Source organism: Rutidosis leptorrhynchoides, chromosome 8 (genome assembly GCF_046630445.1).
Source record: "Rutidosis leptorrhynchoides isolate AG116_Rl617_1_P2 chromosome 8, CSIRO_AGI_Rlap_v1, whole genome shotgun sequence".
NCBI classification, from domain to species: domain Eukaryota; kingdom Viridiplantae; phylum Streptophyta; class Magnoliopsida; order Asterales; family Asteraceae; genus Rutidosis; species Rutidosis leptorrhynchoides.
In genome coordinates, this window is record NC_092340.1 from 83,475,444 (window position 1) to 83,547,532 (window position 72,089).

The following is a 72,089-nucleotide window of genomic DNA, read 5'->3' on the forward strand; positions in this document are numbered from 1 at the left end:
TCAGAACGACGCAAGTCATGCGGAGGATACTGGGAAACTGGGCCCCCGTTGGGAAGGTCCATACAGGGTAGCGAAGGCAAGCAATACCGGGGCGTACCATCTCGAGACATTAGATGGAAAACCTGTGAAACGCACTTGGCATGCGACGTTATTGAAAAAATGTTATATGTAGCTAGGTGGACCTGATCACTCCAGTTTATTGTAGCACATTATTTTTTCTATGTATTTTTCGTCCGTTTGGATGTGTCGCGGTTGTAATTGTGATTAATTCCAATTAAATATTTACTCGCGCATACTTTTGTTGTTTAAATCTTTTTTGTATGCGGTTCCTGCCTACTTAAGGGGTGTCCTCTAGCCCCCGTGCGGCAGAAGCCTGTTTGGTTACAAGGCTAGACGCTAACGGCAGGCAAAGGGAATTAGTTTTCCCCTAGCCAAGCGCCACGCAGACTAGATGGCTGCAAAGTCGACTTAAAAAATTACAAGCATTGGTTTGCTTGTGCATAATTACTCTCGCATTGGTTTGCTTGAGGAACTCAAAGCATAAAAACATTGGCTTGTTTTTAGTTGCGTTGCTTACCATACAGCTATAGTGCACCTCTAGTACATGACAAAGCGATAACGCAGTAGCTTTCGAGTCTAAATTATTAAAGGGTAATTGTTAAAATATTGGTTTATTTTACGCAGTACCATCCGCATACGCATGAGTTTTGGTTAACTATGCGCATGGGCATGCGGTTCACATTTTGTTTTGATTCGCGATATATAAACAAATAAACACACTACGCATGCATATCAGGAATATATATACATCAAATAAAATTGTTACATAAGAGGTAATTGTTTGTAACGCCTGCCCGACATGGGACTTAGGGCTCGAAAATACATTTACAATTGCCTGCCTAAGCATAGGACTTACGGCGCAAACCATCACAAAAACACTAAAAATCCTCCTTGAGAAACCCATCAATCGGCATGTTTGGGTCCGCCGCAAATGCATCGATTAGAGGGATCGGAATGATGGTGGTAGCATTCTCCGCTTCCAGCAATGCCGCAGCTGTACCCTCCTTCAATTTCTTCTGCACAGCGTCAGGGTACGGTGGTGTGAGGCTGCAGGCTTGAATCACCTCTAAGACTGCCTTGTTGACTTTGTGGTCTTTCACCGCGTCAACATAGGCATTGAACTTATCGGTAACTGGCCCAGAATCCATCACCTTTTGCGCAATGGTGGGGAGTGCAGTGCGCAGCTTCGCCAGATCCGCCTCTGCCAGCTCGCGGTTGGTTACCGCGTCATCCCTTTCCCTCGTCACCCTTTCCAGCTCCACCCGCAGACGCTCCGCCTCCCCCTTGGACTGGTCAACCGCACCAACCAGCTCGTGGTTTTTCTTTCTCTCTTCAATCAGTGCAGTTTTGGTTTCCGCCGCGGTTAACTCCACCGCCTTGCGCGCTTCTTCTGCGGCGTCCCTGTCTTTCTTCACCTGATCAACCCCCGCTTGCAGCAGCCCTAGCTCTGTTTCTTTCCTCAAGGCCACTTGATACAAGTTCGTCGAACGGCGGGCTTGATCTGCAACCATGCCAAAAAAGACAAGGCCGTTTTGGACGAAGGCGTTGAGCGCCTGATTAAAAGGCAGTGCGGCTAGTTGGTTGCGGAACTCAGCCGGGAAGATTTGTTGGAGGAAGGCGGACTGCTCTGCGGCGTTTTTCGCCGATATCTGGGTGAGCTGCGCCAGGTTTGCCAATCGGAAGCTACCGTGTGGCGGGGTTGGTGTGGACTCGGAGTCCAGGTGTATCGTCTTATCCTTTGACTAGGCAGTAGCTTCGAGGTCCGGATTGACCCGCGGTGGGGGTGTGATGAGTTTCTTCCGCATGCCCTGCGTGTTAATAAGTGGTTATATAAATGCAAACTTAAATGTGCGGTATGCGCGAAAGCTGAACTCTTACCAGATGGGGGAGGTAGATCCGCAGAATGGGGTTCGATGGGAACGAAGTTATCGTTCCGCTTGTCCTCCCTCTGTTTGGGAGTGAGTTTCTTCTTCTTCTGTTGGGATTGGGAGGCTTCGGCGGCCTTGCGCTTATTGCCGGAGGTGGCAGGAGCATTCTCGCCAGTCTTCTCCTGCTCTAACGGCTGGTTCACATTCTGTTTGCGGAAGGCGATGCCGGCAATCTCCTCCGCAGTCAGTACTCTCTTCATCTTCATCTCTGAAACAATGCACGCATGCGTTAGAACACATAAATAGCAAACTGTTGTTAGTACGTGATTATACTATTCCTACCCTTTCCATCCGGTCTGACTATGGCTGGACGCACATCCTCCCATGGCCAGTGTGCGAATATCTTCCCTAGCCGCAACATCACGTTCCCGTATGACCGGTGCACCAGCTGTGCGTTAGCGCACTCCGCTAACAGTTTTGTTTCCATGTCATCAAGGACCGGGGTTTTGTTCACATCCTTTTCCACCTTCTCGCACCATATAAGCGTTTGCGGAAAAGCGGTACCAACTACAGTTTGGTCAATGAAAAAGAAAGATTCTTTCCAGTTACCCGCATTCGACTTTGGGGTTTTGGTGAAATTTTGTCAGGCGAAGAAGGTGAACCAAGATTTGTGGTGATTAGCTAGGCGGTATAGATGACAGAAAACTTTAACCAACGGTACCCTGTCGATTGCGGCGCACCACATTTCAAAAAGAACTATTTTGCCTATGGCATACGGGTGTAGTTGCCCTAATCCCACTCTGAAGTGATCTAATACGCCTAAGAAGAAGTCAGAGGGAGGAACCCTAAAGTTACCATGCTTGAACGCATGTTCATAGATGGCCACTTTCTTCTCCGGTGGCTCGTGAGCACGCTGATGGGGTAGGGGTGACACCGGATTGTACTTGGCTAAGGGAGGATACTGTTTCACTAAGTAATCTATGTGCTTCTGCTCTATAACAGACTCTACGCTATCTACATACGTCTGGTTAGCATTAGTCATTTTCTAGGAGTAATCGGATGAATACTAACCTTTAAACGGTGGCCGGAATGTTCGATTTTTGATCAGAATTCAAATTGGCAGCGTAACGAGGAAGCTTGAAGCAGGAAAGTGGAAATGAGCTGCAAAATGGGGTATTTATAGGGCAGATTGGATAGAGTGGTGTGATCGTGGCTGTACACGTGTTACGCAATCGACGGCCAGCAATTTATTTATGCGCGTGGATGCCAGTTGGGTATGATTACATGTACGCGCGTGGTTGGCAAGCGCCTGACACACTGCCACTTTATGTCATGTCCGCCGAATGGGCTTCTGCGATTGTGACAGGCATTTAATGGCATCGAGGCGCACGCGGAATATTAAACGCTAGCCGTTTTCTTGTTTTTTCTTTCGCTTAATAGTTTGATATCATACGCCTCGTGCCATATAACATCAAACTGGGGGGACATAATGATGCCGCGACCCGCAGGCGCACCGCAAATGTATGCGGACAATCACTATTGTGCGTATGCGTGTTCTTGTGTGCGGTATGCGGCGTGCGAATGCCTTTGTTCCCGGTACGGCGGTTGCTTAGCTGTCAAGTAAATATCTTTTCCATAATTATATCCGTGATTCGGGGGAGTCAGTTATGGATGAGATTATCATGATCTGGGACGGTTCTAGAATTAGGGTTTGCCTATAAATACAAACCCTAATCATCTTTTACCACACACAACACATTACGTAACCATCGCATACGATACACATTACGTAAAACAGCATCATTCAGCATCTTTTCAAGGTTAACAGGTTAGTCTTTTGTAAGCTAGTACCTACGACCTTATTTGGGGCCTTCCGATCAGCGACCGCTATCGAAGGTGGACTTAATCACTTGGCCACCCCGCCGACATCATCATGTCGGCCAGGGTTATTCACGGTAGCCGGACCGGAGAGCCACGTTCTAAGATCCTTAAACCCCTCTTTACGTATTGAGCAGACATATTAAACCTCACGGTTAAAATATGCATGATCAATAGTCAAAATATATGTATTAGTATACGAAACGTTGTTGGCGAAGGTTTATGGAAAAATTGTAGGGAAAAAGAAGGGTAAAAAGAACAAAATGAGAATTAAGCTTAACGTTTTTTTAAGGAAAATTAGTTTTAAAAAAATCGAGGCAACGTTTACGTTTTTGTGCAGTCCTTTAATAAAATTTGTAGGGGAGAATGTGATGGATGGAGGACAAATCAATCAATACATGAATAAATCTTTAGTAGTTGTAATCATGGGATCAAATGATTACACCAATAACTATTTGATAACTTCATTCTATGCTACTAGTTATATATACACACCCACAGACTATATAGTGATCGATACAACAATACACAAAACAAATTTTAGTAAGTCCTATCATACCTTCAAACATTACGTTATAATCAGTTTATCATCTTATCATCCACCAAAAACATATTATGAAAATGTATGTATACATAGTTTTGATTGGTTTAAAGATTACGCCTAAATCGCCTAAACAAGATTTCGCCTAACTCGCCTAAAAATGTTAGTTTAGGCGAAACTTTTTAAAAAATTGAGAAAAAAGAGAGGCGGAAGTTTATTGATGACGTGGTGAGTTTTGATTGGATACAAAGAGTTTCGCCTAATTAGCCTAGACATTAGGCGAAATCTATGCTTATTGTTGAAAAATATAGTCTGAGACACTGCTTATTATTGAGAGACAATGTCAAATCTGCCTATTATTTCACTAAATTTCCCTATAAATAAATTAGATAAACGGGTAATGGGTCGGGTGAAATTGCTATTCGGTTTCTACAATCCTTGATTCCTTGGTAGTGAATCAAGATTTGCTTCTTAACCTTTTTTGGGAGTTATAGTTTAAGTGCGGATATTTTTAGAGGTAAAGAGGGGCCCTCGACCCCAAAAGATTTTGGGTAACTAGCGAGGAATAAAAATTCTTGTTTTGTTATAGGGTAATTTTCGTCAGTGAAACAAATATAAAAAAAATGAAAAGTAAAAAATGTTTAAAGAAACTAAAGATTTTAAAGTCACAAAAGAAAAGGAAAAAAATGTTAAAAAAATTAAAAAATAAAATAAAACTAAAATGTATAATCAAATGAAGCAGCGAAAGAAAAACAAGTAGGCCCAAAAACAATAATCAAATATTACGGAAAAAAAATCAAAGTCCACTAATATTCTAGCAAGGCTAAAAGACTTTTTCAAATACTTTATATTATTTGTTAGGTCTTAAAAGTCTTTTATAAATAGGTTATTATTCATTTGGGCCGAAGTGCTTTTTATTACCTCGTTTTAGGTACTAAAATTCTCGAAATTGGTCCTATTTGTCGCTCATTGAGTACCGAACGTTTGTGCTTTAAATTAACTAATCGGAGTTCCTAAGGAGATATGACTGAAATAGTGAAAGCTTGCAAAATATGCAAGTTGTCATCGTTTCAGTCCTTCTATACAGACTCATTTTATTATTCAAATCTCAAACGTTGGCAATTCAAAGAGTTACAATTTCTACTTTTATGGTAATTAGATATTTAGAGCTTCACGCCCGGAATTGTTATAGTTTTATAGTAATATATAAAATATATATAACTCGAATTTAATTGTTATTGATTTCAATACTTATACAAATTTCAATTTCTTTATATAAATATATTATTTAGTTAAATTTAATTCATCGAACTTATTTTTAATTATACAAATTATCTTATAGTTTATCTACTATTTTTGATGATAAATTCATATATGCCTACTAACAAACTAGAAATTTATATTGAAGATACTTAAAAGTCATTCAATTTTCTTGATAAAACATGTTTGACCTATATAAAATTTTTCATACTCCACCGTTTTGTAAGTTTTGAATTTTGGAAGTTTCTGTTTTCAACTGTTGTTTTGACATTTTCTTTTCTTTTCTTTTCTTTTGTTTTTATAGGTTTCAAAATCTTCTTTTTCATTTTTATAAAATATTATTCTTCTTATTTTTCGAATATGGAGTATATATATATATATATATATATATATATATATATATATATATATATATATATATATATATATATATATATATATAATTATTAACTAGCTTAAGACCCGCGAATTCGTGGGGTTATTTGAAGGGACGAATCAAAAATTGAATTGTCATAATTATTATATTTTATATTTTATGTAGTATTTGTTAGATTGTTAAGAAATCAAAGCGTATCCATCTGTGTGTGTATTTGCAATGCAATAATCTAGATTTTGAATCACATGTAACACACTGAATAATATTATTGTATTACAACTGCATTACAAATGAAATTAAAAGGGATAAATGTTTGGAAATTGAACCAACCCTCCCGAAACTTTTCCAATCATATGTAATTAAGAACATCCATTTTGACCCGTTACCAGACAAAATCATTATTCAAGTGTCAAGCCTATTAATGAAAAGTATTTCTCAAATTTGTCTGAAATAATGGTTCATAGTACGTAAATGGAGAGGATCTAAACCAAAAAAACTCATAATTATCACCTATAACAGCATTCTAAAAATAAGTACGGATTCATAACGTTTGGGAATGAATTTTTTTAATTAAATTTGAAAATTTGTAAAACTAAAAAGATTATAAACCAATTTGAATCCCTTTCATTTTAAAAAATTTTTGACCTGACAAATTATACGCGTTAAAAATACAACATAACCCAAATGAATGGGTCAACTTGTGCACTTGTAAAGGTAACTCTATAACATAGTAAAAGGTCATTGATGTAGTGATGTGTTGGTAATAATTAATATAAATAGTTGAAGCTTGCTAAGGAAATGAATGACAATCACAAGTTTGGTGTTAAACCCTAAATTTTTTCGAAAGGCGAGTAAGATTAGTAGAATATCGTTGTATATTATATTGACACCCAAAATTCTAAAAATACTATGCTGAGATACCAAACGCTGATAAATAATGCTATAATTATAGAACCCTTAATGTGTAGTAGATTATATTAACGCTCATTACAAATTACAAATAATGGACACTAAGAGTATTTTTTATGACTTTTGAAGTGATAATCATATACCAAAAGAACGGGTATAATCTAAAGCACTTTAAGCCATTCTTTCAGATAATCCAATATGCTAGCATTATAAATTTATAATGCAGCCTACCACTTCCACTGCTTGCTGGATGTTTTTGAGTTCAGTTTCGTAATCACGATACCTTGCAGCGAATAATAAATATTTACAAAAGTTGGACATTAATATTAGCATTAGAAAATTAAAGAGAGATTGTGATATTCACAAATACATAAAGTACATTATTTATATATAATTGCTATCAGAAGATACAGTTTGAATTCAAAGTTTTATGGATCAATGACCTACTTTTATCTCATCCATGAACTCCATATGTCAGAGTTCATTTGCTATCCTTTTACAATGAACTCCATAATGTTTCTATATAACATGCAATGTTAATGTAGCACAACCATTACAAAATTATATGCAATACACATGACACAAATCTTAAACATTGTAACACTTGACCCGCCCAAATGTAACTTGCTTCAAATATAGCAGCTACTTGACAAATAAAGTTTGATATCATTATTTATTATCTGAACCTCCTCCTTCCTATATGATAGAAGAATCAAATTCTGGCACAACTATTCGCTCTGAAGGACCCTGTAAATAAAGCATTTAAAGAGAGCATTTGTAGTTACAGTTAAATGATAAGTTTATATGTGATGTTAGCAGGGCTAGAAGCGTAAATATCTGCCACTGTTGCATTATTGCAACTCAGTTTGAGAGAAACAACGACAACCTTTTCCTTATTTTATTCTATGTTTTCATGTTTTTCGGTAATTCGCATATTCTGCTCAGAAGTTGACTTTAACCGCTGCTTAAGATGATCAAAACCTTCATTATCAAATATAAATAAAAGTTACTGAACATCAAAACCTTCATTATCATAATTTTTGTATCTTAATTAATTAAACGATCAAAGGACTCGGACGAAAAATTATTTGTTATTGTAAGCGAGTAAAAAACATATAGAAGCAAAACATATATGGATCACATACGGATGAAAATGGGCGGGAAAAACTCGTGACCCGCGAGTACCCGTGCCCGTGATGGGTGGGTAATTTCAAAGAATGTGACCCGCAGGTAGGGTACGGGTAAACGTTTGTACCCGTTGATGGGTCGCGAGCGGGTCGTGGGTACACGATATCCGTTCCGGGTAAAATCCGACCCGCAGATCCGTGGTACCCATTTGAGCAACCCGCGGGTATACCTGTTAACCTAATAAACACATTATATTTATTTTAATATATTAATTATATATATATATTATATTCTCATAATAGAGTCATTAATATATCTGTGATGTCCGTCCTTCCATTTGCGTGTCCCTTTATTTCCCAAAAGATTATACTGTCGAAACAATATTTCTTACTCCGTATTAATTTCCATCTTGCCTTTCTATTGTCTCATCTGTCCTTTTATTTTTTGCCAGATCTTCAAAGTTCAAACAATAGCAGCATCTTTTCTTCTTCATTTGCAATAATCACTAAACAGTGGAATCTTACTCTAACTCTTGAAATTGCTTTATTTGAACTTCTATCTCTTTCTATATTTTCAGGAACTTGGGATTTAATGAAATCTATTTATTTAAATGATGCATCTGCTTCTTTATTCTCATAATTTAAGTTTATTAATTGATGATGAAAGTAAAGTAATGCTATTATATGATCATGCAAGTATGAGCACTGATATTATGTGGTGATTTTTGGCCAGATATTATATTGTGGTTTTTGGCTATAAAGGATTCATTTTTACCTGACTTGAGTTAGTTTCTATGGGTCTAACATAAATACCGAAGGCTAATGCAAGATTCAGTTTTGAAACCCGTGGGTTTGCCTGCGGGTCATGGGTATCCACGGGTCACGGGTATGGGCGAAGAATTCAACCCGCTGGCTGGTGTATGGGCCCCGCGGGTAGAGGAAAAGTCTTGACGGGCGGTTCGCGGGTTTAAGGGATCCGTGCCCATTACCCGCGGGTGCCATCTGTAGTGACCCGCACTTTTCCATGTTTATATATATATATTAAATGAAATTGTTATTTACATGATTAAGCGTTTCCAACATATTAAGCAATCAAACTTGTTAAGACTTGATTAATTGAAATAGGTTTCATATAGACAATTGACCACCCAAGTTGACCAGGTGATTCACGAACGTTAAAACTTGTAAAAACTATATGATGACATATATATGGTTGTATATATAGTTAACATGATATTATGATAAGTAAACATATCATTAAGTATATTAATAATGAACTACATATGTAAAAAACAAGACTACTAACTTAATGATTTTGAAACGAGACATATATGTAACGATTATCGTTGTAACGACATTTAATGTATATATATATCATATTAAGAGATATTCGTACATCATAATATCATGATAATATAATAATTTAAAATCTCATTTGATATTATAAACATTGGGTTAACAACATTTAACAAGATCGTTAACCTAAAGGTTTCAAAACAACACTTACATGTAACGGCTAACGATGACTTAACGACTCAGTTAAAATGTATATACATGTAGTGTTTTAATATGTATTCATACACTTTTGAAAGACTTCAATACACTTATCAAAATACTTCTACTTAACAAAAATTCTTACAATTACATCCTCGTTCAGTTTCATCAACAATTCTACTCGTATGCACCCGTATTCGTACTCGTACAATACACAGCTTTTAGATGTATGTACTATTGGTATATACACTCCAATGATCAGCTCTTAGCAGCCCATGTGAGTCACCTAACACATGTGGGAACCATCATTTGGCAACTAGCATGAAATATCACATAAAATTACAAAAATATGAGTAATCATTCATGACTTATTTACATGAAAACAAAATTACATATCCTTTATATCTAATCCATACACCAACGACCAAAAACACCTACAAACACTTTCATTCTTCAATTTTCTTCATCTAATTGATCTCTCTCAAGTTCTATCTTCAAGTTCTAAGTGTTCTTCATATATTCTACAAGTTCTAGTTACATAAAATCAAGAATACTTTCAAGTTTGCTAGCTCACTTCCAATCTTGTAAGGTGATCATCCAACCTCAAGAAATCTTTGTTTCTTACAGTAGGTTATCATTCTAATACAAGGTAATAATCATATTCAAACTTTGGTTCAATTTCTATAACTATAGCAATCTTATTTCAAGTGATGATCTTACTTGAACTTGTTTTCGTGTCATGATTCTGCTTCAAGAACTTCGAGCCATCCAAGGATCCATTGAAGCTAGATCCACTTTTCTCTTTTCCAGTAGGTTTATCCAAGGAACTTAAGGTAGTAATGATGTTCATAACATCATTCGATTCATACATATAAAGCTATCTTATTCGAAGGTTTAAACTTGTAATCACTAAAACATAGTTTAGTTAATTCTAAACTTGTTCGCAAATAAAAGTTAATCCTTCTAACTTGACTTTTAAAATCAACTAAACACATGTTCTATATCTATATGATATGCTAACTTAATGATTTAAAACCTGGAAACACGAAAAACACCGTAAAACCGGATTTACGCCGTCGTAGTAACACCGCGGGCTGTTTTGGGTTAGTTAATTAAAAACTATGATAAACTTTGATTTAAAAGTTGTTATTCTGGGAAAATGATTTTTATTATGAACATGAAACTATATCCAAAAATTATGGTTAAACTCAAAATGGAAGTATGTTTTCTAAAATGGTCATCTAGACGTCGTTCTTTCGACTGAAATGACTACCTTTACAAAAACGACTTGTAACTTATTTTTCCGACTATAAACCTATACTTTTTCTGTTTAGATTCATAAAATAGAGTTCAATATGAAACCATAGCAATTTGATTCACTCAAAACGGATTTAAAATGAAGAAGTTATGGGTAAAACAAGATTGGATAATTTTTCTCATTTTAGCTACGTGAAAATTGGTAACAAATCTATTCCAACCATAACTTAGTCAACTTGTATTGTATATTATGTAATCTTGAGATACCATAGACACGTATACAATGTTTCGACCTATCATGTCGACACATCTATATATATTTCGGAACAACCATAGACACTCTATATGTGAATGTTGGAGTTAGCTATACAGGGTTGAGGTTGATTCCAAAATATATATAGTTTGAGTTGTGATCAATACTGAGATACGTATACACTGGGTCGTGGATTGATTCAAGATAATATTTATCGATTTATTTCTGTACATCTAACTGTGGACAACTAGTTGTAGGTTACTAACGAGGACAGCTGACTTAATAAACTTAAAACATCAAAATATATTAAAAGTGTTGTAAATATATTTTGAACATACTTTGATATATATGTATATATTGTTATAGGTTCGTGAATCAACCAGTGGCCAAGTCTTACTTCCCGACGAAGTAAAAATCTGTGAAAGTGAGTTATAGTCCCACTTTTAAAATCTAATATTTTTGGGATGAGAATACGTGCAGGTTTTATAAATAATTTACAAAATAGACACAAGTACGTGAAACTACATTCTATGGTTGAATTATCGAAATCGAATATGCCCCTTTTTATTAAGTCTGGTAATCTAAGAATTAGGGAACAGACACCCTAATTGATGCGAATCCTAAAGATAGATCTATTGGGCCTAACAAACCCCATCCAAAGTACCGGATGCTTTAGTACTTCAAAATTTATATTATATCCGAAGGGTGTCCCGGAATGATGGGGATATTCTTATATATGCATCTTGTTAATGTCGGTTACCAGGTGTTCACCATATGAATGATTTTTATCTCTATGTATGGGATGTGTATTGAAATATGAAATCTTGTGGTCTATTATTATGATTTGATATATATAGGTTAAACCTATAACTCACCAACATTTTTGTTGACGTTTTAAGCATGTTTATTCTCAGGTGATTATTAAGAGCTTCCGCTGTCGCATACTTAAATAAGGACGAGATTTGGAGTCCATGCTTGTATGATATTGTGTAAAAACTGCATTCAAGAAACTTATTTTGTTGTAACATATTTGTATTGTAAACCATTATGTAATGGTCGTGTGTAAACAGGATATTTTAGATTATCATTATTTGATAATCTACGTAAAGCTTTTTAAACCTTTATTGATGAAATAAAGGTTATGGTTTGTTTTAAAATGAATGCAGTCTTTGAAAAACGTCTCATATAGAGGTCAAAACCTCGCAACGAAATCAATTAATATGGAACGTTTTTAATCAATAAGAACGGGACATTTCAGTTGGTATCCGAGCGTTGGTCTTAGAGAACCAGAATTTTGCATTAGTGTGTCTTATCGAGTTTGTTAGGATGCATTAGTGAGTCTGGACTTCGACCGTGTTTACTTGAAAAATGATTGCTTAACAAATTTTGTTGGAAACTATATATTTTTAACATGTGAATATTATGTGATATATTAATCTCTTAACGCGTTTGATATTATGTGATAGATGTTTACCTCTAGAACAAGTCCCATTGACTCACCTAATAATAATGAAGAGTCAAATGTAAATTGGAATGATTCATGGACTGATTCACAAGTTCCCGAAGAGGAACCGGAAGAAGAGTCGGAACCGGAAGAAGAATCGGAACCGGAAGAAGAATCGGAACCGGATGAAGAAATAGAACCGGTAGGGGGAAATAATAAAACGGTTAAGTAAAAGAAAATCCTCAGCCAACCGACCAAGGTTAATTATGGTCAATGGTGTTTCCGTCAAGGAAGCAAAATATTGGGAGGATTACCAATTCTCTGATGAATCGGATTCCGACGAGAATTCCGATGATGTTATAGAAATTACCCCAACTGAATTTAAAAATGCAAAAGAAAATAATAAGGGAAAGGGCATAAAAATAGAGAAATCTAATTCCAACCCCGATGAACTTTATATGTATCGTCAACCCCCGAAATCCTTAAGTTGTAACAATGACCCGGGAACCTCTAAACCACCAGGTTTTTCTAAACCAATGTGGAAAACGACGGCTCGTATTAGGGGAACATCATATATCCCTAAAAACTTAACAAAAAGAACCAAGTTCGAAAAATAAGAAACGGGTGAGTCGGAATAAGATAGTTGTATTTGTGCGGTGTAATATATGTAATATAGTGTGCTTATGCTTTACGATATATGTAAAAAAATTGCTTGTATTAATAAGTATCTTTTATGAATCTAACTCTTGTCTATTTTACAGTATAAAAACACAAAATGGATAGACAACCCAATATTTTAGAAGACTTACCCGGAGACATGATTGATGAAATCTTGTCTAGAGTCGGTCAGAATTCCTCGACACAACTATTTATGGCAAAATCATTTTGTAAGACATTCGAAGAACGTTCCAAGAATGCCTTGGTTTATAAAAGGCTTTCGTTTGAAAGATGGGGGATATCACATTGGGAAACCCATAAGTTACGATGTGTTTACTTTGACGCATATATTGCGGGGAACCCAAATGCTATTTTACGCAACGGGTTAAGAAATTATTTTGAATCAATGTATCCGAATATAGGACTTCATGATTTAGAAAAAGCGGCTAACATGCAACATAAAGACGCATGTTATGCTTACGGGTTAGTAATGTTCGCTTCTCACCAAAGGGAGAAAAAGAACATCGGGCTACAACTATTAAACAAAATGTTCCCACAAGTGACGGAGTCGGTAATTGGGGTAAGAAATGAGGTTTTTAGGTTATTACGAGACTGTTGGTCATTACGTAACCTTCGCCCTTTTGACGACGTTACAACACGTTGTCATACTATCGGTCACAACTGTTACGTTCCGCAAGACCAAGGATGGGAAGTGGTATTAGTAAAACCAGAATGCATGACTTGTTTCTGGACGTATGAATTACGTGTCTTTGTTGCCTTTGCTGAACGCCTTATTTATTAACTAGAATTATCTTCGCAACTGCTTTGTATCAAAGTTTTATGTGCTATATCTCATGCTATATGTAAAATAGCGGTATTGTAAGTTTGCAAGTTATTGTATAAAGGTTTGAATATGATATATATATTTTTTTTGTGATTAGTTTTTCATATAGAATTGTAGTAGTTGAAATGGTATGTTAGCTACTAAGTATGAACTTAACGGGTAGGTACTACCCGAATTAAAGAGTATAAAACGCTAATATGAAGAAAGAGCTTTTATAAATAAGTTCATATTACGCTACGAAATACTATTGACTACTCTTGATATTCTATATGATTAACTCGTTTCATTTGATTATTTTGAAGGAAATGGCACCGACTACTCGACACACCTTGAATATGAGTGAAGAGGAATTTCGTGCCTTTCTTGCTTCAAACATAGCCGCAGTACAGGCTACGCTACATACCAACAATAACCTTGGATCTAGCAGTACAGGAAATCGTGTAGGATGCACCTACAAAGAATTCACTGCCTGCAAACCTTTGGAATTTGATGGAACCGAAGGACCGATCGGATTGAAATGGTGGACCGAGAAGGTCGAATCGGTGTTTGCCATAAGTAAGTGTACTGAATAGGACAAAGTGAAGTACGCTACGCATACCTTCACAGGTTCGGCGTTAACATGGTGGAATACCTATCTAGAGCAAGTGGGATAAGACGATGCGTACGCACTACCGTGGTCAGTATTCAAGCACTTGATGAACGAGAAGTACCGTCCCAGAACCGAGGTCAATAAGCTCAAGACAGAACTTAGAGGGTTATGAACCCAAGGATTTGATATTACCACGTACGAAAGACGATTCACAGAATTGTGCCTATTGTGTCCGGGAGTGTTCGAAGATGAGGAAGAGAAGATCGACGCGTTTGTGAAAGGATTACCGAAAAGAATCCAAGAAGATATAAGTTCACACGAGCCCGCCTCCATACAACAGGCATGTAGAATGGCTCACGAACTAGTGAACCAGATTGAAGAAAGAATTAAAGAACAGACTGCTGAATAGGCCAATGTGAAGCAAGTCAAAAGAAAGTGGGAGGAAAACGGTGATAAGAATCACCAATACAACAACAACAGCAATTACAACAATAATCGCAACAATTATCCCAACAATCGCAACATCAATCGCAACTACAACAAACGGCCCAACAACAACAACAACAACAACAGCAACTACAACAATCATCCCAACAACAATAATAACCGCAACAACAACAACAATCAGAAGCAGCTATGCCAAAGGTGTGAAAAGTATCACTCGGGGTTCTGCACCAAATTTTGTGACAAGTGTAAAAGAAATGGTCATAGCGCGGCGAAGTGTGAGGTCTACGGACCAGGGGTTAATAGAACGAAAGGAACAAATGGTGTCGGAACGAGTAATGGTGGAGCAAGTAGTGTCGGAGCAAGTTATGCCAATGTAGTTTGTTATAAATGTGGAAAACCGGGCCACATTATTAGAAATTGCCCGAACCAGGAGAACACGAATGGACAAGGCCGCGGAAGAGTTTTCAATATTAATGCGGCAGAGGTACAGGAAGACCAGGAGCTTGTTACGGGTACGTTTCTTGTTGACAATAAATCTGCTTACGTTTTATTTGATTCGGGTGCGGATAGAAGCTATATGAGTAGAGATTTTTGTGCTAAATTAAGTTGTCCATTGACGCCTTTGGATAGTAAATTTTTACTCGAATTAGCAAATGGTAAATTAATTTCAGCAGATAATATATGTCAGAATCGAGAAATTAAACTGGTTAGCGAAACATTTAAGATTGATTTGATACCAGTAGAGTTAGGGAGTTTTGATGTGATAATCGGTATGGACTGGTTGAAAGAAGTGAAAGCAGAGATCGTTTGTTACAAAAATGCAATTCACATTATACGAGAAAAAGGAAAACCCTTAATGGTGTACGGAGAAAAGGGCAACACGAAGCTACATCTTATTAGTAATTTGAAGGCACAAAAACTAATAAGAAAAGGTTGCTATGCTATTCTAGCACACGTCGAGAAAGTACAAACTGAAGAAAAGAGCATCAATGATGTTCCCATTGCAAAAGAATTTCCCGATGTATTTCCGAAAGAATTACCGGGATTACCCCCACATCGATCTGTTGAATTTCAAATAGATCTTGTACCAGGAGCTGCACCAATAGCTCGTGCTCCTTACAGACTCGCACCCAGCGAGATGAAAGAACTGCAAAGCCAATTACAAGAACTTTTAGAGCGTGGTTTCATTCGACCAAGCACATCACCGTGGGGAGCTCCTGTTTTGTTTGTCAAGAAGAAAGATGGTACATTCAGGTTGTGTATCGACTACCGAGAGTTGAACAAACTTATCATCAAGAACCGCTACCCACTATCGAGAATCGACGACTTATTTGATCAACTACAAGGCTCGTATGTTTATTCAAATATTGACTTACGTTCCGGGTATCATCAAATGCGGGTGAAAGAAGATGATATTCCAAAGACTGCTTTCAGAACACGTTACGGTCATTACGAGTTTATGGTCATGCTGTTTGGTTTAACTAATGTACCAGCTGTGTTCATGGACCTTATGAACCGAGTGTGTGGACCATACCTTGACAAGTTTGTCATTGTTTTCATTGATGACATACTTATTTACTCAAAGAATGACCAAGAACACGGTGAACATTTGAGAAAGGTGTTAGAAGTATTGAGGAAGGAAGAATTGTACGCTAAGTTTTCAAAGTGTGCATTTTGGTTGGAAGAAGTTCAATTCCTCGGTCACATAGTGAACAAAGAAGGTATTAAGGTGGATCCGGCAAAGATAGAAACTGTTGAAAAGTGGGAAACCCCGAAAACTCCGAAACACATACGCCAGTTTTTAGGACTAGCTGGTTACTACAGAAGGTTCATCCAAGACTTTTCCAGAATAGCAAAACCCTTGACTGCATTAACGCATAAAGGGAATAAACTTGAATGGAATGATGAACAAGAGAAAGCGTTTCAGTTATTGAAGAAAAAGCTAACTACGGCACCTATATTGTCATTGCCTGAAGGGAATGATGATTTTGTGATTTATTGTGACGCATCAAAGCAAGGTCTCGGTTGTGTATTAATGCAATGAACGAAGGTGATTTCTTATGCGTCTAGACAATTGAAGATTCACGAACAAAATTATACGACGCATGATTTGGAATTAGGCGCGGTTGTTTTTGCATTAAAGACTTGGAGGCACTACTTATATGGGGTCAAAAGTATTATATATACCGACCACAAAAGTCTTCAACACATATTTAATCAGAAACAACTGAATATGAGGCAGCGTATGTGGATTGAATTATTGAATGATTACGACTTTGAGATTCGTTACCACCCAGGGAAGGCAAATGTGGTAGCCGATGCCTTGAGCAGGAAGGACAGAGAACCCATTCGAGTAAAATCTATGAATATAATGATTCATAATAACCTTACTACTCAAATAAAGGAGGCGCAACAAGGAGTTTTAAAAGAAGGAAATTTAAAGGATGAAATACCCAAAGGATCGGAGAAGCATCTTAATATTCGGGAAGACGGAACCCGGTATAGGGCTGAAAGAATTTGGGTACCAAAATTTGGAGATATGAGAGAAATGGTACTTAGAAAAGCTCATAAAACCTGATACTCAATACATCCTGGAACGGGGAAGATGTACAAGGATCTCAAGAAACATTTTTGGTGGCCGGGTATGAAAGCCGATGTTGCTAAATACGTAGGAGAATGTTTGACGTGTTCTAAGGTCAAAACTGAGCATAAAAAACCATCAGGTCTACTTCAACAACCCGAAATCCCGGAATGGAAATGGGAAAACATTACCATGGATTTCATCACTAAATTGCCAAGGACTGCAAGTGGTTTTGATACTATTTGGGTAACAGTTGATCGTCTCACCAAATCAGCACACTTCCTGCCAATAAGAGAAGATGACAAGATGGAGAAGTTAGCACGACTGTATTTGAAGGAAGTCGTCTCCAGACATGGAATACCAATCTCTATTATCTCTGATAGGGATGGCAGATTTATTTCAAGATTCTGGCAGACATTACAGCAAGCATTAGGAACTCGTCTAGACATGAGTACTGCCTATCATCCACAAACTGACGGGCAGAGTGAAAGGACAATACAAACGCTTGAAGACATGCTACGAGCATGTGTTATTGATTTTCGGAAACAGTTGGGATCGACATCTACCGTTAGCAGAATTTTCCTACAACAACAGCTACCATTCAAGCATTGAGATGGCGCCGTTTGAAGCACTTTATGGTAGAAAGTGCAGGTCTCCGATTTGTTGGAGTGAAGTAGGGGATAGACAGATTACGGGTCAGGAGATAATACAAGAAACTACCGAGAAGATCATCCAAATTCAACAACGGTTGAAAACCGCCCAAAGTCGACAAAAGAGCTACGCTGACATTAAAAGAAAAGATATAGAATTTGAAATTGGAGAGATGGTCATGCTTAAAGTTACACCTTGGAAAGGCGTTGTTCGATTTGGTAAACGAGGGAAATTAAATCCAAGGTATATTGGACCATTCAAGATTATTGATCGTGTCGGACCAGTAGCTTACCGACTTGAGTTACCTCAACAACTCGCGGCTGTACATAACACTTTCCACGTCTCGAATTTGAAGAAATGTTTTGCTAAAGAAGATCTCACTATTCCGTTAGATGAAATCCAAATCAACGAAAAACTTCAATTCATCGAAGAACCCGTCGAAATAATGGATCGTGAGGTTAAAAGACTTAAGCAAAACAAGATACCAATTGTTAAGGTTCGATGGAATGCTCGTAGAGGACCTGAGTTCACCTGGGAACGAGAAGATCAGATGAAGAATAAATACCCGCATTTATTTCCAGAAGATACGTCAACACCTCCAACTGCTTAAAATTTCGGGACGAAATTTATTTAACTGGTAGGTACTGTAGTGACCCGCACTTTTCCATGTTTATATATATATTAAATGAAATTGTTATTTATATGATTAATCGTTTCCAACATATTAAGCAATCAAACTTGTTAAGACTTGATTAATTGAAATAGGTTTCATATAGACAATTGACCACCCAAGTTGACCAGGTGATTCACGAACGTTAAAACTTGTAAAAACTATATGATGACATATATATGGTTATATATATAGTTAACATGATATTATGATAAGTAAACATATCATTAAGTATATTAATAATGAACTACATATGTAAAAAACAAGACTACTAACTTAATGATTTTGAAACGAGACATATATGTAACGATTATCGTTGTAACGACATTTAATGTATATATATCATATTAAGAGATATTCGTACATCATAATATCATGATAATATAATAATTTAAAATCTCATTTGATATTATAAACATTGAGTTAACAACATTTAACAAGATCGTTAACCTAAAGGTTTCAAAACAACACTTACATGTAACGGCTAACGATGACTTAACGACTCAGTTAAAATGTATATACATGTAGTGTTTTAATATGTATTCATACACTTTTTAAAGACTCCAATACACTTATTAAAATACTTCTACTTAACAAAAATGCTTACAATTACATCCTCGTTCAGTTTCATCAACAATTCTACTCGTATGCACCCGTATTCGTACTCGTACAATACACAGCTTTTAGATGTATGTAATATTGGTATATACACTCCAATGATCAGCACTTAGCAGCCCATGTGAGTCACCTAACACATGTGGGAACCATCATTTGGCAACTAGCATGAAATATCTCATAAAATTACAAAAATATGAGTAATCATTCATGACTTATTTACATGAAAACAAAATTACATATCCTTTATATCTAATCCATACACCAACGACCAAAAACACCTACAAACACTTTCATTCTTCAATTTTCTTCATCTAATTGATCTCTCTCAAGTTCTATCTTCAAGTTCTAAGTGTTCTTCATATATTCTACAAGTTCTAGTTACATAAAATCAAGAATACTTTCAAGTTTGCTAGCTCACTTCCAATCTTGTAAGGTGATCATCCAACCTCAAGAAATCTTTGTTTCTTATAGTAGGTTATCATTCTAATATAAGGTAATAATCATATTCAAACTTTGGTTCAATTTCTATAACTATAACAATCTTATTTCAAGTGATGATCTTACTTGAACTTGTTTTCGTGCCATGATTCTGCTTCAAGAACTTCGAGCCATCCAAGGATCCATTGAAGCTAGATCCACTTTTCTCTTTTCCAGTAGGTTTATCCAAGGAAATTAAGGTAGTAATGATGTTCATAACATCATTCGATTCATACATATAAAGCTATCTTATTCGAAGGTTTAAACTTGTAATCACTAGAACATAGTTTAGTTAATTCTAAACTTGTTCGCAAATAAAAGTTAATCCTTCTAACTTGACTTTTAAAATCAACTAAACACATGTTATATATCTATATGATATGCTAACTTAATGATTTAAAACTGGAAACACGAAAAACACCGTAAAACCGGATTTACGCCATCGTAGTAACACCGCGGGCTGTTTTGGGTTAGTTAATTAAAAACTATGATAAACTTTGATTTAAAAGTTGTTATTCTGGGAAAATGATTTTTATTATGAACATGAAACTATATCCAAAAATTATGGTTAAACTCAAAATGGAAGTATGTTTTCTAAAATGGTCATCTAGACGTCGTTCTTTCGACTAAAATGACTACCTTTACAAAAATGACTTGTAACTTATTTTTCCGACTATAAACCTATACTTTTTCTGTTTAGATTCATAAAATAGAGTTCAATATGAAACCATAGCAATTTGATTCACTCAAAACGGATTTAAAATGAAGAAGTTATGGGTAAAACAAGATTGGATAATTTTTCTCATTTTAGCTACGTGAAAATTGGTAACAAATCTATTCCAACCATAACTTAATCAACTTGTATTGTATATTATGTAATCTTGAGATACCATAGACACGTATACAATGTTTCGACCTATCATGTCGACACATCTATATATATTTCGGAACAACCATAGACACTCTATATGTGAATGTTGGAGTTAGCTATACAGGGTTGAGGTTGATTCCAAAATATATATAGTTTGAGTTGTGATCAATACTGAGATACGTATACACTGGGTCGTGGATTGATTCAAGATAATATTTATTGATTTATTTCTGTACATCTAACTGTGGACAACTAGTTGTAGGTTACTAACGAGGACAGATGACTTAATAAACTTAAAACATCAAAATATATTAAAAGTGTTGTAAATATATTTTGAACATACTTTGATATATATGTATATATTGTTATAGGTTCGTGAATCAACCAGTGGCCAAGTCTTACTTCCCGACGAAGTAAAAATCTGTGAAAATGAGTTATAGTCCCACTTTTAAAATCTAATATTTTTGGGATGAGAATACATGCAGGTTTTATAAATAATTTACAAAATAGACACAAGTACGTGAAACTACATTCTATGGTTGAATTATCGAAATCGAATATGCCCCTTTTTATTAAGTCTGGTAATCTAAGAATTAGGGAACAGACACCCTAATTGACGCGAATCCTAAAGATAGATCTATTGGGCCTAACAAACCCCATCCAAAGTACCGGATGCTTTAGTACTTCGAAATTTATATCATATCCGAAGGGTGTCCCGGAATGATGGGGATATTCTTATATATGCATCTTGTTAATGTCGGTTACCAGGTGTTCACCATATGAATGATTTTTATCTCTATGTATGGGATGTGTATTGAAATATGAAATCTTGTGGTCTATTATTATGATTTGATATATATAGGTTAAACCTATAACTCACCAACATTTTTGTTGACGTTTTAAGCATGTTTATTCTCAGGTGATTATTAAGAGCTTCCGCTGTCGCATACTTAAATAAGGACAGTCCATGCTTGTATGATATTGTGTGAAAACTGCATTCAAGAAACTTATTTTGTTGTAACATATTTGTATTGTAAACCATTATGTAATGGTCGTGTGTAAACAGGATATTTTAGATTATCATTATTTGATAATCTACTTAAAGCTTTTTAAACCTTTATTGATGAAATAAAGGTTATGGTTTGTTTTAAAATGAATGCAGTCTTTGAAAAACGTCTCATATAGAGGTCAAAACCTCGCAACGAAATCAATTAATATGGAACGTTTTTAATCAATAAGAACGGGACATTTCACCATCCGATCACATAATTTCAGTACACTAATTAAAACCTATTTGATTACATGAATCGATATCAATTTAATGATCGAGGGGAAGGAGAAATAAGATGTGATTTACCTGAATTTATAGGTTAAAGATAAAAACGAATAATCTTCAAGGAATCATCGAATGTCGCTTAGTGATTTAAGAAGTTTAATCGATCGATTTTCACGGCAAACACAACATGCTACAATTGGTAAATCTACGTATGCAAAGCTGAAGTACAATTTTGTCGATAGTAAAACATAACCAACTCTTGAACTGTTCAAAATCATTAAAGAATTGTTTTAATAAAAGCAATGACTTAAAAAGTTCCAACATGAATACAGGCAAAATTATTTTCACATATACTGCAATATTGTATATACATATGATGCATATAACCATCCATCTATATCATATGTCCATATCTTGATTACAGATTCAACTACCTCATTCAACTACCTCTGATGCAGATTTTCTAACTCTACTCCTTTTATACCATCTTTTTCATGATTCATTTGCAGTTGTAGTTGTCTTTTCTGCCTCATATTCCTACGCACTTGGATGTGCAAATTTTTTAAACATTAAGTTTCTAAAGTTTCAAGAATTAGCTTAAAAGAGAGTTAATAATACTAATTGGGTCAAGATTACCACATGTTACTATTAATTCAGCCTACAAAGAACTACTTAAAGCATGTAAAAACAATATATAGGTCAAGAGTAACAGTATTATATATTAAATATTTATAACTAGTTAAGCATTATACATAATATGCAAAAGGCATGAATATTTACATCATACCTTGCTTACTGAAAATCAACCATCAAAACTAAAGCCACTGCTGCATACCCTGTAATCAAAGAACATAACAATTACCAATTTCAGTAATTGGTAATCTTCATTCATCCAATAATCGCATATATGATTACATGAACCGATAGAATAAACCTATATATCCTTGCGTATATTGATCACCGCTACATCATAGACGATCGCCGAAGATTTGTTGAAGTTACCTGCAATCACATGACTAATAAAAACCCTAAATTAATATGCGCGAAGATGCGATCATGAATTGATTACCTGATTATTCATGAATTGATATTCATCAAATCTGTCTCAATATTATTCATCATGTTATATTTGATCAAATACAACAGATATCGATTAATCTTACTCTAAAATAATTCGAATTAATGGATGAAATTATGAGACGATGTGTGAGAGAAATTAGGGTTTTTGTTTTTGTTACAGATAGACAACTTTGAGTATTATTCCGCCAAATGTGAATTAGAAGGGTAATTTAGTCATTCAGGCAATTAATCAAGCTGATTATGAGGTCATAATTTTGATTAGTAAATTTGGATGGTCTAGATTATAAATGTTAATGACAATGGAAGGCTAGGATTATTAGTTTGAATTTTAGATGATCTATTTTTAGCTTTGTTATTATAATATAAAGAGATTATCAATATCTATATATCTCTATATTCATATAAAGCTCTAAAATGATGATGTTATCATTTTACTAATCACTTTTTAATTTTTATACTGATGATGTTATTATTTTATTTTATATTAATATTAATTCTAATTAATATATATATATATATATATATATATATATATATATATATATATATATATATATATATATATATATATATATATATAGTAAAAATAAATATATACCGATAATATATGAATGCCGATTTTAAAAGCAAAAGTAATTAATAGAAAATTAATTTAATATTTAATATGGTATTAGTGTTTTATAAATATATATCTCGGAGCATCTTCACTATATATTATCATAACTCTTTTTCTCAATCTGTACAAACATTTACAACTCTTTTTCTCATTCTCCATCATATGATCCAGTAACCTTTTGTTTTTAAAAAGTAGGTACAAACATTCATGTAATTGTTAATGGTTTTTTCAAAGAATTATTCTCCTTTATGTGTTGTTTGATGATGAAATTTATCACACCTTGAATGTTTTATTATTATATATTTGTTATACAACAAGAATCTTAAAATCGATAGCATATGTCAAATCATATTGTGACTATATAAAATGAAGGTATATAGTATGATAGAAAAATTTCAAAAATAATCATGATATTCGCGAGGTTGAACCAAGTATTCTTAGTCCCTCTTTTAACGTTAAATAAGTATATTTTATGACAAAGAAAATAGTAATTGTAATGAAAATTGAAAGAGAGTGGTGGGAGAATTAATGTAGTTCATTTTCTCTGACCAAGTTAACAACGACAAGTTTCTTAGTCAAAATCTGTGATCCCACGGGTTCATTAAACTAAATGATTTTAGTATTTACGTTCACTTAATACTTAAAATATATCATTAAACTATTTCCTTTAAATAGTCCCGTGATTCCGCGGGTCATTTTATATTTTGTAATTATAAACTACGAAAATAATGTAACGAACAAAGCCATGTATTTCCCTTCAAACCATTATCCTCCCATAACACACGAATCATTGCTCCATTCGTTAATGTCAAATTTAAAATCGTTTGATTTTTTGTATTATGGAGTAACTAAAATTAAACTAACAACTTACTTAAGCATCCAAAAATGATAAATTATTGATGGCCGAAGCATCCCTGTAAATAGCTATGAATTATTATTATTTTATTCTCAACTTTAATTAAAAGGGATGTACACCACATGAAACACAAAGTACAAGTTTATAAATCTTGGGAAACACTCATACATATACAATAACTAAAATCTCGTTTCCAATTAAATCCACCTTGTTCCCCAAGTAAAACTTGGTCAACACTCCAAAATCTGTCAGTTTCATCTATAAAATCACACACCTTTTCACATAAAAATCATCCGCTCTCAAATCAACAATAACCAATGATGAGAGAGGGTCGTCAACACGGTGTCGTTCGAAGCTACGCAATCATCCCGGACTCTCAAAAACGATATGTAAAGACGGTTGATTCTGCTTGTGTCTCTGGTTTGTTCACCAAAGTTTCAAGAAAACCCACAAATCAATCGAAATTTACCGGCAAATGCGGTAAGGCGCAATGCCTTGGTTGTCATATTCATCCGGTTACAAAGTCCAAAGACAAGACTAAAGGCACCATGAAGTCAAGATCAATTGGATCTGATCATGGCCGAATTAGTTGTTGTCCACCTGGCACGTCAGCTGAACTGGCTTTAGCTTATTTGGATCGCGATCTAAGTTACGATGATGATGACGAAAAAAGTGATGAATATGGTTATGGTAATGATGATGATGATGATACTAGTTGCTATGTTGAAGGTGGGATTGAAGTTGCATCATTTATGGTACCAAATAAGGATATTGAAATTGAAGACAAAGATGAATGTATGAGTTATTGGGATGTAGGTTTGTGTTGGGGAGAAGGGGGTGAAGATGAGTTTGGTGATTATGATGAATGGTATTTAGTTGGAGATACTAATTATTGATTAGTATCCTGCTTTTAATTGTTAAATTATAATTTATGTTAATGTTAATGTTAATGCTATCATGAGTTTCTTTCTGATTTATATATATTTTAATTTATTTAATTTTTACTCAAATATGTTGAATAATTTTGTCATAATCATATGGAGTAATTTAAAGCAAACGATTTCTTATGTTTTTGTGTTCTATACATGGTTAATATTTTTACTCAAATATTAAACAACCTTACTGCATAAAGTTAATATCAATAACAAACAGTTATATTGAAAATTTCGCCTTCTTATAATAAATTGAGGATTTTGATTAAGTTATCTTGAAAGTACATTTAGTTAATAAAAATATGTTTCCAAAAAAATTTAGAAATTCAAATTAGTCATCCCATTTTTTTTAACAAGAACAGAGAACCAAAATATTTTTTTGGTAAAATGGTAAAGGATTAAAGACTTCCCATGACATAGCCTTAAAGCTGAAGAGAGTGACCAGCAACTCTACTAAGGAAAACGGATGGAGCAATTTTCTGTTTTATTTCACTGAATAAAATAGGTTACAAAGATACTAAAAATAAACATACGACTACATCTATTTAAATAGAAAATGCGATAACTATTTTAACCGAAAATATTGGAGCACAACTTCACTTTCCCACGTTTTCCTTCTGACCCATGATCACCAAATCACTTTCCTTTAAACTTGGTCAAATATTTTACTAAGTTATAATTTGTACCAACAATCACCCCCTCAAATTTGACTTGTGCTATGAAGATCTTTCAGCCCAAGTAGATCTCTGATTTCTTTGAACTTGATCTTGGGTAATGCTTTAGTTAGGACATCAACCTTTTGATCTTGACCACTGATTTGCTCACCTGTGATTAAACCCCTTTCAAGACACTCACGTATGAAGTGATACCGAGTGTCAATTTGTTTACTTCGTCCATGAAACAACAGGTTCTTCATTACTTCTATAGCCGAGCTGTTGTCTACAAGCAAGGTTACCATTTCCATTAAATCAACACTTAAAAATGCAGACTTCACGTCTAAACAGTGTACTTCCCAATTCTTCGTTGCTGCAATCACCAATATTAACCTGATGGTTTGAAGTCGAGCAACGGGTGCAAATACGCCATCAAAGTCGAAACCCTTTTTCTGGACATAACCCTTCGCTACTAGACATGCCTTGTGTCTTACAACTTTTCCTTCTGCATCTTTCTTAACTTTGAGAACCCACTTTAGTCCTATTGCTTTGTGGCCTTGTGGTAGACTAGTGAGTTCCCTTGTGTGGTTCTTCTCAACTGGCTTTAATTCTTCTTTCATAGCCTCCTGCCAAGCATGCTCACTTGCAGCTTCACCATATGTTTGTGCACCACTTGAACTTCCACTTTGAACATGGGCTGTTGAACTTGTACTATGTGTTGAAAATGCACTTTGACTTGGACTATTTGTGACAAGTTCATTCACAACATAACCTTCTGCTCTACTACTCCTATCAACAATAATACTTGCATTTGTTGACAAGCTCTCTGTCTCCTCAGAATGTTTCCACGCCCAATTTCTTCTTTTATCAAATGTGACATTTCTTGCCACTACCACCTTATTATCACATGGATTAAACATGAGATATGCCTTGCAACCCGGTTCGACCCCAAGATACACCATAGTACGACTTCGATCACTTAACTTGGTGACATAATTATCTGTGACTTTCACGTACCCGACACACCCGAACACCTTTAAATGTTCAAGTGTTGGTTTGTTCCCCTTTAACGCCTCATAATGTGTCATTTGCTTTACGCCTTTTGTTGGAAGCCTATTTAATATATAAACTGAGTGACGAACCGCTTCTCCCCATAATTCGTCCGGTACTTCCATTGTCTTAATTATTGATCGGGTTGCCTCCATAATCGTACGGTTTCTTCTCTCAACGACGCCATTTTGTGGTGGTGAATATGGCGCCGTTAGTTGTCTTCTTACACCTTCCTGTTCACAAAAATCAGAAAACAGCTTGGAGGTGAACTCCCCACCTCGGTCAGTACGCAACCCGATTAGCTTTAAGGATGTTTCTTTTTCAACTTTTCTTTTAAACGACACAAACTTTTCAGAGGCTTCATCTTTAGTTTTCAACATAAATACCCACATATAGTGACTATAATCATCAACAATCAACACAAAATATCGATTACCTCCAAGTGTCGCTGGTGTGATCGGCCCACAGAGGTCAGCGTACACTTGTTCGAGTGGTCTTTCGGCTCGCCATCGGGCTTCTTTTGGGAATGATTTACGAGCCTGCTTGCCTATCATGCAACCTTCACATACTTGGGATGGATGTATCAACTTTGGTAAACCTCGAACCATTCCTTTTTGTACCATTGACTCAATGACACGAAAATTAATGTGTCTGAGTCTAGCATGCCATATCCACGCTTCTTCTTCTAAATTTGCCAGGAAACACACGGGCTGTGACACTTTCAGTTTGATTTTGTACAAACGATTTTCTGACCTTTTTACTTTTATTACCAGCATGTTTTCAACATCATGCACTTTCAGAAACTCGTGCAACATCTCAACTCTGTAGCCTAGTTCGGCCATTTGACCGAGGCTAATTATGTTGCTACATAGGGCCGGAATGTAGTACACATCCTCAACAACTAACTGGTCCCCATTTTTGCACTTGAACAATATGGACCCCTTTCCTTCGACTTGAACCTTCGATCCGTCCCCAAACCACACCTGACCAGTCACATTTTCATCAAGTTCGGAAAACGAATTCCTCATACCCGTCATGCGGTTACTTGCACCATTGTCAAGGTACCACACGTCTTTTGTCACATCTCCTTCACATTCATATTTTCATGGAAATACCTTTTCTTCATTCAACAAAATCATGGACTCTAATTTTTCTCCACACACACTTAACAACAGTGCATGTTCCTCTTCTTGGGTGGCAACTAGATTAGACTCATCCACCTTTTCTTTATGAGTTTTGCACTCAGATGCATAATGACCGAAATTCTCACAATTGAAGCATTTTATATGCTTCTTGTCCTTTGGCTTATAATGATTGTTACCCGCATCTCGTTGGCCAACATAACTACCCCGGTTACTCTGACCTCGTCCTCTACCTCTTCCACCACAACGACCACCCCGATCGTAATTATTAGATCCACGTCCTCCTCCTCCCGAGCTCGTGTTTCCTTTCGTGTTCTTTAATGTGGAGGTTTCTGCCTTTGCTAAAAGCAGATTGCTTTCTGCATAGTTGCTGTTGTTACTTCTTAAATTCAGCCTATCCTCATAGGCTTTTAATCTTCCAATTGCCTCCTCGAAAGGCATTGTATCGACATCTGAGTATTGCTCCATTGAAGCTACTAATTGGAGATACTTATCAGATACTGAGTCCAGTAATTTTCTCACCAATTTACTGTCTACAAGTGTAGATCCCAAGCTGTTAAACTTAGAAATCATACCACTTAAATTACCTGCGAATTCATCAATAGACTCCCCATCTTTCATTCTTAACCCTTCGAATTCGCTCTTGAGAGTATGTAACCTAGCCTTCTGCATACGTTCAGCGCCCAGGTAACGAGTCTTTAATGATTCCCATACCTCTTTAGTAGTTTTGTTCTTTGAAACTTGTAACAAAACATCCTCTGGTATAGCCTGGAACATGAAAGCCCTAGCCGATTTACTTTTCTTCTCGTCCACAGCCACTCCGGCTTGTGGTTCAACTGATTCCCATAACTCATGAGCATCAAGAATGGCTTCCATACGAATCGCCCATGTGGTATAATTCGTTGACGTCAATACCGGGCACTAAAACGGCACACTGCTTTCCTTCCCTGAATGAGTAGTAATCGACATATCTGTGCTTTTGATATACTTTGGCATAAACAAGGTTCGCTCTAATACCAAATGTTGGGAGTGAAACAAAAAAACAGTATATAATCGATTAAAAAGGAAAACGGATGGGTCAATTTTCTGTTTTATTTCACTGAATAAAATAGGTTACAAAGATACTAAAAATAAACATACAACTACATCTATTTAAATAGAAAATACGATAACTATTTTAACCGAAAATATTGGAGCACAACTTCACTTTCCCACGTTTTCCTTCTGACCCATGATCACCAAATCACTTTCCTTTAAACTTGGTCAAATATTTTACTAAGTCATAATTTGTACCAATAGTCATTATGATGTAGGATTGAGTTGGGAAGAGGGGGATCCAGATGAGTTTAAGGGATGGTATTTAGTTGGGCAATAATTGTCGCTGGATATCATCAAATGTGATCATCATATATTCATATCATATGTTATTTTTATTTTATAAAAGATGTTACTAATTTCTGTATTGTTTATTAATCAAATTGTTCAATAACTAATGGAGTTTTTAACATTCAATAAATTTTGTTTGCTTTTTGTTATTGTGCTGTCTAGCTTAATAATTGAATGTAATGTCATTCTCTTTATGGCTTTCAAACTTGAATATTTTGTGAACTTCTGTTAGATCATTTGGTACACCACCATTTGGCACAACTACACCCAAATTCACTAAACCTCCTACATTTGCCACATCACTAGAAACATCAACTTCAGGCCCTGTCTCAGATTCAACCAAATTAACAAAATCACCATCCAAACCACATGGGTCCGAAGGTTGACTTACCATATTGGCACCCAAAACAGACAATGGCTGGACCGGCACGGTTTTAAACTTGATCGATTCTTCCACGATTTTAGAGGGACCCGATTTGGGCTGACTTATAAGACCACTCCCAACGGGCTACGCCGTCACTCCGCCCTCCGACTTGCCCGCATGGGCGCCAATGGCATTACCATGCCCTCGCTTTTGCCCTCACAGCCTTGTGCTCAGTTATTTCATAAAATAGTATAGTCAGGTGTCAAGTGCATTATTTTGTTTGTACGTATAGCTTAGAGTAATATAGCTTATTTAATTAATTTTGTGGGCTATGTGATGGGGAGTAAGTATGTTATGGTTGGTAGTGGTGTTAGGTGAGTATGTGATGAGAAGAAAGGCTTATGTAGCGTTGTGTGCTGGGGAGGAAATACGTCATGGTTAGTGTAACGTCCTCCCAATAGGGTCTGGAAGGAACGTCACTAATATCAAAACATACCAACATATTATAATAAACGAGAACAATACTAAATGATGAATTTAACTTTAATGAGTACGCAGCGGAAAATGAAATGTCGTTACAATGACAGGAAAACAATATCGTAAATGTTCACATGCAGAAGTAATAAATGCGATATCTCTTGATCCTATGTCCAAGTAGCATCACATAAGCGGTAAGTATAAGAGCTTGAATCAAACAGCACCTGAGACAAAACATGCTAAAGTGTCAACCAAAAAGGTTGAGTGAAGTTCATAGGTTTAACAAAAAGTTTGTCGTTGTTTTAGACCACAAGATTTAGTTTGTAAAGTTGATCTCCTGCAGGATCAAAAAGTTATGCCAATGCGTGATATTTAGACTAAACGTTCAAGTTTTGCCCCATGACAAGTTGTGTCTGTCCTTGTCTGTTTAATTTCATTATTAAGTAATACAATGACTTGGTCAAATGTATCGGGGACGTTACTCCCGATAGGCCTACCCCCAATAATTAAGCATGCCGCAACAATTAAAAATATCACTGTAGGGACTTAGTCGGACATAGCCGGGTATAGCATAGTTTAACAGTTTGGTACTTGTGTCTAAAGTGTAAAAAGTAAAAACAGCATGTGTCTCACCCCAAGTAAAAGTAAGTAAGTTTGCTAGCAATAAAGAGGGGCTATGAATTCACCTTAGTAAGTAGAGAGAGAGTTATTCCTCGGAATAAAGAGTTGAACGAGTGAGCAGGAAAGTCAACCTATTGACATTTAAGAGTAGTTAAGTGTTTTGCCCATGTTTAAGTTTAAGTATGTGTTTGTTTTACTAAGTTTCTATTCCTAGTAAGTTACTATTTTTATAAAGTTTTCATTTTTAGAAAGTTTCTTATTTTACTAAGTTTCTATGACTAGAGAGTTTCTACTTTTATCAGTGTTTTCCATTTTAGGATACTTGCTGAAATGTCCCGTTCTTATTGATTAAAAACGTTCCATATTAATTGATTTCGTTGCGAGGTTTTGACCTCTATATGAGACATTTTTCAAAGACTGCATTCATTTTTAAAACAAACCATAACCTTTATTTCATAGATAAAGGTTTTAAAAAGCTTTTACGTAGATTATCAAATAATGATAATCTAAAATATCCTGTTTACACACGACCATTACATAATGGTTTACAATACAAATATGTTACAACAAAATAAGTTTCTTGAATGCAGTTTTTACACAATATCATACAAGCATGGACTCCAAATCTCGTCCTTATTTAAGTATGCGACAGCGGAAGCTCTTAATAATCACCTGAGAATAAACATGCTTAAAACGTCAACAAAAATGTTGGTGAGTTATAGGTTTAACCTATATATATCAAATCATAATAATAGACCACAAGATTTCATATTTCAATACACATCCCATACATAGAGATAAAAATCATTCATATGGTGAACACCTGGTAACCGACATTAACAAGATGCATATATAAGAATATCCCCATCATTCCGGGACACCCTTCGGATATGATATAAATTTCGAAGTACTAAAGCATCCGGTACTTTGGATGGGGTTTGTTAGGCCCAATAGATCTATCTTTAGGATTCGCGTCAATTAGGGTGTCTGTTCCCTAATTCTTAGATTACCAGACTTAATAAAAAGGGGCATATTTGATTTCGATAATTCAACCATAGAATGTAGTTTCACGTACTTGTGTCTATTTTGTAAATCATTTATAAAACCTGCATGTATTCTCATCCCAAAAATATTAGATTTTAAAAGTGGGACTATAACTCACTTTCACAGATTTTTTTTTTTACTTCGTCGGGAAGTAAGACTTGGCCACTGGTTGATTCACGAACCTATAACAATATATACATATATATCAAAGTATGTTCAAAATATATTTACAACACTTTTAATATATTTTGATGTTTTAAGTTTATTAAGTCAGCTGTCCTCGTTAGTAACCTACAACTAGTTGTTCACAGTTAGATGTACAGAAATAAATCAATAAATATTATCTTGAATCAATCCACGACCCAGTGTATACGTATCTCAGTATTGATCACAACTCAAACTATATATATTTTGGAATCAACCTCAACCCTGTATAGCTAACTCCAACATTCACATATAGAGAGTCTATGGTTGTTCCGAAATATATATAGATGTGTCGACATGATAGGTCGAAACATTGTATACGTGTCTATGGTATCTCAAGATTACATAATATACAATACAAGTTGATTAAGTTATGGTTGGAATAGATTTGTTACCAATTTTCACGTAGCTAAAATGAGAAAAATTATCCAATCTTGTTTTACCCATAACTTCTTCATTTTAAATCCGTTTTGAGTGAATAAAATTGCTATGGTTTCATATTGAACTCTATTTTATGAATCTAAAAAGAAAAAGTATAGGTTTATAGTCAGAAAAATAAGTTACAAGTCATTTTTGTAAAGGTAGTCATTTCAGTCGAAAGAACGACGTCTAGATGACCATTTTAGAGAACATACTTCCACTTTGAGTTTAACCATAATTTTTGGATATAGTTTCATGTTCATAATAAAAATCATTTTCTCAGAATAACAACTTTTAAATCAAAGTTTATCATAGTTTTTAATTAACTAACCCAAAACAGCCCGCGGTGTTACTACGACGGCGTAAATTAGGTTTTACGGTGTTTTTCGTGTTTCCAGGTTTTAAATCATTAAGTTAGCATATCATATAGATATAGAACATGTGTTTAGTTGATTTTAAAAGTCAAGTTAGAAGGATTAACTTTTGTTTGCGAACAAGTTTAGAATTAACTAAACTATGTTCTAGTGATTACAAGTTTAAACCTTCGAATAAGATAGCTTTATATGTATGAATCGAATGATGTTATGAACATCATTACTACCTTAAGTTCCTTGGATAAACCTACTGGAAAAGAGAAAAATGGATCTAGCTTTAATGGATCCTTGGATGGCTCGAAGTTCTTGAAGCAGAATCATGACACGAAAACAAGTTCAAGTAAGATCATCACTTGAAATAAGATTGTTATAGTTATAGAAATTGAACCAAAGTTTGAATATGATTATTACCTTGTATTAGAATGATAACCTACTGTAAGAAACAAAGATTTCTTGAGGTTGGATGATCACCTTAAAAGATTGGAAGTGAGCTAGCAAACTTGAAAGTATTCTTGATTTTATGTAACTAGAACTTGTAAAATATATGAAGAACACTTAGAACTTGAAGATAGAACTTGAGAGAGATCAATTAGATGAAGAAAATTGAAGAATGAAAGTGTTTGTAGGTGTTTTTGGTCGTTGGTGTATGGATTAGATATAAAGGATATGTAATTTTGTTTTCATGTAAATAAGTCATGAATGATTACTCATATTTTTGTAATTTTATGAGATATTTCATGCTAGTTGCCAAATGATGGTTCCCACATGTGTTAGGTGACTCACATGGGCTGCTAAGAGCTGATAATTGGAGTGTATATACTAATAGTATGTACATCTAAAAGCTGTGTATTGTACGAGTACGAATACGGGTGCATACGAGTAGAATTATTGATGAACCTGAACGAGGATGTAATTGTAAGCATTTTTGTTAAGTAGAAGTATTTTGATAAGTGTCTTGAAGTCTTTCAAAAGTGTATGAATACATATTAAAACACTACATGTATATACATTTTAACTGAGTCGTTAAGTCATCGTTAGTCGTTACATGTAAATGTTGTTTTGAAACCTTTAGGTTAACGATCTTGTTGAATGTTGTTAACCCATTGTTTATTATAACAAATGAGATGTTAAATTATTATATTATCATGATATTATGATATATAATATATCTTAGTATGATGTATATACAGTTAAATGTCGTTACGACGATAATCGTTACATATATGTCTCGTTTCGAAATCATTAAGTTAGTAGTCTTATTTTTACATATGTATTTCATTGTTAATACACTTAATAATATGTTTACTTATCATTTAACATAATTAACCAAGTGTATCAATATCTTAATATGATTCATATGTGTAGTGACCCGAACTTTTCCATGTTTATATATAATAATTGAGATTGATATGTACATGATTAAATGTTTCCAACATGTTAAGCAATCAAACTTGTTAAGACTTGATTAATTGAAATATGTTTCATATAGACAATTGACCACCCAAGTTGACCGGTGATTCACGAACGTTAAAATTTGTAAAAACTATATGATGACATATATATGGATATATATATAGTTAACATGATACTATGATAAGTAAACATATCATTAAGTATATTAACAATGAACTACATATGTAAAAACAAGACTACTAACTTAATGATTTTTAAACGAGACATATATGTAACGATTATCGTTGTAAAGACATTTAATGTATATATATCATATTAAGAGATATTCATACATGATAATATCATGATAATATAATAATTTAAAATCTCATTTGATATTATAAACATTGGGTTAACAACATTTAACAAGATCGTTAACCTAAAGGTTTCAAAACAACACTTACATGTAACGACTAACGATGACTTAACGACTCAGTTAAAATGTATATACATGTAGTGTTTTAATATGTATTTATACACTTTTGAAATACTTCAATACACTTATCAAAATACTTCTACTTAACAAAAATGCTTACAATTACATCCTCGTTCAGTTTCATCAACAATTCTACTCGTATGCACCCGTATTCGTACTCGTACAATACACAGCTTTTAGATGTATGTACTATTGGTATATACACTCCAATGATCAGCTCTTAGCAGCCCATGTGAGTCACCTAACACATGTGGGAACCATCATTTGGCAACTAGCATGAAATATCTCATAAAAATACAAAAATATGAGTAATCATTCATGACTTATTTATATGAAAACAAAATTACATATCCTTTATATCTAATCCATACACCAAAGACCAAAAACACCTACAAACACTTTCATTCTTCAATTTTCTTCATCTAATTGATCTCTCTCAAGTTCTATCTTCAAGTTCTAAGTGTTCTTCATAAATTCCAAAAGTTCTAGTTTCATAAAATCAAGAATACTTTCAAGTTTGCTAGCTCACTTCCAATCTTGTAAGGTGATCATCCAACCTCAAGAAATCTTTGTTTCTTACAGTAGGTTATCATTCTAATACAAGGTAATAATCATATTCAAACTTTGGTTCAACTTCTATAACTATAACAATCTTATTTTAAGTGATGATCTTACTTGAACTTGTTTTCGTGTCATGATTCTGCTTCAAGAACTTCGAGCCATCCAAGGATCCATTGAAGCTAGATCCATTTTTCTCTTTTCCAGTAGGTTTATCCAAGGAACTTAAGGTAGTAATGATGTTCATAACATCATTCGATTCATACATATAAAGCTATCTTATTCGAAGGTTTAAACTTGTAATCACTAGAACATAGTTTAGTTAATTCTAAACTTGTTCGCAAACAAAAGTTAATCCTTCTAACTTGACTTTTAAAATAAACTAAACACATGTTCTATATCTATATGATATTCTAACTTAATGATTTAAAACCTGGAAACACGAAAAACACCGTAAAACCGGATTTACGCCGTCGTAGTAACACCGCGAGCTGTTTTGGGTTAGTTAATTAAAAACTATGATAAACTTTGATTTAAAAGTTGTTATTCTGAGAAAATGATTTTTATTATGAACATGAAACTATATCCAAAAATTATGGTTAAACTCAAAGTGGAAGTATGTTTTCTAAAATGGTCATCTGGACGTCGTTCTTTCGACTGAAATGACTACCTTTACAAAAATGACTTGTAACTTATTTTTCCCACTATAAACTTATACTTTTTCTGTTTAGATTCATAAAATAGAGTTCAATATGAAACCATAGCAATTTGATTCACTCAAAACGGATTTAAAATGAAGAAGTTATGGGTAAAACAAGATTGGATAATTTTTCTCATTTTAGCTACGTGAAAATTGGTAACAAATCTATTCCAACCATAACTTAATCAACTTGTATTGTATATTATGTAATCTTGAGATACCATAGACACGTATACAATGTTTCGACCTATCATGTCGACACATCTATATATATTTCGGAACAACCATAGACACTCTATATGTGAATGTTGGAGTTAGCTATACAGGGTTGAGGTTGATTCCAAAATATATATAGTTTGAGTTGTGATCAATACTGAGATACGTATACACTGGGTCGTGGATTGATTCAAGATAATATTTATCGATTTATTTCTGCACATCTAACTGTGGACAACTAGTTGTAGGTTACTAACGAGGACAGCTGACTTAATAAACTTAAAACATCAAAATATATTAAAAGTGTTGTAAATATATTTTGAACATACTTTGATATATATGTATATATTGTTATAGGTTCGTGAATCAACCAGTGGCCAAGTCTTACTTCCCGACGAAGTAAAAATCTGTGAAAGTGAGTTATAGTCCCATTTTTAAAATCTAATATTTTTGGGATGAGAATACATGCAGGTTTTATAAATGATTTACAAAATAGACACAAGTACGTGAAACTACATTCTATGGTTGAATTATCGAAATCGAATATGCCCTTTTTTATTAAGTCTGGTAATCTAAGAATTAGGGAACAGACACCCTAATTGACGCGAATCCTAAAGATAGATCTATTGGGCCTAACAAACCCCATCCAAAGTACCGGATGCTTTAGTACTTCGAAATTTATATCATATCCGAAGGGTGTCCCGGAATGATGGGGATATTCTTATATATGCATCTTGTTAATGTTGGTTACCAGGTGTTCACCATATGAATGATTTTTATCTCTATGTATGGGATGTGTATTGAAATATGAACTCTTGTGGTCTATTATTATGATTTGATATATATAGGTTAAACCTATAACTCACCAACATTTTTGTTGATGTTTTAAACATGTTTATTCTCAGGTGATTATTAAGAGCTTCCGCTGTCGCATACTTAAATAAGGACGAGATTTGGAGTCCATGCTTGTATGATATTGTGTAAAAACTGCATTCAAGAAACTTATTTTGTTGTAACATATTTGTATTGTAAACCATTATGTAATGGTCGTGTGTAAACAGGATATTTTAGATTATCATTATTTGATAATCTACGTAAAGCTTTTTAAAACCTTTATCTATGAAATAAAGGTTATGGTTTGTTTTAAAAATGAATGCAGTCTTTGAAAAACGTCTCATATAGAGGTCAAAACCTCGCAACGAAATCAATTAATATGGAACGTTTTTAATCAATAAGAACGGGACATTTCAATATGTACCTAGTAAGACGTTGTTATAACGATAATCGTTATATATATCGTTTTCGAGTTTCTTAAATTAATAGTCTCATTTTTATGTATATAACTCATTGTTAAAATACCTAATGAGATACATACTTATAATAAAAACATGTTAACTATATATATAACCATATATATGTCATCGTATAGTTTTTACAAGTTTTAACGTTCGTGAATCACCGGTCAACTTGGGTGGTCAATTGTCTATATGAAACATATTTCAATTAATCAAGTCTTAACAAGTTTGATTGCTTAACATGTTGGAAACATTTAATCATGTAAATATCAATCTCGATTAATATATATAAACATGGAAAAGTTCGGGTCACTACAGTACCTACCCGTTAAATAAATTTCGTCCCGAAATTTTAAGCTGTTGAAGGTGTTGACGAATCTTCTGGAAATAGATGCGGGTATTTCTTCTTCATCTGATCTTCATGCTCCCAGGTGAACTCGTGTCCTCTACGAGCATTCCATCGAACCTTAACCATTGGTATCTTGTTTTGCTTAAGTCTTTTAACCTCACGATCCATTATTTCGACGGGTTCTTCGATGAATTGAAGTTTTTCGTTGATTTGGATTTCATCTAACGGAATAGTGAGATCTTCTTTAGCAAAACATTTCTTCAAATTCGAGACGTGGAAAGTGTTATGTACAGCCGCGAGTTGTTGAGGTAACTCTAGTCGGTAAGCTACTGGTCCGACACGATCAATAATCTTGAATGGTCCAATATACCTTGGATTTAATTTCCCTCGTTTACCAAATCGAACAACGCCTTTCCAAGGTGCAACTTTAAGCATGACCATCTCTCCAATTTCAAATTCTATATCTTTTCTTTTAATGTCAGCGTAGCTCTTTTGTCGACTTTGGGCGGTTTTCAACCGTTGTTGAATTTGGATGATCTTCTCGGTAGTTTCTTGTATAATCTCTGGACCCGTAATCTGTCTATCCCCCACTTCACTCCAACAAATCGGAGACCTGCACTTTCTACCATAAAGTGCTTCAAACGGCGCCATCTCAATGCTTGAATGGTAGCTGTTGTTGTAGGAAAATTCTGCTAACGGTAGATGTCGATCCCAACTATTTTCGAAATCAATAACACATGCTCGTAGCATGTCTTCAAGCGTTTGTATCGTCCTTTTGCTCTGCCCATCAGTTTGTGGATGATAGGCAGTACTCATGTCTAGACGAGTTCCTAATGCTTGCTGTAATGTCTGCCAGAATCTTGAAATAAATCTGCCATCCCTATCAGAGATAATAGAGATTGGTATTCCATGTCTGGAGATGACTTCCTTCAAATACAGTCGTGCTAACTTCTCCATCTTGTCATCTTCTCTTATTGGCAGGAAGTGTGCTGATTTGGTGAGACGATCAACTATTACCCAAATATTATCAAAACCACTTGCAGTCCTTGGCAATTTAGTGATGAAATCCATGGTAATGTTTTCCCATTTCCATTCCGGGATTTTGGGTTGTTGAAGTAGACCTGATGGTTTCTGGTGCTCAGCTTTGACCTTAGAACACGTCAAACATTCTCCTACGTATTTAGCAACATCGGCTTTCATACCCGGCCACCAAAAATGTTTCTTGAGATCCTTGTACATCTTCCCCGTTCCAGGATGTATTGAGTATCTGGTTTTATGAGCTTCTCTAAGTACCATTTCTCTCATATCTCCAAATTTTGGTACCCAAATCCTTTCAGCCCTATACCGGGTTCCGTCTTCCCGAATATTAAGATGCTTCTCCGATCCTTTGGGTATTTCATCCTTTAAATTTCCCTCTTTTAAAACTCCTTGTTGCGCCTCCTTTATTTGAGTAGTAATGTTATTATGAATCATTATATTCATAGATTTTACTCGAATGGGTTCTCTGTCCTTCCTGCTCAAGGCATCGGCTACCACATTTGCCTTCCCCGGGTGGTAACGAATCTCAAAGTCGTAATCATTCAATAATTCAATCCACCTACGCTGCCTCATATTTAGTTGTTTCTGATTAAATATGTGTTGAAGACTTTTGTGGTCGGTATATATAATACTTTTGACCCCATATAAGTAGTGCCTCCAAGTCTTTAATGCAAAAACAACCGCGCCTAATTCCAAATCATGCGTCGTATAATTTTGTTCGCGAATCTTCAATTGTCTAGACGCATAAGCAATCACCTTCGTTCGTTGCATTAATACACAACCGAGACCTTGCTTTGATGCATCACAATAAATCACAAAATCATCATTCCCTTCAGGCAATGACAATATAGGTGCCGTAGTTAGCTTTTTCTTCAATAACTGAAACGCTTTCTCTTGTTCATCATTCCATTCAAATTTCTTCCCTTTATGCGTTAATGCAGTCAAGGGTTTTGCTATTCTGGAAAAGTCTTGGATGAACCTTCTGTAGTAACCAGCTAATCCTAAAAACTGGCGTATGTGTTTCGGAGTTTTCGGGGTTTCCCACTTTTCAACAGTTTCTATCTTTGCCGGATCCACCTTAATACCTTCTTTGTTCACTATGTGACCGAGGAATTGAACTTCTTCCAACCAAAATGCACACTTTGAAAACTTAGCGTACAATTCTTCCTTCCTCAATACTTCTAACACCTTTCTCAAATGTTCACCGTGTTCTTGGTCATTCTTTAAGTAAATAAGTATGTCATCAATGAAAACAATGACAAACTTGTCAAGGTATGGTCCACACACTCGGTTCATAAGGTCCATGAACACAGCTGGTGCATTAGTTAAACCAAACGGCATGACCATAAACTCGTAATGACCGTAACGTGTTCTGAAAGCAGTCTTTGGAATATCATCTTCTTTCACCCGCATTTGATGATACCCGGAACGTAAGTCAATCTTTGAATAAACAGACGAGCCTTGTAGTTGATCAAATAAGTCATCGATTCTCGGTAGTGGGTAGCGGTTCTTAATGGTAAGTTTGTTCAACTCTCGGTAGTCGATACACAACCTGAATGTACCATCTTTCTTCTTGACAAACAAAACAGGAGCTCCCCACGGTGATGTGCTTGGTCGAATGAAACCACGCTCTAAAAGTTCTTGTAATTGGCTTTGTAGTTCTTTCATCTCGCTGGGTGCGAGTCTGTAAGGAGCACGAGCTATTGGTGCAGCTCCTGGTACAAGATCTATTTGAAATTCAACGGATCGATGTGGGGGTAATCCCGGTAATTCTTTCGGAAATATATCGGGAAATTCTTTTGCAATGGGAACATCATTGATGCTCTTTTCTTCAGTTTGTACTTTCTCGACGTGTGCTAGAACAGCATAGCAACCTTTTCTTATTAGTTTTTGTGCCTTCAAATTACTAATAAGATGTAGCTTCGTGTTGCCCTTTTCTCCGTACACCATTAAGGGTTTTCCTTTTTCTCGTATAATGCGAATTGCATTTTTGTAACAAACGATCTCTGCTTTCACTTCTTTCAACCAGTCCATACCGATTATCACATCAAAACTCCCTAACTCTACTGGTATCGAATCAATCTTAAATGTTTCGCTAACCAGTTTAATTTCTCGATTCCGACATATATTATCTGCTGAAATTAATTTACCATTTGCTAATTCGAGTAAAAATTTACTATCCAAAGGCGTCAATGGACAACTTAATTTAGCACAAAAATCTCTACTCATATAGCTTCTATCCGCACCCGAATCAAATAAAACGTAAGCAGATTTATTGTCAATAAGAAACGTACCCGTAACAAGCTCCGGGTCTTCTTGTGCCTCTGCCGTATTAATATTGAAAACTCTTCCGCGGCCTTGTCCATTCGTGTTCTCCTGGTTCGGGCAATTTCTAATAATGTGGCCCGGTTTTCCACATTTATAACAAACTACATTGGGATAACTTGCTCCGACACTACTTGCTCCGCCATTACTCGTTCCGACACCATTTGTTCCTTTCGTTCTATTAACCCCTGGTCCGTAGACCTCACACTTCGCCGCGCTATGACCATTTCTTTTACACTTGTTGCAAAATTTGGTGCAGAACCCCGAGTGATACTTTTCACACCTTTGGCATAGCTGCTTCTGATTGTTGTTGTTATTGCGGTTATTATTGCTGTTGGGATGATTGTTGTAGTTGCTGTTGTTGTTGTTGTTGTTGTTGTTGTTGGGCCGTTTGTTGTAGTTGCGATTGATGTTGCGATTGTTGGGATAATTGCTGCGATTATTGTTGTAATTGCTGTTGTTGTTGTATTGGTGATTCTTATCACCGTTTTCCTCCCACTTTCTTTTAACTTGCTTCACATTGGCCTCTTCAGCAGTCTGTTCTTTAATTCTTTCTTCAATCTGGTTCACTAGTTTGTGAGCCATTCTACATGCCTGTTGTATGGAGGCGGGCTCGTGTGAACTTATATCTTCTTGGATTCTTTCCGGTAATCCTTTCACAAATGCGTCGATCTTCTCTTCCTCATCTTCGAATGCTCCCGGACACAATAGGCACAATTCTGTGAATCGTCTTTCGTACGTGGTAATATCAAATCCTTGGGTTCGTAACCCTCTAAGTTCTGTCTTGAGCTTATTGACCTCGGTTCTGGGACGGTACTTCTCGTTCATCAAGTGTTTGAATGCTGACCACGGTAGTGCGTACGCATCGTCTTGTCCCACTTGCTCTAGATAGGTATTCCACCATGTTAACGCAGAACCTGTGAAGGTATGCGTAGCGTACTTCACTTTGTCCTCTTCAGTACACTTACTTATGGCAAACACCGATTCGACCTTCTCGGTCCACCGTTTCAATCCGATCGGTCATTTGGTTCCATCAAATTCCAAAGGTTTGCAGGCAGTGAATTCTTTGTAGGTGCATCCTACACGATTTCCTGTATTGCTAGATCCAAGGTTATTGTTGGTATGTAGCGCAGCCTGTACTGCGGCTATGTTTGAAGCTAGAAAAGTACGGAATTCCTCTTCATTCATATTCACGGTGTGTCGAGTAGTCGGTGCCATTTCCTTCAAAATAGTTAAATGGAACAAGTTAATCATACAGAATATTAAGAGTAGTTAATAGTATTTCGTAGCATAATATGAACTCATTTATAAAAGCTTTTTCTTCATATTAGCGTTTTATAAGTTTAAATTCGGGTAGTACCTACCCGTTAAGTTCATACTTAGTAGCTAATATACAATTCAACTACTACAATTCTATATGAAAAACTGATTATAATAATATTTCGCGTTCAAACTTTTACACAATATTTTACAAACTTACAATACCGCTTATTTTACATATAGCATGAAATATAGCACACAATAAATTTGATACAAGATGGTTGTGAAGATAATTCTAGCTAGTACACAAGTCGTTCAGCAAAGGCAATAAAGACACGTAATTCATATGTCCAGAAACAAGTCATGCATTCTGGTTTTACTAGGATTACTTCCCATCCTTGGTCTTGTGGAACATAACCGTTATGGCCGTTGATAAGACAGCGTGTTGTAACGTCGTCAAAGGGGCGAGGGTTACGTAATGTCCAACAGTCCCGTAACAATCTAAAAACCTCATTTCTTACCCCAATTACCGACTCCGTCACTTGTGGGAACGTTTTATTTAATAGTTGTAGCCCGATGTTCTTGTTCTCACTTTGGTGAGAAGCGAACATTACTAATCCGTAAGCATAACATGCTTCTTTATGTTGCATGTTAGCCGCTTTTTCTAAATCACGAAGTCCAATATTCGGATATATTGAGTCAAAATAATTTCTTAACCCATTACGTAAAATAGCATTTGGGTTCCCCGCAATATATGCGTCAAAGTAAACACATCGTAACTTATGGATTTCCCAATGTGATATCCCCCATCTTTCGAACGAAAGCCTTTATAAACCAAGGCATTCTTGGAACGTTCTTCGAATGTCTTACAAACTGATCTCGCCTTAAATAGTTGTGCCGAAGAATTCTGACCGACTCTAGACAAGATTTCATCAATCATGTCTCCGGGTAGGTCTCTTAAAATATTGGGTTGTCTATCCATTTTGTGTTTTTATACTGTAAAATAGACAAGAGTTAGATTCATAAAAAAAAATATACTTATTAATACAAGCAATTTTTACATATATCATAAAGCATAAGCACACTATATTACATATATTACACCACACGAATACAACTATCTTATTCCGACTCGCTTGTTTCTTCTTCTTCGGTTTTGGTTCGTTTTGCCAAGTTTCTAGGGATATATGATGTTCCCCTAATACGAGCCGTCGTAATCCACATTGGTTTAGAAAAACCTGGTGGTTTAGAGGTTCCCGGGTCATTGTTACAACTTAAGGACTTCGGGGGTTGACGATACATATAAAGTTCATCGGGGTTGGAATTAGATTTCTCTATTTTTATGCCCTTTCCCTTATTATTTTCTTTTGCCTTTTTAAATTCAGTTGGGGTAATTTCTATAACATCATCGGAATTCTCGTCGGAATCCGATTCATCGGAGAATTGGTAATCCTCCCAATATTTTGCTTCCTCGGCGGAAACACCATTGACCATAATTAACCTTGGTCGGTTGGTTGAGGATTTTCTTTTACTTAACCGTTTTATTATTTCCCCCACCGGTTCTATTTCTTCATCCGGTTCCGATTCTTCTTCCGGTTCCGATTCTTCTTCCGGTTCCGACTCTTCTTCCGGTTCCTCTTCGGGAACTTGTGAATCAGTCCACGAATCATTCCAATTTACATTTGACTCTTCATTATTATTAGGTGAGTCAATGGAACTTGTTCTAGAGGTAGACATCTATCACATAATATCAAACGCGTTAAGAGATTAATATATCACATAATATTCACATGTTAAAAATATATAGTTTCCAACAAAATTTGTTAAGCAATCATTTTTCAAGTAAACACGGTCGAAGTCCAGACTCACTAATGCATCCTAACAAACTCGATAAGACACACTAATGCAAAATTCTGGTTCTCTAAGACCAACGCTCTGATACCAACTGAAATGTCCCGTTCTTATTGATTAAAAACGTTCCATATTAATTGATTTCGTTGCGAGGTTTTGACTTCTATATGAGACATTTTTCAAAGACTGCATTCATTTTTAAAACAAACCATAACCTTTATTTCATAGATAAAGGTTTTAAAAAGCTTTTACGTAGATTATCAAATAATGATAATCTAAAATATCCTGTTTACACACGACCATTACATAATGGTTTACAATACAAATATGTTACAACAAAATAAGTTTCTTGAATGCAGTTTTTACACAATATCATACAAGCATGGACTCCAAATCTCGTCCTTATTTAAGTATGCGACAGCGGAAGCTCTTAATAATCACCTGAGAATAAACATGCTTAAAACGTCAACAAAAATGTTGGTGAGTTATAGGTTTAACCTATATATATCAAATCATAATAATAGACCACAAGATTTCATATTTCAATACACATCCCATACATAGAGATAAAAATCATTCATATGGTGAACACCTGGTAACCGACATTAACAAGATGCATATATAAGAATATCCCCATCATTCCGGGACACCCTTCGGATATGATATAAATTTCGAAGTACTAAAGCATCCGGTACTTTGGATGGGGTTTGTTAGGCCCAATAGATCTATCTTTAGGATTCGCGTCAATTAGGGTGTCTGTTCCCTGATTCTTAGATTACCAGACTTAATAAAAAGGGGCATATTCGATTTCGATAATTCAACCATAGAATGTAGTTTCACGTACTTGTGTCTATTTTGTAAATCATTTATAAAACCTGCATGTATTCTCATCCCAAAAATATTAGATTTTAAAAGTGGGACTATAACTCACTTTCACAGATTTTTTTTTACTTCGTCGGGAAGTAAGACTTGGCCACTGGTTGATTCACGAACCTATAACAATATATACATATATATCAAAGTATGTTCAAAATATATTTACAACACTTTTAATATATTTTGATGTTTTAAGTTTATTAAATTAGCTGTCCTCGTTAGTAACCTACAACTAGTTGTCCACAGTTAGATGTACAGAAATAAATCGATAAATATTATCTTGAATCAATCCACGACCCAGTGTATACGTATCTCAGTATTGATCACAACTCAAACTATATATATTTTGGAATCAACCTCAACCCTGTATAGCTAACTCCAACATTCACATATAGAGTGTCTATGGTTGTTCCGAAATATATATAGATGTGTCGACATGATAGGTCGAAACATTGTATACGTGTCTATGGTATCTCAAGATTACATAATATACAATACAAGTTGATTAAGTTATGGTTGGAATAGATTTGTTACCAATTTTCACGTAGCTAAAATGAGAAAAATTATCCAATCTTGTTTTACCCACAACTTCTTCATTTTAAATTCGTTTTGAGTGAATCAAATTGCTATGGTTTCATATTGAACTCTATTTTATGAATCTAAAAAGAAAAAGTATAGGTTTATAGTCGGAAAAATAAGTTACAAGTCGTTTTTGTAAAGGTAGTCATTTCAGTCGAAAGAACGACGTCTAGATGACCATTTTAGAGAACATACTTCCACTTTGAGTTTAACCATAATTTTTGGATATAGTTTCATGTTCATAATAAAAATCATTTTCTCAGAATAACAACTTTTAAATCAAAGTTTATCATAGTTTTTAATTAACTAACCCAAAACAGCCCGCGGTGTTACTACGACGGCGTAAATCCGGTTTTACGGTGTTTTTCGTGTTTCCAGGTTTTAAATCATTAAGTTAGCATATCATATAGATATAGAACATGTGTTTAGTTGATTTTAAAAGTCAAGTTAGAAGGATTAACTTTTGTTTGCGAACAAGTTTAGAATTAACTAAACTATGTTCTAGTGATTACAAGTTTAAACCTTCGAATAAGATAGCTTTATATGTATGAATCGAATGATGTTATGAACATCATTACTACCTTAAGTTCCTTGGATAAACCTACTGGAAAAGATAAAAATGGATCTAGCTTTAATGGATCCTTGGATGGCTCGAAGTTCTTGAAGCAGAATCATGACACGAAAACAAGTTCAAGTAAGATCATCACTTGAAATAAGATTGTTATAGTTATAGAAATTGAACCAAAGTTTGAATATGATTATTACCTTGTATTAGAATGATAACCTACTGTAAGAAACAAAGATTTCTTGAGGTTGGATGATCACCTTAAAAGATTGGAAGTGAGCTAGCAAACTTGAAAGTATTCTTGATTTTATGTAACTAGAACTTGTAAAATATATGAAGAACACTTAGAACTTGAAGATAGAACTTGAGAGAGATTAATTAGATGAAGAAAATTGAAGAATGAAAGTGTTTGTAGGTGTTTTTGGTCGTTGGTGTATGGATTAGATATAAAGGATATGTAATTTTGTTTTCATGTAAATAAGTCATGAATGATTACTCATATTTTTGTAATTTTATGAGATATTTCATGCTAGTTGCCAAATGATGGTTCCCACATGTGTTAGGTGACTCACATGGGCTGCTAAGAGCTGATCATTGGAGTGTATATACTAATAGTATGTACATCTAAAAGCTGTGTATTGTACGAGTACGAATACGGGTGCATACGAGTAGAATTATTGATGAACCTGAACGAGGATGTAATTGTAAGCATTTTTGTTAAGTAGAAGTATTTTGATAAGTGTCTTGAAGTCTTTCAAAAGTGTATGAATACATATTAAAACACTACATGTATATACATTTTAACTGAGTCGTTAAGTCATCGTTAGTCGTTACATGTAAATGTTGTTTTGAAACCTTTAGGTTAACGATCTTGTTGAATGTTGTTAACCCATTGTTTATTATAACAAATTAGATGTTAAATTATTATATTATCATGATATTATGATATATAATATATCTTAGTATGATGTATATACAGTTAAATGTCGTTACGACGATAATCGTTACATATATGTCTCGTTTCGAAATCATTAAGTTAGTAGTCTTATTTTTACATATGTATTTCATTGTTAATACACTTAATAATATGTTTACTTATCATTTAACATAATTAACCAAGTGTATCAATATCTTAATATGATTCATATGTACCTAGTAAGACGTTGTTATAACGATAATCGTTATATATATCGTTTTCGAGTTTCTTAAATTAATAGTCTCATTTTTATGTATATAACTCATTGTTAAAATACCTAATGAGATACATACTTATAATAAAAACATGTTAACTATATATATAACCATATATATGTCATCGTATAGTTTTTACAAGTTTTAACGTTCGTGAATCACCGGTCAACTTGGGTGGTCAATTGTCTATATGAAACATATTTCAATTAATCAAGTCTTAACAAGTTTGATTGCTTAACATGTTGGAAACATTTAATCATGTAAATATCAATCTCGATTAATATATATAAACATGGAAAAGTTCGGGTCACTACACTTGCCGTATTAGATAAGCTTCCAATCACCCCTTTCCCTTCGAATGGCTAATTTAGATCTAGGGGCTTGAGCCATAGGACCCTTTAAATCGGAAATCCAAACCCTCTGCCTAGAATCTCATAGAAACCATTCGTCAAGAAAGTTTGAAGATCTATATTATGTTACAATATAAGTAGTAGGTTATAGGTGCTAGTAATAGTAATAGTGTATACATGTTATTTATTTTATTTTTAATTGCATATAATTTATAACATTATTTACATGTTTCGGTAAAAATAATAACCGAAGTAAAAAGTAAAAAGTAAAAAGTAAAAAGTAAAAAAAATAAAAAGTAAGAAAAGAATACTTACTAGTAGTAATTCTTCAAAGAGAGAATGAGAGAAATTTTGGTGTGAGTTTGAATGAGAAGTGAGGGGTATTTATACTTGAAAAAATTAGGTAAAAAGAATAAAATAATTAAAAAAAAAAGAAATATTTTAATTCTTAATGGGATTTTAAAATTAAAAAGTATTAAATGTTAGGTCATGGGATAATGCACAAAATAAAATAATAAAAGTAGTTTTTCCATTACAATTTTTAATTAAAAAGTAATTTATTTATTTATTTATTTATTTTTTTTATTTTAAGGATTTTTTTTATATAAATAAACAAATTGATTCAATGCTTTTCCAAGAATATTTGTCAATAATATTTTATTTTATTTTATTTTATTTTTTTTATTTAATTAATAAATACAAATTTTGCATAGAAATAATAAATAATTCGGTATTTTATATTTTTAATAATAATTATGATTTTAATTATTAAACTATAGTTTTAGTAAGTTTATAAATATTATTACATTTATATATAATTAGATTTATTATGTAGTTAAATATATAATACATTAACTAAATAATAAAAGTGATACAAAGTTTATATACTTAGTTAAATTATGTTAAATTATATAAATTAATAATATATTATTTATTTAAGCGTACATTGTTGACTAAAAATTATTATTCGGTCAATATTTAATTGTATATAACAACCCTTAATACATATAGTCAGACATATAACCCTAGGGTTAATTCAGTAAATTTAGAAGTCGAAAAGTGAGGGTTGTTACAGTACCTCCCCGTTAATAAAAACTTCGTCCCGAAGTTTTAGGTAGACTTCTCGGATGCATCAGCGGTTGAGAAGAGATGGGGATATTTCTGTTTCATTTGGTCTTCACGTTCCCATGTATACTCGGGGCCACGTCGTGAATTCCAACGGATCTTAACAATAGGTATGGTGCTTTGTTTTAAGCGTTTAGCAGATCGGTCCATGACTTCTACGGGTTCCTCTATGAAGTGCATTTTATCATCAATGCGAATGTCATCTAAAGGAATAACGAGAGTGTCATCAGCGAGACACTTTTTAAGATTGGAGACATGAAATACGTTGTGTACGCTGCTAAGTTCAGCAGGTAATTCTAATTGATAAGCCACGGGTCCGATCCTTTCAGTAATCTTGAAGGGTCCAACAAAACGCGGACTTAGTTTGCTTCGTTTACCAAAACGAACGACGCCTTTCCAAAGGGATACTTTCAACATGACTTTGTCACCAACTTGGAATTCCAAATCTTTCCGACCTTTATTAGCATAGCTCTTCTGTCGGCTGCGGGCAGTTTCTATTCGTTTCTTAATCTGAACTATCTTTTCGGTTGTCTCGTGTATGATTTCAGGACCAGTTAACTGTCTGTCCTCTAATTCATCCCAGCACAGTAGGGATCTACATTTTCGTCCGTATAAGGCCTCAAAAGGTGCAGCCTTAATACTTGAATGGTAACTATTATTGTAAGAGAATTCAACCAAAGGCAAATGTCTATCCCAGCCTTTGCCGAAGTCGATAACACAAGAGCGAAGCATATCTTCCAATGTTTGAATTGTTCGTTCACTTTGACCATCGGTTTGCGGATGATAAGCAGTACTCATGTCGAGTTGAGTTCCAAGAGCAGTTTGTAAGGATTTCCAGAATCTGGAAGTGAATCTACTGTCGCGATTGGATATGATTGATATAGGAACACCATGACGAGAGACAATTTCTTTGATATACAGTTGTGACAATCTCTCCATCTTGTCGGTCTCCTTGATCGGTAAGAAATGAGCAGATTTAGTAAGATGATCTACTATGACCCATATAGTATCATTGCCACTAGAAGTCTTGGGCAATTTAGTAATAAAGTCCATAGCGATACATTCCCACTTCCACTGCGGAATATCGGGTTGTGTCAACAGACCAGAAGGCTTTTGATGTTCAGCCTTAACTTTCAAACAAGTGAGATACTTACTAACATAAGTAGCAATGTCGGCTTTCATATTAGGCCACCAGTAGAATTCCTTCACATCGTGGTACATCTTACTGGAACCCGGATGAATAGAATACCTAGTCTTATGCGCTTCATCCAAGACTAGTTCACGGAGATTACCGAAGCGAGGAACCCAAATTCTGTTGCCAAAGTACCGTGTACCATTAGCTTTTACTTGGAGTTGGTTCTCGAAACCGATAGGTCCTTCACCTTCGATAAGTGTTGGTTTAATAGCTTCCAGTTGAGCTTCGCAGATTCGTGATATAAGATTTGATTTGATTTTCAGGTTTAAGGCACGAACACGTTTAACATCGTCTTTTCGACTAAGGGCATCAGCAACTACGTTTGCCTTGCCAGGATGATATTCCATCTTACAGTCATAATCGTTCAATAACTCGAGCCATTGGCTTTGCCTCATATTCAGCTGTTTTTGATCAAAGATGTGTCGAAGACTTTTATTTTCAGTGTACACCGTAAACTGGGTACCATATAGATAATGTCTCCATATCTTTAATGCAAATACCACGGCACCTAACTCAAGGTCGTGTGTGGTATAGTTCTCCTCGTGTTTCTTCAACTGTCTAGATGCGTAGGCAATAACCTTTTCACGTTGCATTAAAATACAACCAAAGCCTTGCTTTGAGGCATCGCAGTAAACAACAAAATCGTCAGTACCTTCAGGTAAAGATAGAATCGGGGCTGTGGTCAACTTCTCTTTCAGAATCTTGAAAGCAGATTCCTGTTCTTCGGACCACTCTAACTTCTTCCCTTTTTGAGTTAGCTTCGTAAGAGGTTTTGCAAGAAGGGAAAAATCCTTTATGAATCTCCGATAATAACCGGCAAGTCCCAAAAATTGACGAATATGCTTCGCAGTCTTTGGTATCTCCCAGTTCTGGATAGCGGTAATCTTAGCTGGATCGACATGTATTCCATTACTATCAACAACGTGTCCGAGGAATTGTACGGTTTTGAGCCAAAACTCACACTTAGAAAACTTAGCGTAGAGTTGTTCCTTTCGTAAGAGTTCAAGAATCATGCGCAGATGTTGCTCATGTTCCTTCTCACTCTTGGAGTAGATCAAAATGTCATCAATGAAAACAATGACGAATTTATCGAGATAAGGTTTGCAGACACGGTTCATGAGATCCATGAAAACGGCAGGAGCATTGGTCAAACCAAAAGGCATGACACATAATTCATAGTGCCCATAACGAGTGCGAAAAGCAGTCTTAGGAATATCAGATTCCTTGATTCTAAGTTGGTGATATCCGGACCTCAAATCAATCTTTGAATAAACACTTGACCCTTGAAGTTGGTCGAATAGATCATCAATACGTGGCAACGGATAACGGTTCTTGATAGTAAGCTTGTTAAGTTCACGGTAATCAATGCACATCCTTAACGTACCATCCTTCTTTTTAACAAACAGAATAGGAGCTCCCCATGGGGACGAGCTTGGACGAATGAAACCTTTATCCAATAGTTCTTGGAGCTGGTTGGAAAGTTCCTTCATTTCGGAAGGTGCTAAACGGTATGGTGCTTTAGCAATAGGAGCAGCACCGGGAGCTAAATCAATTTGAAATTCAACTTTTCGAGGAGGTGGAAGACCAGGAAGATCTTCGGGAAACACATCGGGATAGTCTCTAACCACTGGTACATCTTCAATACGCTTCTCTTCCGATTCGATCAGCTTAACGTGGGCTAGAATGGCTGGATAACCTTTCATAAGGTATTTGCGGGTTTTGATATAGGAGATAATATTGAGATTAGAACCACTCTTTTCACCTTGGATGATGAGAGTATCTCCATTCCCCAATGGAACATTAACAGTTTTATCGTAACACATGATAGCAGCATGTAATGGACGTAACCAATCCATACCAACTACGACGTCAAAACTTTCGAGTTTGACGACAAAAGGTCTATCTTAAATTCTTTATCTGCTAAGCTTAGGTTGCAGTTTTTATAGATTTTATCGACTTGCATGACCTTTCCATTGGCTACTTCTACTAATCTTTTAGTTTCTAAGAGTTGAGACTTTTCAGCAAATAGGGTACAAAAATCACTAGACACGTAACTTCTGTCGGCACCAGTATCGAATAAAATAGTTGCATAGAAATTATTGACAAGATACGTACCCGTGATAACTTCATCTTCATCTTGGGATTCAGCAGCAGTAATAACAAACGCACGACCCTTCGCAGCAGTAGCATTAGCTCCAGTAGCGGGATTATCTTTCTTTTTAGGACAGTTCGGACTAATGTGTCCCTTCTCTCCACAAGTATAGCATGTAGGAGGAGCTTTGGCCGGAACAATAGCCTTATCCTTCGGAGGAGTCTTACACGTCTTAGCAACGTGTCCCACTTTCTTACACAACGCACAAACCGCAGTACACTTCCCCGGATGATGCCTCTCACAACGAATACAGAAAGGATAAGTACCCTTATAATTCGACCTTGTACCATCCGCAGGCTTCTTATTATCATTCTGAGCCGAACCTTGAGATGGCTCAAACTTCCTCTTACCATCATTACCCTTGGTTTCAACTTGCTTATTGGTCGACGCCCTTCTTCTCTTGGCCAACATGAGATTTTGTGCCATGAGAATCACAGCATCCAAAGTAACCTTCTCAGCAGCAATAACATTCCCTTGAACATCCTCGGGAAGACCTTCAATATACCGCTCAATTCTTCTAGCTTCAGTAGGAAACATTTCAGGACATAGAGTAGAAAGCTCCAGATAACGATTGGTATAGTTCTCAATGTCAGTACCCTTGACCTTGAGTTCCCAGAACTCAGCTTCAAGTTTCTGAACTTGACTTCGAGGACAGAATTTGTTGACCATCATGCTTTTGAGTTCATCCCATGGAATTGCATTAGCATTATCAATTCCTATGGACTTGGCATGAGCAGTCCACCAAGTTAAAGCATTGCCACCCAATGAGCTAGTGACATACTTTACTCGATCATTATCACCACAGTTGCAAATACAGAAAATAGATTCCATCTTCTCGAACCAACGGACTAGTTCGACAGCTTCTTCAGTCCCCTTAAATGCAGGAGGATGACAGTTTGAAAAATCCTTGTAGGAACAAGGTTTCGGTTGTGGATTAGCATGGTTAGCTTGGGCGTTGCCTTGGGCGGCAGCGAGTAACTGTTGGAATTGCTCAGTAGTTAACACAACATTGTTAACGGTAGGTGCAGCTGAACGAACCATGATGTCACTACATAAAAGTGAACATAAGTCGGATAAGTTAACAAATTTGAGCAATTACAAGTAGGAATAAGATAAAGTATTAATATCACATGATATAAATAAAACACTTTATTTTATTAAGGAACTAGGCATTAAATAAGTCTTTTAATATATGATTCGGAAATAGAAATAGTTTTAAGGCATAGCCTTTACATAGATGGAAAATAGAAAGATAACTAAAGAATATTAAGATTCATATTCCTTCTTCTCGTCCTCAACCTTCTTCATAAACTTCTCAACTTTCTCATTCTTCGCCTTTTGTTTCTCATGCAGGAACTCGAGATTATCATAAAGGTTAGAAACTTCATTATTGATTACATGGTACTTGTGGTCCCTTATAGAAAGTTGATTATTCACGCGGTTTTCCTCCATCTTCAATCTAAGGTCAACATCTTCTCTTAGGTAGGAGAGAGATTGCTTCCCCTATCGGGTATTTCTATCACTTTCATACTTCACCAACTTTATCTCTTTCTTTAGTTCAGCATTTTCCTCCATGAGCTTCTTGATCGCTAGGTCTTTTTCCTTCATTTGAAAATCGATCCTTGCAATATGGCGAATTAGGTCATCGGTAGTTTTTCGCAGATTCATGAGCTATACTTGGCATCAACTTCATCGTAGAAAGGAGATCGGGATCTTTTCTTTGACGGCCCAGTTTCTTCAAGACATTTCCTCTTGTCTTTATTCCTCAGGGTTGGATAGTGTTCAGGAGACCCATGTAACTTTAGAGTAGTATTTGGGCTATAATTTGGTGAGGGAGGACCACCAAAGCCATAAGGTGGACTTTGGACTGGTCTTTCTGTGGAAGACCTTTCAGTATCTTTTTCGGTTGGCTTGAAAAGATTCATTTTGGTCGTTTGATGATAATTAGACATCCTAACATTAGGAAGGATATTCTGATTAGAATCTTTAAGTCAAGTTTATTAAAGCATAATCGTTAAGATTATGGGGCAATCCTAAGTGCTTTAATTCTAAGGCAGGAAATGTTATAGTTTCCTAGATTGCTAAGGCACCCTAGCTAACAATTAAGGCACACATAAAAATGCAATCCTGGTTCTCTTTAACAGCCTGGTTATGCTCCGATACCAATCTGTAACGTCCTCCCAATAGGGTCTGGAAGGAACGTCACTAATATCAAAACATACCAACATATTATAATAAACGAGAACAATACTAAATGATGAATTTAACTTTAATGAGTACGCAGCGAAAAATGAAATGTCGTTACAATGATAGGAGTAACAATATCGTAAATGTTCACATGCAGAAGTAATAAATGCGATATCTCTTGATCCTATGTCCAAGTAGCATCACATAAGCGGTAAGTATAAGAGCTTGAATCAAACATCACCTGAGACAAAACATGCTAAAGTGTCAACCAAAAAGGTTGAGTGAAGTTCATAGGTTTAACAAAAAGTTTGTCATTGTTTTAGACCACAAGATTTTGTTTGTAAAGTTGATCTCCCGCAGGATCAAAAAGTTATGCCAATGCGTGATATTTAGACTAAACGTTCAAGTTTTGCCCCATGACAAGTTGTGTCTGTCCTTGTCGGTTTAATTTCATTATTAAGTAATACAATGACTTGGTCAAATGTATCGGGGACGTTACTCCCGATAGGCCTACCCCCAATAATTAAGCATGCCGCAGCAATTAAAAATATTACTGTAGGGACTTAGTCGGACATAGCCGGGTATAGCATAGTTTAACAGTTTGGTACTTGTGTCTAAAGTGTAAAAAGTAAAAACAGCATGTGTCTCACCCCAAGTAAAAGTAAGTAAGTTTGCTAGCAATAAAGAGGGGCTATGAATTCACCTTAGTAAGTAGAGAGAGAGTTATTCCTCGGAATAAAGAGTTGAACGAGTGAGCAGGAAAGTCAACCTATTGACATTTAAGAGTAGTTAAGTGTTTTGCCCATGTTTAAGTTTAAGTATGTGTTTGTTTTACTAAGTTTCTATTCCTAGTAAGTTACTATTTTTATAAAGTTTTCATTTTTAGAAAGTTTCTTATTTTACTAAGTTTCTATGACTAGAGAGTTTCTACTTTTATCAGTGTTTTCCATTTTAGGATACTTGCCATATTAGATAAGCTTCCAATCACCCCTTTCCCTTCGAATGGCTAATTTAGATCTAGGGGCTTGAGCCATAGGACCCTTTAAATCGGAAATCCAAACCCTCTGCCTAGAATCTCATAGAAACCATTCGTCAAGAAAGTTCGAAGATCTATACATCTCTAATACATATCTCAAAATGTTTTTATGTTACAATATAAGTAGTAGGTTATAGGTGCTAGTAATAGTAATAGTGTATGCATGTTATTTATTTTATTTTTAATTGCATATAATTTATAACATTATTTACATGTTTCGGTAAAAATAATAACCGAAGTAAAAAGTAAAAAGTAAAAAGTAAAAAGTAAAAAGTAAAAAGTAAAAAGTAAAAAGTAAAAAGTAAAAAAATAAAAAGTAAGAAAAGAATACTTACTAGTAGTAATTCTTCAAAGAGAGAATGAGAAAAATTTTGGTGTGAGTTTGAATGAGAAGTGAGGGGTATTTATACTTGAAAAAATTAGGTAAAAAGAATAAAATAATTAAAAGAAAAAGAAATATTTTAATTCTTAATGGGATTTTAAAATTAAAAAGTATTAAATGTTAGGTCATGAGATAATGCACAAAATAAAATAATAAAAGTAGTTTTTCCATTACAATTTTTAATTAAAAAGTAATTTATTTATTTATTTATTTTTATTTATTTATTTTAAGCATTTTTTTATATAAATAAAAAATTGATTCAATGCTTTTCCAAGAATATTTGTCAATAATATTTTATTTTATTTTATTTTATTTTTTTATTTAATTAATAAATACAAATTTTGCATAAAAATAATAAATAATTCGGTATTTTATATTTTTAATAATAATTATGATTTTAATTATTAAACTATAGTTTTAGTAAGTTTGTAAATATTATTACATTTATATATAATTAGATTTATTATGTAGTTAAATATATAATACATTAACTAAATAATAAAAGTGATACAAAGTTTATATACTTAGTTAAATTATGTCAAATTATATAAATTAATAATATATTATTTATTTAAGCGTACATTATTGACTAAAAATTACTATTCGGTCAATATTTAATTGTATATAACAACCCTTAATACATATAGTCAGACATATAACCCTAGGGTTAATTCAGTAAATTTAGAAGTCGAAAAGTGAGGGTTGTTACAGTTAGGAATGCTCTAAGACCACTATGATATAACAAATAATGTTTATCATACGAATCCAAGACAACAAGGGCTTCTTTATAAGTCAAACCAGAAAATTCGTCGACTTTATTCTACCACCGGGATCATGTCACCCACCCAAATCGACCGATTTGATTTAGAGAGAAGATCCGAGGGAAAACCTTTAAGGCGGATGCGATCAAGATCGTTGTACTCGGTCACTTCGCTTACCTGAATGAAAAAAGAGTCGGAATTAAAGTTATTTCGAACATCCCTCTCTACATTCTCAATCAACAACGGATTATTCACTTCAACTAAAGCAAAAGTTATACCAAGCTATGATAAATCAGATGTAGACTTCACAAGATGAATTACCTTACCGAACTTTGAAGCCACTTCGATTAAATTCATCGACGAGAAGTACCTCGATGGAATCCGTGTGATAGAAAGCCATGGTGGGCAAAAAAAGGCTCAGTCAAGAGCACATCATGCTTTTTGGGGTGTTTGGCAATAAGCTTGTCAACAATATCGATATCGGGGCACACAACAATGAAAATGAAAGCACCCCCACCTATAAACCTCGTTAACATGAATACACCTTTTGTGTGAGGATCGCGACTAGTTTATCGTTCGAAAAGGGCCTAAGTCTACCAAGTTAAATGCTCAAACTCAACCTTTTAGCAAGATTATAATAAATATTAATGTTTACCCTTGATATTGGAGTGCGACATCGAGATGAAGAATATGCTTTGGGACCAAAATAAAGTTTACGATTTGTCTTACCAACAAATTAAAGAGTGATCTACCGAACAGTTGAGCATCATTCATTAAACGAACGTGGCCTCTGTGATCGATTCATATTTGACAAAGCATATCGTCGGTCAACCCAACATTTAATTTCGACTATAAAATCTACTTTGCCAAAAAGCTTCTTGGAGTGTGGACTTGTCAAATCCTGGCATAACCTACCAACGAAGAGAGTGGAACCAGAGCAATCGCTACCGATGGATGTGCCGAATAAGGGGTTACGATTGAGGAAGATGGATGTGCTGGATGTTGAGGTTCAAAATATTTTGTAAAAGGTGGAAGTTGACCGTTGAGAAAGGAAACGTTTTTGTAACAATTCCCTGTTGCCAGTAAACTTTCCCCGGCATTCGAGTCAAGAAAAAATCTCCTTAATGCGACTGCGGGATCCAGAACTTTATTTCAATCTCAACAAAGAAATGAAAGCATAGCTCTTTTGAAAGATTTAATAAATCGTATCACCTAACAACATGTTCAACATATAAGTTCAAGAGTCCATCCTTTTCTAAAACCAATTGGTGATTAGAGGGACTTCCCCTTAGACTTATATGCATACATTTGTTTTGTCCAATGGCTGATGTGGGATAACTTCCCAACACGCCCCCTCACATCGAGGCGTGCAGCGGTTGTAGAGATGGCGACGCGACAGCGGCCTGTCTCGATCTCTTTATAGCGACGGCGACACACACATGGGAGCCTGACTCTATCACACTCCCAGTTAGGGCCTGGGCGAAATGTGACTTAATATCAAATAAATCAACATATTATAATATACGAGAACAATACTAAATGATAAAATAAACTTTATTGAGTACGCAGCGAAATAAATGAAATGTCGTTACAATGACGGAAATAGCAACATAGTAAATGTTCAAATACAATAGTAATAAATGCGATATCTCTCAATCCTATGTCCAAGTAGCACCACATAAGCAGTAAGTAAGAAAGCTTGAATCAATCAGCACCTGAGACAAAACATGCTAAAGTGTCAACCAAAAGGTTGAGTGAAGTTCATAGGTTTAACAAATAAGTTTGACCGTTGTTTTAGCCCACAAGATTTAGTTTGTAAAGTTGATCTCGCAGGATCAAAAAGTTATGCCAATGCATGATATTTAGACTAAACGTTCAAGTTTACCCTAAAGACAAGTTGTGTATATACTTTTCGGTTTAATTTCATTATTAAGTAATACAAAGACTTAGTCAAATGTATCAGGGACGTTACTCCCGATAGGCCTACCCCTAATAATTAAGCATGCATTTCGAGCAATTAAAAATATCACTGTAGGGACTTAGTCGGACATAGACGGGTATAGCATAGTTTTAACAGTTGGTACTTGTGTCTAAATTGTAAATAGTAAAAGTAGCATGTGTCTCACCCCAATAAAAGTAAATAAGTTTGCTAGCAATAAAGAGTGGGGCTATGAATTCACCTTAGTAAGTAGAGAGATGAGCTAGTTATTCCTCGGAATAAAAAGTTGGATGAGTGAGCAGAAAAGTCAACCTATTGACATTTAAGAGTAGTAAGTGTTTTTCCCAAGTTTAAGTTTAAGTATGTAAGTGTTTAAGTATAATTTGTTTTACTAAGTTTCCATTCTCAGTAAGTTTCTACTTTTAGAAAGTTTCCATTTTTAGAAAGTTTCTATTTTTAGAAAGTTTCTATTTTTAGTAAGTTTCCCATTTTAGTAAGTTTATAATTAGAAAGTTTCTATTTTAAAAGTGTTTCCATTTTAGGATACTTGCCATATTAGATATACTTCCAATCACCCCTTTCCCTTCGAATGGCCATTTCAGGTCTAGGGGCTTGAGCTACAGGATCCTTTAAATCGGAAAATCCAAACCCTTCCGCCTAGAGTTTCGTAGAAACCATTCGTCAAGAAAGTTCGAAGATTTATATATATCTAATATATATCTCAAAATGTTTTTGTGCGTTATAATATAGGTAGTATAGTATATGCGTTAATAATAGTATAAGTGTAAGTGTTAAATAATAGTATAAGTAATATTAGGGTTTCATTAATTAATTAGGTTTAATTAATTAGAGTAGTAATTAATGATTAGGGTTTAGTAATTAATAACTAGGGTTTAATTAATGTCTAGGGTTTAATAATTAATTAGGGTTTTAATAAATTAGGGTTAGGTTTAGGGTTTTAATTAAAGTAGTATAGTTTAGGTGTAATTAGGGTTTAGTATAGATATATGTATGTAACTCGTGTATATGTGTCTATATATATATATATATATATATATATATATATATATATATATATATATATATATATATATATATAATATTTTTTTTACATGTATATATATATATGTATCGATATGTATATGTATATATGTAGGTTTATTTTGTTTCCTTAATTACCACAAACAATTCTCCTCATTGTTATCTAGGGTTTTGAAGATCAAACTTTCCTTTTCTCTTTTTTTTTTCTAGTCGACATACATACATACATACATATTAATATATATTTTTTTCATGTATAGATCTAGGTGTGTTTATGTATATGTTTATGAATAAGTTTATAACATGAACATGAATTAAACAAAACTCAAAGTTTATGTAAATAAGTTAGGGTTTATGTTATACCTTTGAAGATTTGAAGACGACTAACAAAGAAAATATGAACACGACGAAGATTGAAGATCAAAGCCTTTGAAGATTCGAAGAACACCTCGAAGATTCTTGAAGAACACGAAGAACGCGAAGAACACTTGAAGATCACCTTGAAGATTGATGATGATTTCGATGGTGGTGGTGTAGGGTTTCGGTTTTGGGAGCCGAAACTAAGGAGAGAGGGAGAGAGATTTGGGAGAGAAAATTGTTGTTGTGATTTGGTACAATGAAAAGGTTTAGGTTAGGTCTCTATTTATAGAGAGGATAGGAAAATTCTAGAATTAGGGTTAGGGTTAGATTTAGTTAGGGAACAAGTTAGCTTGAAGAGGGGGTCATGGGAGTTGCTTAGGGCCAAAATATTTAGGGGCAAAAGGGTAATTTTACCCTTCCAAAATCGGCTAGGGTTTAATGGGATTAGGGTTTAACTTTTTCACTTAAGTCCTTATACTTTAATTTAGCTTAAATGATTCCTTAATTATCCCAGTTTAATTATTTTAGGTACACAATATTTATTTATTCATGAAAGTTAATTAACTTATTATTTTTATTAACTTGTCAATTAATGTACAAAGTTAATTAGTATATTTTATAATTCTTTACGCTTAACCATTATCAATTAAAGTTTAATTATTAAGGTTAATTATATTGTTGGGCATTTAATATGGAAAAAATATAGAATGGAAAAATTGAGGGTCGTTATAGTACCTCCCTGTTATTGACAACTTCGTCCCGAAGTTTTAGGTAGATTCCTCGTTTGCATCAGCAGTTGAGAAGAGATGGGGATAGTTCCGCTTCATGTGGTCTTTGCATTCCCAGGTATATTCGGGGCCTCTACGCGAATTCCAACGGACTTTAACGATAGGTATGTTGCTTTTACGCATTTATTTGACCTCTCCTTCCATGATTTCTATAGGTTCTTCAACGAAGTGCATTTGCTCATCAATGAGGACATCATCCAAAGGAATAACGAGTGTGTCATCAGCAAGACACCGTTTAAGATTTGAGACATGAAACACATCATGTACTTGACTAAGTTCAGTTGGTAGTTCTAATCGGTACGCCACGGGACCGACTCTTTGAGTGACCGTGAAAGGTCCAACGTATTGTGGACTGAGTTTACTTTGTTTACCAAAGCGGACAACACCTTTCCAAGGGGATACTTTCAACATGACTTTATCTCCAACTTGGTATTCGATGTCTTTTCATTTCCTATCGGCATAGCTCTTTTGTCGGCTACGGGCAGTTTCTAATCATTGCTTAATTTGAACGATCTTTTCGGTAGTTTCGTGAATGATTTCAGGACCAGTTAAGTGTCTGTCCTCGAGTTCATCCCAACACAAAGGGGATCTACATTTTCGTCCATATAAAGCTTCAAAAGGTGCAGCCTTAATGCTGGAGTGATAACTGTTGTTGTAAGAAAATTCAACCAAAGGTAGATGTCTATCCCAACCTTTGTCGATATCGATTGCACAAGCACGTAGCATATCTTCCATGGTTTGAATAGTTCGTTCACTTTGACCATCAGTTTGTGGATGATAGGCTGTACTCATGTCGAGTTGAGTTCCAAGAGCAGATTGTAAAGTTTTCCAAAATCTGGAAACGAATCGACTGTCGCGATCAGAAATAATCGAGATAGGAACACCATGACGTGAGACAATTTCTTTAATATAAAGCTGTGATAATTTCTCTATCTTATCGGTTTCCTTGATCGGTATGAAATACGCAGATTTAGTAAGACGATCAACTATGACCCAAATAGTATCGTTACCGTTCGAAGTCTTATGTAACTTTGTAACGAAGTTCCATAGTGATACATTCCCACTTCCACTGCGGAAGATTGGGTTGTGTCAACAGACCAGAAGGCTTTTGATGTTCGGCCTTGACTTTCAAACAAGTGAGACATTTGCTAACATAAGTAGCAATGTCGGCTTTCATGTTAGGCCACCAGTAGAATTCCTTCACATAGTGATACATCTTACTGGAACCGGGATGAATAGAATATCTACTCTTATGTGCTTCATCCAAGACTAGTTAACGGAGATTACCGAAGCGAGGAACCCAAATTCTGTTGCCAAAGTACCGTGTACCCTTAGCTTTCACTTGAAGTTGGTTCTCAAAACCAATAGGTCCTTCACCTTCGATAAGTGTCGGTTTAATAGCTTCCAATTGAGATTCACAGATCTGCGAGATAAGATTTGATTTGATCTTCAGGTTTAGAGCACGAACACATTTAACATCGTATTTTCGACTAAGGGCATCGGCAACTACATTCGCCTTGCCAGGGTGATATTTCAGCTCACAGTGATAATCGTTCAATGTCTCGAGCCATCGGCTTTGCCTCATATTCAGCTGTTTTTGATCAAAGATGTGTCGAAGACTTTTATGATCAGTGTACACCGTAAAATAGGTACCATACAGATAATGTCTCCATATCTTTAATGTAAATACCACGGCACCTAACTCAAGGTCATGTGCGGTATAGTTCTCTTCATGTTTCTTCAACTGCCTAGATGCGTAGGCAATAACCTTTTCTCGTTGCATTAGAACGCAACCAAAGCCTTGCTTCGAAGCATCACAGTAAACAACAAAGTCGTCAGTACCTTCGGGTAAGGATAGAATTGGGGCTGTTGTGACAACCCGGAAATTTCCAACCAAATTTAAACTTTATCTTTATATTATTCCGACACGATAAGCAAAGTTTGTTAAGTTAAATCTCAAGAATTTTAAATTGTGTTCATACATTCATTATAACCTCGACCAAATTCCGACGATTCACGAACTGTTATATATAAATAAATATGTATATATATGTATATATATATATATATATATATATATATATATTATAACTTGAGAATATTAATAAAGTATTAAACGTATAATACTTTACATGAACGTATTTGTTTCAATATGTTTATCAATAGAATTAGAAGATAATATCAAATGATTGATTTATCAGATACATTATGATATCATTACGGGTCTATGTTATGAGGTCCACTGTGATTTAAGAAATCTATTCTTTTTGACAACATTCGGAAAATGGTAAAGTGATTTATAAGTAAGAACGTGAAGTGTAAATAACTTAGATGTTGGATATCGACAAGTTAAGTAACTCGACATTTTTCATTAAGATGATTTCATACGTTTATTTTGAAAGGACCCGTTCATATACATTATAAACGATTCACAATAGTTGATTACATTGCGAGGTATTTGACCTCTATATGATACATTTTACAAACATTGCATTCGTTTTTAAAAGACAAACTTTCTTTACATCGAAAATTGACAGGCATGCATACCATTTCATAATATCCACTATCCAACTATAAATTGATTTAATAATAATCTTTGATGAACTCAATGACTCGAATGCAACGTTCTTCGAAATATGCTATGAAAGACTCCAAGTAATATCTTTAAAATGAGCAAATGCACAGCGGAAGATTTCTTTAACACCTGAGAATAAACATGCTTTAAAGTGTCAACCAAAAGGTTGGTGAGTTCATTAGTTTATCATAATCATTTATTTCCATCATTTTAATAGACCACAAGAATTTCATTTCCAGTTCTCATAAATATACGTCCCATGCATAGAGACAAAAATAATCATTCATATGGTGAACACCTGGTAACCGACATTAACTAGATACATATAAGAATATCCCCTATCATTCCGGGATCCTCCTTCGGACATGATATAAATTTCGAAGTACTAAAGCATCCGGTACTTTGGATGGGGTTTGTTAGGCCCAATAGATCTATCTTTAGAATTCGCGTCAATTAGGGTGTCTGTTCCCTAATTCTTAGATTACCAGACTTTAATAAAAAGGGGCATATTCGATTTCGATAATTCAACCATAGAATGTAGTTTCAATTACTTGTGTCTATTTTGTCAAACATTTATAAAAGCGCATGTATTCCCAGTCCCAAAAATATAAAGGGTAAAAAGACAAATGAAACTCCCCATACTGTATTTCGTAGTAAAAATACATATAACGTCATTGAACAAGTGCAAGGTTGGCCTCGGATTCACGAACCTAAATTAATTATATATATTTATGTGTTGGTCAATATTTGTCTAACAAATTAGGTCAAGTCATAGTGTACCACAATCCTAATGCTCGAGACTAATATGCAAAAGTCAACAAAAGTAAATTTGACTCAAAATAATTTCCAAAAATCTATACATGATTAATATATAGTTTAAATATCGTCGTTTTATATTTTTAAAAGATTTATTAGAGTAAATAATATATTTTATTTATTAATAAATAAAATTTTATATTAAATTTATATAATAAAATATACTTTTATATATATTAAGTAATAAAATTTATAGGCCAGGTTCATTTAATATCATAAAGATAATATGATAGGTATTATTAAAGTAAGTTATTACACGTAGTAAAATATGTTTGTATCACATATTTATTTGATAAAATAATATCTATAATGATAGTAAGTAAAAGTTGTATTATTTTGTAATAATAATTATTATTATAAAAATATCAATATTTATAATTACTAAGATGACATTATGATAAAGCGATAATTCTAATTATGATAACTTTAATATTTACGATAATTTTTAATATTATCTTTAAAATAATAATTCTATTTAAAATAATAATAATAATAATAATATTTTATAGTAACAATGACATTTCTATTAAAATGATAATTTTTGTTAAAATGATAGTTTTAATACTAACGATACTTTTAATAATAATAGTAATGATAAAAATAATAAGAACGATAATTTTATCTAAATCAATATCTTATAATAATTTAATTTCATCATGATACTCTTACTCATTATTTCCTAATCATTTCGTTTAATAGCTTTTAATCGTCTTTTATATCGTGTTCATAATTATGATAATAATAGTAATCAAAATAATTAGGTGTTACAAATATTTGTTTTAATTACACTAATATTAATAATGATAGTTACTATAACATTATTAACGATAATACTAATAATTATCTTAATGATAATATAGTAATAATAATAATAACAATAACAATAACCATTTTTAAATAATGATATATATATTAATAATGATAATAATAATAATAATACTAATAATAATAATAATAATAATAATAATAATAATAATAATAATAATTGGATAATAATAATAATACTAATTATAACTTTAACGATATTAACGATAGTAATAATAAAAAAAATAACAATTTTTAATGATAAATCCCTTTTATTGATAAAGATAATAATAATGATAATAATAAGATAAAACTAGAACGACGATAATAATAATCATTTTTAATAAAAATATCGAAAATTCAAGTGATTATAACTTCTAATCCGTTCATCAAAACCATTCGATATCTAAAGGAAAAGTTCTTAATTTTTCGCTAGCTTTCCAAGGACATGCATATCTTATACCTTATCTCAACCGCAAGTGTAACTAATTCAAGATTCAACCTAACCTGTCTAAGGGCAATATCAAAAGTACAAGCATGCATAATCCTAAATACTCGAGCATTAGTCAGGGATACACTATTAGTATGTAAAAGTTAAATTATGAGTACTCACGTATCAATATTGAGATTCAATATTGCAGGAAAGGTACGTAGACGCAACGGAAATGATAAACACTATATTGACCTCACGAGCATACCCATGAACCATACTCAATCACCTCCATAGCTATAACCCATAATTTCCTTAATCCTATCCTACTCGAAAAACAATTTTGAAATCACTCGGACAGCACTCCGTCGTAATATTTTATGTATACTAATAATATCTTGAAATAATACGGAGTAAATATATATATGTAAATCGATTGAGAGAGTTTAGAGAAAAATATTTTCAAGTTTCTATGAAATAATGAAACCTAATGAATTCTATTTATAATAGATTTTTGAATTATTAAAGTGAATTATTAAAGTATGAATTATTAAAGTGAATTATTAAAGTATGAATTATTAAAGTGAATTATTAAAGTATGAATTATTAAAGTGAATTATTAAAGTATGAATTATTAAAGTGAATTATTAAAGTTAAAGTAAAGTAAAAATAAAGTAGAGGTAAAGTTTAAGTATAGTAAAAGTATAAAACTATGTACGTATAATACGCGTATAAATATATATAATATTAATTTAAATCGTTTAATAAAATAAAATATAAATATCGTTATCTTTATCATACTAGTTAAGTAATGAGTTGTCAAAAGTGGCTCTAGATATTTATAAAAGTTATATACGTTTTAATAATAAAGTTCTTTTTAAACTGAAAACGTTTTTGTACGTTTGAAACTAAATAGATCAATCGAGTCTTTATGAGATTCAATCTTCCACTATCCTTTGTCTAGTTCTCAATGATTGACAATTTGTTCTTATTTATAAATCACTTTACCATTTTCCGAATATTGTTAAAATGGAAAGATTTCTCAAATCAACGTGGGCCTTTCAACAGAGACTTGTAATCATAATTCAATATATCTGATAATTCAATCATTTGATCTTATTTTCTAATTCCATTGATAAACATTTTGAAACAGATACAATCATATAAAGTATTTAATCTAATATTTTGTTTACGTTTCAAGTTATAATATATATACACATATACATATATAATCATATTCGTTTAATGGTTCGTGAATCGTTGGAACTTGGTCGAGGTTGAATGAATGTATGAACATAGTTTAAAATTCTTGAAATTTAACTTAACAAATATTGCTTATCGTGTCGGAAACATATAAAGATTAAAGTTTAAATTTGGTTGGAAATTTCTGGGTTATCACAGTACCTACCCGTTAAAGAAATTTCGTCCCGAAATTTGAGTGGAAAGGTCGTGAATGATAATAAGTATGTTTTCATGATGCATACGGGCTGAAAATTAGAGTTTTATCATCAGCGAATAATTTGGATAAACAATCCATTTATATGAAGAGTACGAATGAAGCTAACATAGAAGAGTGAAATGAGTAAGTGTAGATTCATCTTATCATTTGACGTAAATATGATTGATTCCTAGATTTTAAGGGATTTGAAGAAAATCTTCTTAATAAGATTTGACTCTCCGGTACTCAAGGGAATTAGGATCCTCTTTAAATGTGATCGTCCATTTTAATTGTTCTTTCGGAGATTTTCTTATAAATTCACCTCATTCGTTTCCTTACAACTCACACCTTCTGTTGATGCATTTTATGCAAGTCCCTAGACATCTACCCACGTCCATTGCAGGTACAACAGTTTACAGGCCACCATGATTGCTCGTTATTATCCTATCCGTGTTTGTATGTGGTTACAGGAACTGCAGGAACGAGATTTAGATGTTTGACTATGTTAGACTTAGTCAGACGTACGAGTGAAGCCTCACTAGTACGGCTGACAAGCTCATACGCACGGTTGATGCTGAGCTAAGTCACAATTACAACCTAAATGAGAAGACATGAGTGAGTGATCACCCGTACGGCTGATGAAGCCAACTCGTACGTGTGATGAATGAATCGTATGGGTGAGTCAACATCAGGGGTATATAAAGTCTTATGTTCTTCATTTTAGGTTAAGCCTCTCATTTGTTACACACACTCAGATCTAGTGAGCTCCTCCGATTCTCTCTCTCAGTCCAAATCACCCAGGTGGTGAATAATAGCTCTAGGTGTTGATCTAATCACACTTGATTTAGTTGTGGTTTGACTAAATTAATCAAAAAAAAAAAACTTAACCTATTCACTAGAGGGTTTGATTCACTTATTCTGCCATTGTGTGAGTTAAATCTATTGATTTCTAAGTTCCTAGTCATGTTTCATCACCTTCTATTCTTTCCCCCTCAACTCATATTTTAAAGTATTCATCAATATGCTCCATCCAGTTCTGATTCTCAATATACTTCTAACTTTCATATCGGTCATTCTTCTTTTTCATCTACCGCCGGAAGAATCTATTTACTTCTACTATACTCTTGGGTTTATAGTGTTTCTAGTTCTCCCGTGTCTTTATATTGCTATATGCATCGATATATATGGTTTATAATTTCTGGTTTGTCGTTGGGCTTTATATGTTCCCTTATATTTCAAAGTCTCTGCTTCTGTCTTCTATAATCATTATCATTCACAGTTAATGCTCTCTTTTATTTGCTGCAATTTATACCCCAATTTCTATTTCGGAGTTTTGTCCTTTCGTTTCTTCTTCTTGCGATTAAGCACCGCTTGTAATGGTCCAGAATTCACAGATATGAATTTCGGAATGAACATTGTTAATGTTCTAGGAAGGAAATTGTGATGGCACGATCTTGTCTTGTCAAATTACTAGAATACCTTGGAAAAGGCTGAATCATCAAGAAATATTTTCTTGATATTTTAGAGGTTAAATAGAATACAAGAGTCATATAACATGGCACATGATGATGTTATGATCTGTGAATCATCACGTTCCATTTAGAAACTCAGCATGACTTACTGTAATATAATCACATTGATCAAGTGTCATTATATTATACTAATTCATGCTTCAGTTCCCAACACTACTTCAAAATATTCCTATTTTAAACTTGAATGTTTCAGAATTTAGAAACTAAAATAGTTTCTTTTATGATGTAATACAGATAACGCGAAGAGGTAAATAATTTCAAATAAGAAAAATTAAGAAAATATCTTCAGAAATATGGAGGATATTTATAATGAAAGATATGATGATATTTTAGAATTTCTAATATCAGAGGATGATGAAGAATATTGTCCGAAGGGGTTTAGAGTCAGGAGCAAGGTATTCATTAATGACTTCAGTAGGTACTGAATCATTTGGATCCTTTGAAGTCAGGTTCAGTCTTTATAATTTGTCCACAGCCTCCTTCCTACTTTGCTCAATCCGTTTTCCAGTTCCAAAACTTCTCTTTTTCTGCATTTTGCCAGTACACTTCATCATTATCATCCAGCTTTTACCATTTAAAGTCGTTTATTGTTTTTGCTGCTTCATCAGCATTTTTTTTTTCCATTTTCGGAGAACCAATTCGTAGTTCGGAGTGTTTTTCAGAAACTTCACATTCAAATTAAGTCCAGAAGATAGACGTTATATATACACATATAACTGTTGGCGTAGACATGCTGCGAGATTTCAAAATACTGATTGCTAGTTCCCAATGATTCGTATGGCAATTCTCATTACAAGATGCGAATGAGTAAATGATGGGGTTTCAATGAATAATTATAATGACTTTTTGGAGAGGCTAAAGTCAAAGGGTAATGAAGTTGTTGGTACATCTGCTAATAATGTGGTGGAATGTAAATGGTTCTCTGGTAACGATAGTGTATATCTCAAGGTTATAATAAGGTTAGTCTGACTGAAAAGTCGAAGTTGACTTGCTGGAGCTGTGACAAAACTGGCTACTTTGAATAGGAGTCGCAAAGTTATTTTTGCTAATAAATGCCAAAGAATCTGACGCGTATACGTTGTTTAAACTTTTACTTTAGTTTCAAGAGTTTTTCGGGTATATAACTGTGGGTAACATGTGGTTGGATCATCATCTCGATTGCTCATCATTCGAAGTGTCTTCAGAAATTTTCGAAGGGTTTGAACACAGATTGTAATCGTTAACATACATTTGATATTCTAACACAGTTTTGAAGTCAAAATATAGCTTGTGAAAGATGTAAGGATCTAAGAGTGATGATTTTGGTCATATCTCAAGTTGAATTTTGAGATTTCAAAATCAGAATATGTAATTAAATTTTGAATGAGTATGGTTGTTTTGATTTCTATAAAAGAATGTATATTGTTGTGAAAGTAGGGAGTATAATGGATGATTTGCTGAATCAGATTCGAAGAATGTAACATATTAATTGTGAATTTATATATCTCTCGGGTATTACCTACCCGTTAAAAAAAAATTTCACAATTAATATTTTGTACAAAAGAGTTTTATTACAGTCTTTATAAAAATATATATATGTATATTTTCTTCAGATGTAACATAGATTTAATGAGTTAATGTTAAATTAAACTCATTTGATTTACGGTTGAAACTAGAATTGAATAATCCCTAAAGGCTTTAAAAAGTACATAACTTTTACGCAGTATTTCTTTAATGACATTGAAATTATGAATGAATACTTCGTTATTTGTTGATGTATGATGTTCGGTTCGTGGAATTCTTGTGAATTTCGCAAAGTACGAATGATGTTATCTGAAAAGTTTCGGGTACATCGATGATGAAAGTGTAAAATCAAATATATACTTGATTTATTATGAATTGGAATTTGTTGAATTGCAACAGAGATTGTAGTTAACGCTGGTTAAGTTGCGGCCGAAGGACGTACATTATTGCATATTTGTAATATGAATTAACCGAGTAGTTAAGATTCACACACAATAGCTTAGCACAGAAAGATTTATTTCAAAATATATATATATATATATATATATATATATATATATATATATATATATATATATATATATATATATATATATATATATATATATACATATAATTTCTTTAGAGGGAATGAGTTAATTCTTCATAACTCGTTGATACAATATACACGTTATTGATTCGTAATGATGTCCACAGTGATTTTTGAACTGACGGAGTTTGTGATGTTATTGGTGTTGTTGATTCGGATGTTGACTGTACTGACGATGCTGGTAACGCTGACGGTACTGCTGATGCTATTGGTAAAGCAAGTTTAGCTTGTTAATCACACACCATTTTTGTCAGGGTTTCTACTCTTCCTTCTATCATTTTGGTTTGCTTAACTGATTTATGGTTAGGGCTAGATTAGATAATCTCTAAGACTTTAGAGATTACATAATCGCCGCGGAATGTTTCTCCAATGAAGTTATGAATTAATACTTCGTCAGTTATTGTTGTTGGTACTCCTTGGTATCTATGGTGCATATGACGTTGATGCTCGTGGGACAGATTGTGAAGTTGAGGTTTACGACGTGGTTGTGGTTGGAGGTGGTAATGGTACTGTTGGCGTTGATGATGGTGGTACTAGTTATGCTGTTGATGCTGCTGCTGGTGTTTGTAATCTCTGCACCATATTCTCCAAAGTCACTACCCGAGCGCGAAGCTCGTTGACTTCTTCTATTACACCGGGGTGATTGTCGGTTCGGACGAGCGGATAAATAAAATCTAAAATTTGATGTAATATATAATCGTGACGAGATACTCTGGAAATGAGCGAGAAAATGGTGTTTCGGACAGGTTTGCTTTAACGACCCATCAAAGTACACTTGACGACCATCGTTATCTTGGTCCCACAGCTTGATCATAACTCTATATGAATTTAATAAATAACCTTGCATTCTTTATTTAAAAATGATTTCCTATAAAGGAAACCTATCAAAATATGTAAGTTTAGAAAAACCATACATTATTACTTAACTAAAAGTTGACCAAAACAAAGTCAACAACATCCACTATTAAATGTATCAAAATAGAATGCAAGTTATTGTTTAACAAAAGCTGCCATCAAAAATATGCAGA

At 34.3% G+C, this 72,089-nt stretch overlaps 2 protein-coding genes across 2 annotated transcripts; one reads left to right on the forward strand and one right to left on the reverse strand.

Moving 5' to 3' along the window:
* The first annotated feature begins 25,008 nt into the window (after nucleotides 1-25,008).
* On the forward strand, nucleotides 25,009-25,632 carry LOC139861209 (uncharacterized). Its single transcript, XM_071849526.1, has one exon. The coding sequence runs from the start codon at nucleotides 25,018-25,020 to the stop codon at nucleotides 25,594-25,596; it is 579 nt and encodes a 192-aa protein (XP_071705627.1). The 5' UTR covers nucleotides 25,009-25,017; the 3' UTR covers nucleotides 25,597-25,632.
* Nucleotides 25,633-28,438: 2,806 nt separating this feature from the next.
* Nucleotides 28,439-29,353, reverse strand: LOC139863573 (uncharacterized). Its single transcript, XM_071852193.1, has one exon. It carries the CDS (start codon nucleotides 29,351-29,353, stop codon nucleotides 28,439-28,441), a length of 915 nt encoding a protein of 304 aa, XP_071708294.1.
* Nucleotides 29,354-72,089: the final 42,736 nt, after the last annotated feature.

Coding starts and splice junctions, on each gene's coding strand:
- LOC139861209 (XM_071849526.1), top strand. CDS start 25,018: ATGATGAGAGAGGGTCGTCAACACGGTGTCGTTCGAAGCTACGCAATC.
- LOC139863573 (XM_071852193.1), bottom strand. CDS start 29,353: ATGGAAGCCATTCTTGATGCTCATGAGTTATGGGAATCAGTTGAACCA.